Source organism: Tiliqua scincoides, chromosome 3 (assembly GCF_035046505.1).
Source record: "Tiliqua scincoides isolate rTilSci1 chromosome 3, rTilSci1.hap2, whole genome shotgun sequence".
Lineage (NCBI taxonomy): Eukaryota > Metazoa > Chordata > Lepidosauria > Squamata > Scincidae > Tiliqua > Tiliqua scincoides.
The window spans coordinates 72857654-72929742 of NC_089823.1; the positions used below are offsets into that span (position 1 = coordinate 72857654).

At 42.4% G+C, this 72089-nt stretch overlaps 2 protein-coding genes across 2 annotated transcripts; one reads left to right on the forward strand and one right to left on the reverse strand.

Moving 5' to 3' along the window:
* The first annotated feature begins 15968 nt into the window (after positions 1-15968).
* On the forward strand, positions 15969-20032 carry NR0B1 (nuclear receptor subfamily 0 group B member 1). Its single transcript, XM_066622041.1, has 2 exons — positions 15969-16610; positions 19678-20032. The coding sequence occupies exons 1-2, from the start codon at positions 15986-15988 to the stop codon at positions 19920-19922; spliced, it is 870 nt and encodes a 289-aa protein (XP_066478138.1). The 5' UTR covers positions 15969-15985; the 3' UTR covers positions 19923-20032.
* Positions 20033-34065: 14033 nt separating this feature from the next.
* On the reverse strand, positions 34066-34906 carry LOC136645058 (uncharacterized). The gene is made up of 2 exons (XM_066621308.1): positions 34627-34906; positions 34066-34286 (listed from the first exon to the last, which is right to left on the reverse strand). Exons 1-2 carry the CDS (start codon positions 34904-34906, stop codon positions 34066-34068), a joined length of 501 nt encoding a protein of 166 aa, XP_066477405.1.
* Between the last annotated feature and the right edge of the window lie 37183 nt (positions 34907-72089).

A 72089-nucleotide genomic window follows, 5' to 3' on the forward strand; every position in this document is an offset into this window, starting at 1 on the left:
TTCTTATCTTTTTAGGACAGAGTAAATACATCATCATTGTAATTCTCAGAGAGGTGGGGGGGGATTTGGATCCCACCCAGTCCTAGTTCTCACAGGGTGCAATTCTAACCCCTTTCCAGCACTGACATAAGGGTAATGCAGCTCCAAGGTAAGGGAACAAACATTCCCTTACTTTGAGGAGGCCTCCGTGAGTGACACCCAACTGCAAGATGCAGCACATGTCCCATTGGCACCGCTATGCCAGTGCTGGAAAGCACTGACATAAGGGAGTAGGATTGCACCCACATGCATGTACATCTAGCTGCCAATAATGAACTTGTACATGCAAACTAAGAGAAAATGTCTCTGGGCCAAACTACATGTTATGAGGAATGTGTAAAGCGGCCCTGGGGTTTTTGTGACTGTTTTAAATAATAGCACAGGGGAAGAGGGGCAAAACGAGATGAAACTGTAGTGGGAGATGGGGGGGGGGAATTTAGTCCCTTGCCCTGTCACCGTTCCTGTCCTGATTGTGGCCTCATCTCGGCATGCTATTTTTATTAGAAAAAATCTCTGACTATAATACAGGAAATGGCTTGTGATCCATGTTGATCTGCAAGAAATTAGGTAGCTTAAACCAAAGAGTTGGTATGTGAGAGTTATTTTTAAATCCTGTAATAATATTATTCACCTTCCAAGCAAGGACACCATATTCAACACAATAACTTTTTTAATAATTCAAATATAAAGTAGGCCAATGTCAAGGATGTTGCTGGTTTAACAGGAAAAATTCATGTTTAATTCACCAGGAAGCTAGTCTTTGATTACCAAAATATTTCAGTAAAGCAAGCACATACTGAGGAAAGTGTTATTTTCTGCCTCCTGTAGATTTTCATGTGTGCACTGTTTAGATGGTTATGCCATTTACTTTCTAAAGTAGATAAACACAAATAATACCAGCACTGTTATAAACAGTGCTCCTGTCTATCTCATTTTCATACTACCCTTCCTCCGAGAAGCTCAGGATGGTGTGCATAGTTCCTTTCCCCTTTTGTCCTCACAACAACCCTGTGAGGTATGTCAGGCTGAGAGATAGTGATTGGCCCAAGGTCACCCAGGAAGCTTTGTGGGTGAGCAGGGATATAAACTTGGCTTCTCTAGGCCTATCTATGTAGCATCTGTGCAGAAATACTAGCTTTGTACATCTGATTAAACAAACCGATCTGCAAACAGTTGTGCTGCAAGAGACGTTCAATTCACTACTGCTGTTACGAATTTGCTGTCTAGTCAATTGATATCATATATAAAATATATCAGTCCCATTGTGCTTACCAGTCTCTGAACTCTTCCTAGGACCCTTTTAGTAGGCTTCAAACTGCCCCTTCCATTGTAACAAATGATAGCGCCTTTACAGACACAGAAATGTAGTGTTCACATTGGAGATTCATGTCTGCAATCATGAGACTGTGGTGGAAAACTCAGAAATTTTCCTTTGTGGGTTTCTCTAATATCTGCATGCCAGTTAAGTATTATAAACTGTACTTCAGACAAATTATAAGTTAATATGCTGAAGCTCTACCTTGTTCTCCTAATTTAAAGCAATGAATGCACCTGCTCTCACCTTTTGTGCCCCAATAGCTCACACGCTGGCCTCTTAGCGTAAGTAATTTCTTGTCCAAGGACTATTATAAAAGCTGGCACGAGAGGGTGAACTCTTGGGGAAGCAGAGATTAAAAAGCTCTCTTACAAAAAGCTTATTAGAATAACAATTGGAGCAGTGAAGCAGAAGTTTACAAGCCTCAGCAAGGAGCAACACAACCTAATTAGAACAAAAATAAATGACATTACACATGGTCCACTAGATGTGTGTGGACATAAACCGAAACAGTGACCTAAGTGTAATAAGACTTTATTTGCCACATTACATTCCTATTATTGCTGGGCTGATTCCTTTGTGAGTGATTATTGTTTTAATGCTCCTGCTGCACATAAAGATTAAAGAACCGGCTATTATTTTCTGAATACCCAAGGAGTGCAATCTCTTTGACAGCCAAATGTGTCATCCATTCAATCCAGACTTCAAATGAATCCACCTGCTGATAAGCAGGGGAGCATAACACAGGGCTGAGACAATAAAGGCTGAATGACACCCTACAAACTGTTTTGCTCAGACAGTGGGTGATAAGATCTTGCATATGCTTTCCAGAACTGTGGCTTGGGGACAAGTTCTTTATTTATTAAAAGTATTTCTATGCTGCCTTTCTCACCAGCCAGTAAGAATGCTCAAACCTGGCCTGGCCGCGAGTAGTGAACAATCCACATGCCACTGGACTTCAGACACCAACCAGCCTAGGTAAGGGATGGGAGGGAGATGGGGGTGAACAGAATGCGGTGGCGACAAGGGCAGAGAGAAGGGCAGATTGGGACTTGGGCGGTAGTAGTGACCTGCCAAAATTGAATCCCCTTCAACCCACCTTCCCGTATCCATGCAGACTCTCACCAGTGATATTGCTGTTGCAGATCCAAGTAGACTCAGCAGGCCCAGAATGAAACAAATGTTCTCTTGCACACTGGCACTAGCCCAGGACTGGCCAGTGCTGAGCTAGCACCGGTGCTCCACCAGCGCTAAGGGCCACAGCTGTGCCTTACAGCACATTTGCCACAGTGTGTGCTGGGGGTTTGACAGTGCGCACTGCATAGGATTGGGCCCAAAGTTAGTAAAAGACAACTGCTCTTTTTGTTAAATATAGCAAATGAAAGGACTGGTTGACAATCTCTAGCCAATCTTTCTTGATGTGTCCAGTGTAGATTAAATATGCCCAGGATGTGAACATTTCCTGGAATTGCTATGAGAATTCTAACTCTTGACAAGTGGTTTGCATCCCATAGAACAGTTCTTTGAATGGGAAAGACGATTTATGCTTAGCAAAGACATAACAGTCAAGGAAAGGCTATGCCAAGGAAGAATGATATGATCTATGTTAATTAAATATGAATTCATATTCACCATGACTGGGCCTTCCCTTGCTTATGGTAGAACTGATTTGATCAAGGAGCTCAGAACTTCTGTTTTGTCCTAGCAGAAAGGTTGCATATTATCTGCTATGATACCACTGACATAACTTGGACTGCATCCTATACACAAAAAAATTAGACATTTTAATACTACTGTATAACCACAGAAAGGTCAAGAGACATTTGGATCACTGCAGTTTCTGAGCTTCCATTTGTCAGAATTTACCCCTTGCTTGTTTCCTGATGCCATTAAAACAAAAACAAAACTTGTTTTGAAAACATAGGCATGAGTTCTGTATTATTTTTAACATAAGTTAGATAAGAATACCTATCTACTGTAGTCTGTTTGGAAATGACCTTGGTGTTTTCAGTGAAGGTTCTTTTGGGAGAAGGAAAAGGAAACCCCTAATAAATTATGTCGTGAATGGTAAAGATAGCAGATACTACTGTGACATTGGTCAGCTGTGAAATGTCAAGTTGTATGGCCCTTCTGTTTATTATAAAACTGTTGTCCTTAAGTAATTCAGTGCTTTCTCACACTTTTAATGTAGACGGGGCTTCTTAAAAAAGTTACTGAGTATTTGAATGATGACAGCACTTCTCCCTAAGAAGCCAAGGACTGCCCTCTGCCTGAAATGGTTGTGTGCCAATATGAAAAATTTGAGTTGCCTCTTGCTAAAATATGCTTATGGCCCAATCCTATCCTCCTCCCCACTGGTGCAACTGCGCTGAAAAGGTGGGTGCTGAATTAAGTGGAGGGGGGAGGCTTCGGGAAAGAAAGGGGATTTATATCCCCTTTCTCTTCTGTAGGCCTCCCACCCTACAATTGACCTCCTCAGACCTATGTCAGCTCTGTAGCCCTCAGCACCAGATCCACCCCCTCCTGCAGCCTCCCTCTCTCGCCCCCTTGTCTACCTAGTTTCACCCCATTGTTGCCCCCATTCCACTTTCCCCCACCCCTCCTGCCTCCCATGCTGGCTTACTTACTCCAGTGGGTAGCGAGTACAGTGCTGACAAATGTGGAAGGCTGCTGCGCCACCAGCATATACTACCAGAGCATGCTTCATGGCTGCCTTACAGCAGCCAGTGGTGGTGGAATGCTAGTTCCATCTCTTCAAAATTAAGCACTCTGCAGTCCCCCTGATTTTAATCAGAGCATTAAAGACATGCACAATTCTCCTTCAGGGGAACCAAAAGGGCTTTAAAATTCTTGTCTTTGATTGGATCACTCCCAGTGTTCAAAATTATTATTCTGCTATAGAATATAGGGACTAAACAAGGGGATGAGATGTATGCTATCAAGATAATTTCTGGATGTAATGAAAATTTGAAGAGCTTTAACATTCTACACATGAACCAATCATTTTTCTGTCTGCCATCCCATCTTTTCCTAGGACATTTATTCCTTTCCTTCTCCCAGGAGACAAACTCACCTTGGTATCCCAGGGACTCCAGCTGCTGGGTGGCTGAGCTTGCCCTGCTGACACCATACAACCCAATTACTTGCCCCCTACATGGCCAGCCAGTGTCATTGAAGAGGATGAGGAAGATGGGAAGTGAGAACACCAGAGAGGGTACTGGCCAAGCGCACAGCTGAGGAACTTTTGTAACGGCTCAGTGGTGGGACCAGGAGAACCTGGCCAGGAAGGAGTGGGGTGGGGAGAACCCCCCTATAAACAGGGCTACAGGCAGAATCACTGCTTATTATCAGCTTCTTATGTAGCTAAATAAACAGGATTTTTGAGTTCCTCATATAGTCGATGAATAGTAAGTATTTATTCGGAGCTAGGATAGGAGTTTGTAATGCATTCAAAATAAATTATTATCCCTTTTCCAGACATTGCTGGGTGAAATTATCATACATGGGGAGATGAAGCATTGCAGTGGCAGTCAGGAACCCCACCTATGTGATCTAGCAGAATGTATCTATGCCACTTGGCCTCCTGTGCACAATCATTTCACCAGTTTCATGCCTGAACAGAGCTATGGTAGGTGTCAAATATATAACACACATCAAATTTAAGAAAACAACAGAGTTCAAGCATTTGCCTTTCAGTCAAAGTCAAGCAGGACTACTCTCTCAGATGCAGTAACATATCTATTCCAAATGAAAAATCAATACGGTTAAGTACCAAACTGAAAAGGATACAATTAAAACAAGCAAGAAAGAACAAGGAGAGTGTAATTCCATTATGTTAAATCACCTTTTCATTTAAAGGTAGAGGCAATACTAATTCAGAGATAATAGATAAAGATAAACATAGCATATTCATCATGGTCCTTCGATCATAGTGCTGAAAGATACAGATCAATACTTGGTAGTTTATCACTCTTTCCTAGTGAAAATGTTTCTCTTTATACACTGTCCAGGCTCTTGTCCAAAGTGTATCTAGGTGCAAGCAAAATACAATACAATTGTTTTCTAGACTTTCTCTAGCTAAATTTATATTCTGGTTTTCTCTGCATTTTTGTGAAGTCTACAGGCCAACGCTTTCTGAGTAATGCATACCAAAAAGGAGTGTTGCCAGCTTGTGATTTCAAAAATGGTGGAGCAAGGTCAGAACATCCAGGTCAAAATCGAATTGGCCAGGAGTGCAGCCAGGACAGAACCTGGTGCATTATGGGTGGACTCTTGCAGAATAAGGCAGGTTGTGGTGGACCCTGAAAAATTCAGAGTTTACTGGCATTTCAGCTTTCAGTACTGGTTATTTCATGGTTTTTATGAAACCTGTGGGGCTTCTAAGATCTGTGCCAGCTATTTAGCTGGTGCAAATTCAAGAAGCCCCATGTGGGGCTGCCCGGGAAGGGGGTTAGGATACGGCAGAGGTCTCTGCCTATCCCCCCCCTCCAGAACCTAATAATCCCACTGTTCCACCCTCCCTGCCCATAAATACCCCTTTCCACCTCCAAAACACTCTTTTGCCACCCTCTCCCACATCTGTACCAACCAGCACAACCTTACCTGTGCCAGCCAGTGCTGAGATGGGATGCAGTGCTGCTGAGCCAGTGCAGGCTTTTGCACCAGCCCAGCCAGCTCACAAATAGTCACAGGTGTGCTTTGCAGCATGTTTGTGACACTCTGAAGCGGTGTATGTAAGACTGGACCTAGCATTTATACCATCATAAAGATGTATGACTGGACCTAGCATTTATACCATCAGGAAGTCCCTCCATGAATGAATGGAGTATTCTGCTCTTATAGGGATGCTTTGCACAATCAGAATACCCACTTCCATTCATGGAGGAAGCTCCCAACAGTGGGATCTATAGCTGGGATGCTACCCTTTATGCTTGGATAACAGAAAACAATATAAAATCTATTCTTTTTAAAAATTGTTTTTGGAAAATGGATTCATATCACAAAATCACTTTTTTCTTTTCCCTTTTGGAACAAAATGCAATAGATAACATACAGTATCTAGATGTCCACTACCTCATATAGCAGCTGCCTGGTTCAACAATTTGTCTTTGTCAACCAGCGTACTGTGAATCATTCCGCTTCTTCATATCTTCATTATTTCTTAAGAAAAGCTGACTTATTCCTTTTACCTTCATGATTTCTGACCATCCAAGAGAACTCACAGTTCTCAGTTCAAGTCAACTGATGCCCATACAAAACTGGCCATGACCTGCTCCAGCCTGTCAAACATTACTGCAAAGGTGCCAAGACCGTCAATCATTCTGAAATTAGATGATGTGATGAGAGAAAGTGTTGTTTAGGTTGCCTAAATAGTGTCCCTATGAGTTTAAAGCAAATTATAAAGTTGGGGGGAAATGCAAGAAAAAAGAATTTAAGAATGTCATGAATTCTTCCACATAATCGTCATAAATGTTGCACAGATGGTTTTTCCAATTGTTCCAATAATCTACATAAAGGCAGTGTTGCACAATCTTCAGCAGTATTTTAAAACAGTGTTTCTCAAACTGTGGGTTGGGACCCACTAGGTGGGTTGTGAGCCAATTTCAGGTGGGTCCCTATTCATTTCAATATTTTATTTTTCATATATTAGACTTGATGCTATCATGGTATGTGACTACATCTGGTGAAATGTTACAGCTCTGTACTTTTATTACTATGTATATTTTTTTTAACAATGATAGTAAATGGGACTTACTCCTGGGTAAGTGTGGGTAGGATTGCAGCCTAGGATTGATAAAAATTTTCCTGCTTAATGACATCTTCCGGTCTTCTGACACTTCTGGTCATGACATCACTTCCAGTGGGTCCTGACAGATTCTTATTCTAAAAAGTGGGTCCCGGTGCTAAATATGTGAGAAACACTGCTTTAGAAGATTCCAAGATATGCTTCTGGAATCAATCCACTTCTATAGCTTCAGTTATGAATACACTAAATGAATTGCTTCCTGTCCATTGGTACACTCATTCTTACCTCTCAAATACTGGAGAACATGTTTCCAAAACTGGTGGATGACATTATCTGGGATTGCTGTACCAGCTGACGGAATGGATGACTCACATTCAGGGTCCATGATGGCCCATCTAGAGTTTTACTGAGCAACACAGAAGAGTAAGTCTGAATGCCCAGAGGGGGCAAATGGCTGGCATGGGGCTGGGTAGCAATGTGGTTGCCATGGCAGCGTCTCTACTCTGGGTATCTGAATATCTTGACCTTAGAGGTAAAGAGATGCCCTGAAAGGTCTTGAGGTCTTAAGACACACAGGTTGTGGGTACATGTGGACAGGTGTTTATACGTCTCAGAACATCTTTGGTCAATTTAAGGCGCCTACTTTGCTTGTCCTTAGGATTTTCACAAGAAAAACAAAGTTCATGGGTGTTCTTTCAAGGAATTTTTCAGCTCACCAATACAACTTTTTCAAAATTCTGATGGAAAAAGGGTTGGAATATTGCTTTGAGTGCAAACTTCCTTTTGTGTGTGTGTGTTTTCCTGTGAATGGTTCTGGGTGATATTCATATGTACTTGATAATTTCACTTTTTGTAATAATGGCCTGATGAATTTATTTGAGATGCAGCAGAAGCTGAAACTGTGCTGAAACTAAATTTTAATGTTATTTTGGAGCATTTATACCTAGGGTTTGATGCCGTGTTTCATACAGTCAGCAACTCTATTAAGTGGATACAAAACAACCAGGCAAATACTGTGGAAAGGTCACAATGGACAATTAAGGAGAGCCATGCAACAATGAAAGTGAAATGACCCTTGCATACACAGTGAAGTGCTCATGCAACTGTGTTATAAGGCTTCATTGCACAACCAGTAATACAGGAAACAGTTAAAACATAATGATACATCCAAGGGAAAATGTTTATGAGATTAAAAAAATATTGAGCTAACCCTTCTCAATTGTCTATTTAAATCAAAGAAATTACTTTCTCTCTTCACAACAGACAGAGTTAAAGACTTCTGGATCCCTGAGTTAAACCATTTAAAGCTAGAACAGCATCAGAAGTCTCCATTGCACTCAGTAATAACTCTTAATTCTCATCACCAGGAGAAAGAGAACAAGATGCTAAGGTCACCCAGCAACACAGGTAATAAATCTCGTAAAATTGGAACATGCCTCTACCAGTTTACTGAATAAGCCAACAAAACAGTTTATTATAGAAACTCCCATTTGGGCCTGAATTATGTGCACACAATTGATGACTATAAATGAAATATATTGCATGCAATTTATAAAAGGAAATTGAGAGTCCGTGGTAACTTTTTCTATGTTTAGTATAAAAATAGACTCCTAGAGAGTGTTAAAAGTGAGCCAGGACAACCAGGATGGTTGGATTTAGACTTGGAAGATCCACGTTCAAACTCCCACTAAGCCACAAAGCTTCCTGGGTGACCTTGGGTCAATCACGATCTCTCTCAGCCTCGCTTACCTCACAGGGTTGTTGTGAGAACAAAGGAGGGAAGGAACTGTGAACACCAGCCTGAGGTCCTTGGAGGAAGGGCAGTATGGAAATGTGAAAAATAAAGCAAAAACTAAGAAAAGAAAACATACACATTTCAGTCGTTACATTCATTAAGAAACTAACAGCACAATCCTATGCATTTCATTGTGCTGTCAGAATCCATTGTGTTCAATTGGACTCACTCTCAGGAAAGTGTGTTTAGGATTTCAGTCTAAGGCCCCAATTCTAACTAGTGTTCCAGCAGTGCAAAGTCCTTTACCGCTGCACGAATGCTGGGTCGCTGTTGCAAGTGGCAAGAGGTGTGGTATGTTTGGCAGTGGCTCTGGGAGACTCTGCAAATGCCAGAAAGTTGGAAGAGGGGGTGGATCTCAGCAGGAAATGCACATACCAGATCTTATTCCATTTTTTAATCCCACTGCATCCCTCTCTCCCATTTCCATCGTTCACTGTTTTTGTCATAGTAGTCATAAAGGCTACTCCTCAATTCTATTGAGCACCTATTTGATTCACTGCCATAAGTTCCATTCTGGCAATGTGAATGCTGCCAGGAAGGGACTTTAGTGCTCTCTTTGTGCACCAAGTGCTGTTTCGCCATCATTCCCATCATCAAAGTTCCCCTATGAAAGACTAGAGAGGTATAGCAACATGCAGTTTACCTGATAATCTGTGCTGTAGTCTCCCTGGAAAGGGCTTTAGTATTCTGGGGTTGGTGTGCTGTGATTGGCTGCCAAATATGGTCTGCTTCAACATAGGAAAGGGAGCTGAACAAGAGGTGGCAGGAGGTGCAATTTTATGCTGTTTTCCCCTTCCCCATTGTTCATTTTGGGGCTACTACTACCTATGCCAGCTCTGTCATTGATGTAGCATTTTTCTGGCATTGAGATAGTGTCTGTTGATTGAAGGGTGATTAGGATAAAGATATAGACTCTTCCCTGTCCTTCTGTACATCTCTTCCATGTTACACCTCAGTCTTTTTCCCATTTTGACCTCTATGCCACTAGAGTTGCCCAGTGTCCAAGTGATACCTGAGCTATATTGAAATACTCTCTGGTCTTGTGTAAAGCATTCATGGCACTTCCATCAGCAGGTTGACTTCTACACTGGTTGGAATGCCCCTGCACCAGCATACATGGAGATACACTGGCATACCTCAAGAATAGGATTGGAAGGTAACCATCTCTCTTTCTTTCATTTGCACTGGCAAAATAAGATTACTGATTATTTACTCAGAAACCAGTTTTGTTAAGTGATCTATATTCAGAAGTATATAAGCAATAATTACAGCCATGTTTGATCTTATATTGTCTGCTTCAAACATTCGGAAGCAGCAATACAAAATACAGTTATATGTGAAATACTAAAATCTCAACACTTGAATACCTTTTCTTTTGGTATCAGTTCAATTATATTCCAACGCAGTACTTTTTGTAGGTCAGCATTTAGGTGGTTATCAATTTCTGGCAATCTGTGTCGAACCTCTCATTTGCAAAAGCACAGTATGCATTATCATTGGACAAATAACTGAGGAATATAGAAGAACTCTATAAACACTATATTTAACAGTGTGTGACAACTAAAACAAAAAACCTTAATGGTAGTACCCCTTTTTTTTGTTTCCTAACCATCTTATGTGAGTTAAACTACTTCGGATTTTAAAATAGCAAATCTACAAGAAAACAACCTTTTTTTCTCTGGGTTGTCTCTTAGGATAAAAACAACACCTTGCAACTTCAGCATTAACATGTGTGCAAAATTAAACCAGAAAGCTACATAACAAGAAAGGCCCCACTAAGCATGGACAATACTAGATTGCTCCAACCCCTTCCTTCTTTTAAGGGCTGGTTTACATTATGGTTGCACAATGGGTTACATAATACCATGGATAAAGCTCTGTCATGAAAAAGGTCTTAGCGTAACAGATCTAAAGAAAATTCTTCAACTTTTTGTTCGCAAATTATAATTAATGTTACTTATAATGTATTAGAGCAGTGGTTCCCAAACTGTGGGTTGGAACACACTGGTAGGTCACAACCAGATTTTTGGTGGGCCATCAAAGGATGATGGAAAGATCAAATAACTGTCTCAGGTCCTGAGGCTACTCAAAAATCAGAAACTGTAGATGCTAATTACCCTGCAAAGAGCTCAGCCCCCAGAGTTTGCAAGCATATGTAAATATAGGGTCGTTTTTTAAATCAATAAATAAAATATTTCTTTCTAGATCTTTTTTAAAAGTCCAGTAAACCTAGATGAGTTCCAACAGAGTGCCGTTTTAAAAGTGGGTCCCCTGGTGCTAAAAGGTTTGGAAACCACTGCATTAGAAGCCTATAAAATAATCTAATTTCAGTAATCAACATTATCAAACTTGACAGTTCTTTTTGTATAACAGATGACTTGATGCTAGACTTTTATGTACAGACATAATTTAAAATATATTACTGCGTATCACTTCCATCTTGGCTACAACATAGATGCTTAAATTTCAAGATAAACACAAGATGGCGTATAGCTTTAACTTTTCAATTTTTATTTTGTTTAAGGTGTACTTTCTTATTTTCACATAGTATTCTTCAATCTAACTATTTATACAGCCTAGTCCCGATCTCTTCACTAGAGTGACCTGTCCTGACCACGAATGTGAACTCACAGGAATGTTTGAAGTTAGAGAAGGGTAGCATGTAGGGTCAGCCAGGATTTGCAGGACCTAGGACAGCTCCATATAGATAAATTAATAGAACTCAATTAAGCCTTTACTGGCTCAACAGCCCTCTTCCAGGCTCCATCCCTGAAAAGTGACTATTAAGGAGCCAGACCCTTAGCCTAAAGCTGGAACTCCTCCACCTCTCCACTAACTCAACACCAGTACACTGCCTGTGATGACAAGTAAATACCAGGGAGCATTAGGGTCCTGGTGTGGAGGAGGCACACTATTGGGGGAATTATGTTCGTTTGGAGTTACTGATCAGTCTCAGTTCAGAGACTCTCTCATAATAGGCTTAGAACGCAATCCAGAATGCTCTTTGGGCCAGCCGGCCTGGTACTGTCGCAAATGTGCTGTAAAGCTCGTGATGTTTCAGGAGCAGGCTGTGCTAGCAGAAGGTCACGTGCCAGCCTGCTCCCACCTGGACCTGGAAGGAGTGAGTTTGCACTGGCCTGGGGAGGCCAGCACGTTGGGGAGAACAGGGGGGAAGGCAGTACAGGGGCGTTTTGGGGCTGAAGGAGAGTGGGTGGGCATACCAGGCCCAGGATCTGGCCTAAGTGCCAGAGGCTGGTCCCCCAGGAAGGGTCCTGGGTCCCTTTAAGTTGCATGGGATCCACCTCAAACCCTGTGCTGGATACAGTGCAGACCAGTTGCTGGCCAACTCAGAGTTGGGCTTGGGTCAGGCTTGCAGGCCTTTCTTGCCAGGATAGCTCTTTCTTTCTTGTGTCAGAGTGCTGGTCATCTTCAAAGATCAGGGCCATGACAGTTCTACATACAAAAACCAAACTCTTTTTTGTCCAGCAATAAGTAAATGTCTTAAAATACTAGAGATAGCCGTAACAAGGTATACGGTCAAGAAGCACACATTAGAATAGGCTTATATTGCACTAAAAATAAACAGTTGTTAGAAACAAGCATTGCATTGAAAATGATAGCATTTCTGGCTTGTAAATACTGGTCAGCATCGGTCTATGAAGGCACATCATACAGCAGTCTTAGCTGAAGCTAAGCAGGGCTGGGTCTGGTCAATGAAACTGGGAACTTCGTATATGCGCATATTTTCATAGATTATCTTGTGCTTCCTGAAAAAGGGCAGAATATAAATGCAACAAGTAAATATTGGTGCACATGTATTTTTTTTTAATATACCCTGCCTGATCTCCAAAGGATTCAGGAAAGGTTACAAGAGAAACTAAAACAATTCCATAAACCAATACAATGGGCAGGAGGTCTGGTCTAGAGGGTAGAGCCTCCATTTGCCTGAAGATTAACATCCACAAGGTCGCCAGTTCGAGGCCACCGGCACTGTGCGACCTTGAAGCAGCTGGCAAGCTGCAGCTGAGCTGTTCCATCTGCTCGGAGCGTGGGAGGATGGAGGCCAGAATGTTAAACCAGATCGGAGTGTAACACCTTGAATATGTAGTGGTTCTTGAAAGAAAGAACCTTCTTTCAATTTGTAAAAATCCCTGCGTGGATTTAATAAGCCTGCCTATGTAAACCGCCTTGAATAAAGTCTTGAATAAAGACCAAGAAAGGCGGTATATAAATACTGTATATTATTATTATATTACAATGCAATATCATAAGAACAGCAGCACCAGCAACAATAAAACCATAGATCGAACAGACATGGAGCAACCGATCAGTCATCTGACTCATAAAAAAGCATCAAATGTTTGCCATAAAAGGCAATTCTTCAGACTACAGTGGAACACAAATAATAAGGGGCCTTGCCAAAACTCACCGGGCAGAGAGCTCCACAGAGTTGGAGCCACTGCTGAAATACCCCCTTACAGTTCACTGCCAAACATCTGAAGGAGGCAGACGGCTTCTTCTGCAAAAAGAATAAACTTTGCAAGAGGTGTTGCCTAAAAGATTTTCATGGGACAAGCAGATTCATGAGGGTCAAACTGGTCTGAGCTACTTTAACATAAAACTGTGTGTGGGTTTAATGGTCATAACCAGCACCTTGCCTTCTGCCCCAAAACACACTGGTAACTAGATCATCTGCATTAACAATAGTATTTCATGATCATACCAATGGGCACCCAAGCAGCTGAATTTTGCACTGGCTGAAGTTTCCAGAGGCTCTTCATGGGTAGACCCACATACAACATACTACAATAAATCAAAACAAAGTAACTAAGGAGTGAATTACTGGAGTGGCCAAATCTGACTGAGAAAGAAATGGGTACAGCTGGGGAAAAGCCTTCAGGATCACAGCCATTACTTCAGTGTCCAGGAACATCCAGGAGCCTGGAGAATGAGTGAAGAACACATGCCTGCATCTTCCCCAGGTTGTGCCTGAGGTGGGAGCAGCATGATAGGTTGGATACAGTCTGTGCACACTTTTGGCCCAACAGAGTGTGCACTCATGAAGCCAGAGGGGGGCGTGGGCATGCCAAGGTTTGGATCCTCAGTGCTTCTGTGGGAGGGTGGAGAAAGTAGCCAGCAGGCACCAATGGAGACAACACAAGCAGCAAGAAGGACATGAATTCTACAAGGGGGGAGGAGGCCACTCCCACCAGGAAATCAGGCATTGATTCAGGAGGGAAATCAGGAAATCATTGAAATCAGGAGGGAAGAAAGTGGCACCCTCACCCACCAATGAGGGGACAACAAAGGGAAGGAAAAGGTGGGGGGAGGCACTCCCATGGCCCAAGGGACTATAAAGCTCACCTCTGGGCCAGTGATGAGATAGCTAGGTGAGAGGCTGAGGGAAAGGAAGGTGGTTGCAACCTCCCTCTCCATTTCAGCTGCGCTGAGAGGGAGGTTGCAACCACCTTACCTTCCCTCAGCCATGCCGCAGGCCTGGCAGGGAAGGAACCAGTGTGTGTTAACCCCTCCCTGCCTGTAACTCTGAGGTCCTTACAGGCCCTCCCTGCCTATAACGCTGAGAGGCCAAAGAGAGATCCAACAAACCAGCAACAACATCAGTGCAAACAACCATAGCCAGTGGGCAAGGCAACCAACACACCTTGTGCTGACATTCCCCTGTGAATCTTAGAAGGTACAGAGGAATTACCCATCATCACCTTGTTTGGTAATTACTTGTACATGCATAATCCTATATATGCCTACTTAGAATTAAGCGTCACTGAGCTCAATGGGCCTTACTCTAAGGCAGCCATTTTCAACCACTGTGCCCCAGGTGTGGGGGAATGGTCCCCAGATGTGCCGTGGGAATTTGGGAGAGGGTCATTTATCAATAGGACCATTAGGGGATGTGAGCCCCCATTGACAGCACAGTGTGCCTTGTCAATTGTCAAAAAGCTGATGGTGTGCCTTGACCATTTTAGTGCCTTGCCAGTGTGCCACGAGATGAAAAAGATTGAAACTCACTGCTCTAAGGTAAATGTGACTAGAACTGCAGCCTTTAAAACAAAACCCTAGCCATTTACAGTATTGTATTGATGTTTTAAATTATTGTAGGAAACACACAACAATTCAAGACTGCTAAGGTATATCTAGTGGTACAAAATATGATGATGATGAATACTTACGAACTACTCTTGTTGAAAAGTAGTATATAAGGCAGTTTACATAGTGAAATAAATAAATAAAGATAAAAAATTGGGCACTGGCAGTTTCCCTGGTTCAGGGCTAAGCAATACAGTGCCTCCAGTGAATTCTTTTGCTTCATAGTAGTATATTTGCTGGCATTTCAACATAATAGCATTTGTCATAACAGAATTATCCTAGATGAATTCAGTTTCTCTCCCCTCCCCCCCCCTTAATCCTGTAGGAAAACAAGTGAGCAAATTGAAAGAATGGGGGCTTTGCTTTTGGATCTCCAGGGAAAAGATGTGTTAAGGGGTGGGGAAAAGAACATTACTCTTTAGTTCTGTAAAAGGGTGTGCCTGTGTGCAGGCATGTATGAGGAGGAAACTGGGGGCCCAATCCTATCCACACTTTCCTGGGAGTAAGCCCCATTGACTCTAATGGGACTTACTTCTGAGTAGGCATGCTTAGGATTAGGCTGCCAATTGAAATATTTTTTAAATGTAAAAAAAAACGCAACCTTGTTAGGTTTGCAAGCCGCCTTTTCCAGAAGTCACACAGCAATCCAAAGCCCCTCCAGCAAGTGGCTGTCTGGATCAGAGCCTCTGCACAACTTTGATGTACAAGCCTGGGGCTTTGGAGAAAGCAGCACTGCCCCCGGAGAGAAAGGCAGCAGGCTGTTCGCCCTGCTGCTTGCTTGAAAGGGCAGCAGGCAGAGAAGGAGAGAGACCAGCCTGGAGAGCAGAGCTCAGCTCAGAGGCAGGCCTCTTTCTCGGGAGGGGAGGGGAGGGGCTTCTCCCCGCTCAGCCAGTGATGAGCGCCTGCCTGTGCCTTTGAAGTGCGGCGCTGGAAGCGCGCTATAAATAAAGTTAGTGGGCAAGAGGCGGGCGGGCAGGCAGGAGCCATGGCGTGCGTGGAGCGGTGCCGCTGCTGCGCGGACGCCCGCAGGCAAGGCAGCATCCTCTACAACATCCTGAAGAGCGAGCAGCAGCAGCAGCAGCAGCAGCAGCAGGCGGCGGCGCCTGGAGAGGCGGCGCGCGCGCCGGAGCCGGGCTGCTCGTGCGGCTCGCAGAGGCGAGTGGCGCTGAAGAGCCCGCAGGCGGCGTGCAAGGCGGCCTCGGCCGTGCTGGTGAAGACGCTGCGCTTCGTGAAGAACGTGCCCTGCTTCCAGGAGCTGCCCCTGGACGAGCAGCTGGTGCTGGTGCGCAGCTGCTGGGCGCCGCTGCTGGTGCTGGGGCTGGCCCAGGACCGCGTCCACCTCGAGACCGTGGAGACCTCCGAGCCCAGCATGCTGCACAGGATCCTCACCGACAAGCGGCGCCAGCACGAGCTGCAGCAGCAGGAGGAGCAGCAGCGCCGGCGGCTGGTGCTGCTGCGCAGGGCCGCCCCCGAGCCCCCGCCGGAGCAGGGCGAGCCCCCCTCGGCCGCCGAGATCCAGGCCGTCAAGGGCTTCCTGGCCAAGTGCTGGAGCCTGGACATCAGCACCAAGGAGTACGCCTACCTCAAGGGCACGCTGCTCTTCGACCCAGGTGAGCCGCGCTTACCCGCCAGGAAGCCCCAGTAGGACTGGCTTCTGAGTAGGCAGGCAGGAGCTTCTGTGCCCCTGGCCCTGGAGCAGCTCCACCTGGGCGGGCTACAATCCTAGCCACGCTTACCCGGGAGTAAGTGCCCACTGACTGCAATAGGGTTTACTTCTGAGGAGGCAGGCAGAGGATTGGGCTCTAAGGCAGGCAGGCAGGAGCTTCTGTGCCCCTCGCCCTGGGAGCTGCTTCACCTGGGCGGGCTACAATCCCATGCACACTTACCCGGGAGTAAGCCCCATCGACTATAATGGGGTCTGCTGTTGAGTAGACATGCATAGGATTGGGCTCTTGGATGGACGTTTTTTTTCCTCCTGATCCAGCAAGGATCCTGTGCCTGTTAGGCAGAAATGCCACAGGTCCAGCATTCCTTATGGGCATCTCCTTGCTGCTGCAAGGCACGACCTGTTTTTAAGTCTTCTCCTGTTGAATTTCTGCCTGCTGGGTTCCTGCTACAGAAGTCTAGCCCGAAATCAACAACAAATAGAGGTGGGTGGGACTGTCATTTGGGGCAGGGGGGCTGGAATAGATCTCCACAGACTGGGGCCAGCTCTTCACCTCTCAAGGTAAGACACTCCATGCTGCCTCTGAAAAGCCACCTTTGGCTCCCTGTTGGGAGGAGAGTGGGAAGCAAGAATACAATGAGATCCAAGGCTAGGGAAATATTTGGGGCAGAAGGGAGTGCTTCCATGGAGGATTTACAGCCCAATCTATCCACACTTACCTGGGAGTAAGCCCTGTTGTCTATAATGGGGCTTCCTTCTGAGTAGACAAGCATAGGATTGGGCTCATACTGCCCAAGCCTATGCATGTCTATTCAGAAGTAAGCCCCATTATACTCAGTGGGGCTTATTCCCATGTAAGTGTGGATAGGATTGCAGCCTTAGCGCCCAATCCTATCCAATTTTCCAGCATCAGTGCTGCCACAATGCAGCCCCAAGGTAAGGAAACAAATGTTCCCATACCTTAAAGAAGCCTCTGTGACTGCTGCCCCACCACAAGATGCAGTGCATGCCCCTGCACTGCACACAGTGCAGTGTGTGCACTGCATCCTGTGGTGGGGAGGCAGTCACAGAGGCCTTCTCAAGGTATGGGAACATTTGTTCCCTTACCTCAGGGCTGCATTGCTGTTGCACCGGGGCTGGAAAGTTGGATAGGATTGGGCCCTCACTGTTGTTTAGACTCCACTGCATCTATGTTCTGTGTATCTTGGTATCTCAGACCAAGAATACTTTCTTCTTGGAAGCCATTGCTGGGTATAGTGATTTTAGGGGTAGGCTGAAAAGCTAAGAATATTTTATTTCAACCCAAGGCTCTTCTGCACAAGAGTTTCTAAAAGTATCAAGGGCTAGGAAACCAAGCCATATTCAAGTTTGAGGCTTGTCTTCAGCTATGACTTGGCACTTTTTATAAAGATCTTGAGGCATGAAAAAGTAGTATCATCTGTAGTCTCTGTAAATTTTGATCATGTATTGTGTGGTGTTTAAGGGAAGCAGAACAATTCCATTTCAGTGTACTAAAGATATTCATATTTAGGATCTGAATAATTTCATTTAATTATAAAGACAAGATTTACTCAAAGTATCTCATTTTGGCCAGTTTTAAAAATTTGTTTTCAGAGCAAATTGCAGATTTGATAATTAAACTCTCTTGTCCGGTAGATCTAGTAAATACGGTACTTCTCACATGTGCTACTACTTCGTAACACAGAAAAAGAAAAATGCCATGCATTTGTGTATGTGTATGCTCTGCAAGATTTTTCAAATGGACAAACACATCTTAAAATATCATGTGTCAGTACTTAGATGAAACTGGCGAAGCTATCTGCCCTAGGTATGCCAAAAATTTACATGTAAATTTAAAAGAGAAGAATCAATTGTACAAACAACAGTTTAATCCTTTTTCAAGTGTACTTGAAGAACAAAGACTGGGGCTTTCAGAAATGGTACTAAAATTTTAATTGAATACTGTCAAATTTTAGGAGGAACTAACCTACAATCCAAGTTTATCAGGCTGTAGTCTTAAATATGCTTGCTAGATTCATTTAACACAGCGAGACTTACTTCTGAGTAGATATGCTTAGGATGCTACTGTTAAACTTTTACTGTTGCTCAAAATGTAAGCACCAAATCTGTTTATTTGCTGGGGTTTTAAAAAAATTGCATTGTTAATTATTGAAATATAGTTGCCAACAGTACACATTTAACAAAAATTGTATTGATAGTTCAACATGTTGTTGGCAAACCAGTTTCTTCCCCTTGTTTGCATGCTAATGATGGCAGTTTATAAATTTTTATTGCTAAAAATAAAACTCAGTGGTCCATTTTATGATCTGTTGATTTAAATGTGTTTTTTTTTGTTTTTAAGTTAGCATGTTTCAGCCAAAATAGTATTTTCATTGTTAATAGTGGCTGTCCCGCCCACATTCCCTGAAATCATTGGCAACAGTTCCATTGATTTTAATGATGCTGGGTTGTATCATTAGACAGTTTAATATGGTAAAATGATGGTTCTTTCGGGCCCAGTCCTATCCAACTTTCCAGTGCCGATGCAGCCTCAATGCAGCCCTGAGATAAGTGAACAAACATTCACCTTGAAAAGGTCTCCATGATTGTCCCCCCCTTGACAATGTCAAGACCTTGTCATTGAAAAGGTCTCCATGAATGCCCCACCCCACAGCAGAATGCAGAACCCCTCCCATTAGCACAGCTACATCAGTGCTGGAAAGTTGGATAGGATATGGCCCTTAGTTGACTAACATTACTGCTGAGAGTTCAAGTCTGTTTTTGCTGTCATCCAAGTTTATAACCTGCCAACAAGTTGGCATAATTTGAGTCATTTTCAGTTGATGGGACAACCTTTTTTTATCTGCTTATAAACAGAGAGAATTCAGGGCACAAGCCTATGCATGTCTACTCAGAAGTAAGTCCTATTCTGTTCAGTGGAGCTTACTCCCTGAAAGTGTGGATAGGATCACAGCCTCAGTTTTCACTGTTTTTTTCCTCTTCTCTTTCAGATCTGCCAGGACTGCACTGTGTGCAGTATATCCAGGGACTGCAGCAAGAAGCACAGCAAGCTCTAAATGAACATGTTAGACTGATCCACAGAGGGGACCAGGCTAGATTTGCCAAACTGAATGTAACTCTATCCATGCTCAGGTCCATTAATGCAAATGTCATTGCTGAACTTTTTTTTAGGCCCATCATTGGAACAGTAAATATGGATGACATGCTGTTGGAAATGCTTTGTGCCAAATTATGAAGTCATGTATGAATCTAATCTATACAATAGACTGATCCAACATGAAAAGTCCTACAACAAAATAGTGTAAAATATTGTAAAATAAACTAACTTATTGTTTTTACATAGTATTTTTGTATTCAATAATAAAGTATTCTTCGAGCACTCTTAATTTTCATTAAATACATGGACCCTTGAAAAAGTGTTCAGCCAGCAGCTTCAGTGTGTCCTTAAAAAAAAAACCCTAGCATAACCAAGAGTTTAGTGTTTTGCACCTCACTGAAGTTTGTTTGGAATGCTTTGTGTTCATAATAGGAAAACCTCATGTCGTTAAGGTGCTGTCTTTCTCAAACACAAGGTAGACCAAATAGGGTGCCATATTATATTAACAGTATTTATATATCACTTTTCAACAAAAAGTTCACAAAGCAATTTTCAGACAAAGCAAAATATCTTACATTGTATATCTGTTCTGATCAAACAGTTACTTCTGGTTAAGCAAAACTCATTTCTCAGTGATTGAATTCCCAATATCGGCATTTGGATCTGGTCAAGATGGAACAAGTAAACATATTTACCCAAGATAGTATTAAACTGTACTGTTTCATTTATAAAGACTGGGGGGGGGGGACCATTGATACTGTCGGTGCATGTAGCAAGAGATTCAGTTCAATGGATGTTTGAATCTGGAACCAACTTAGTCCTGTACACACAGTAAACCGTAGCAAGGTCATAAACATTTTCAGTAAATGCAAGCAATTGATTTCTTTTTCCCTTGGGTGGTGTCTACAAAAGCTAGATTCTCATTATACTTGTGGAAAAGAATCCTTGAAATCAATGGCATTTAATCTAAAAATTATTGTACTGTTCCAGGGATTAGAATTTGATCCAGCAGGCACATGTCTTACTTTGTCTTAAAAACAACAGATTTTGTTTTCTGTTTGCTTGAATATGTGACTTTCCATACTTCTATGTGACTTTTACATGATACAGTCATCTTAAAGTGTTTGATAGAGAAAGCTGCTTCTAATAGAAGAAAGAAATGTTAATAAAGGGGAGAAAAATAGAAAAACCAAAATTGACTATATAGTTAGTAAACATTTTTTTTCCAGGCCTCTAAACAAGTGTGGTGCCTGCAAGTGGACCAGAGCAAAATAACTGTAAACTAGATGGATTTTCTCCAGAAAATCGCAGTGGGTGTTACTTTATTGCTTTAGAGCAGGACTCTGAACTCCTGTCCACAGTGTAACAAGAAATGCCTCTCAGGCACAGCGTGGCAGTGGTAAAATCATACCATTCCAAGTCACAGTCTCCTATTTTCCCTCCCAATCTCTATAGAAACACATGCTGGGCAGCTGTTTCCGTTGCCAATGGCCCAGAAGGCTCAGTGCTCCAATTTCCCAGCAGAAGCAACGGCAAGGTGCAAGTTTCTGCAGAGATCAGGTGTGAGGATAGGAGGCTACGGTGTGGAACAGTAAGACTTTGCCACCGCAATGCTGCAACTAAGAGGCTTTTCATTACACTGGCAGCAGCCTGCGGGCCATATTGAAAGCCCCTACTTGAGTCTAGATTGTATAACTGAACATACCCAGAAGAATTTACTGCAGTACATTCACAGAGAAACACATCCTAAAGAACTGGGTTGTTGATTATTATCTTTATTCTCAGTCTCAAAAAGCAGATAGTGTTATATGTTAAATGCTTTTATTAATGGATAGTATTCTTTCCCAATACTGTACTGCTTACTGCCCATACATAGAGTAAAATTCTATACTGTATCCTAACCTCTGCAATTATTTCAACAAAATATTGTACAGTAATACCTTTCAAGGCTTTTAAAGCATGAGAAAAGAAAATCAACACGGGACCCCAAAAGATATGTGATCAAATTTTGTAACTCTTGTTACTCAAAAACGCCAACCAATATCTATTAATGAATACCTTTCAGTCTTTTTCCATCCCCTTTTAATTTCTCATACATAGTCTGCGAGGCTTAGGGGTCAGATCTTCTTGGAAGTCATGATGTCAGATGAAAGTGCTGGCTCTTGTTGCCAAGTAGTGATGGGAAAACTGCACCCGCAATTTTTCTCAGTGTTTTGGTGCTCTGAAATGGTATGGCAAATGCAATTTGGACAAAGGTTTGAAGGATTGCAGCATGGCAAAGAAAGTGTAAAAGGATTGTTGGCCTAAGGACCAGTTCTGGCTGAAAAATAATTGCCTGTGGTATTTTATGGTTTATGTACAATTGCCTGTGGTATTTTATGGTTTATGTACTGTTACAATTTTCTTCAGTGCAAAGTAAGGTCAACCTCCGACTGATGTTTTTTAGACAGACTGTTCTTGTTCAAGTAGGTCACCCTGAAGTATGGGTCTTTTTCTTTCTTTTTATTGTATCCTAGAGATGAGCCAGCTCCTCAAAGGAACTTCTCATTCAGAAGTGTCTATTTCCTGTGATGAAGAAGAATTACCATATGCACAGTGCATTCCTTACAGCAAGAGTAAATTTGTACTTTGGTTGTATGAGAACACTTTTGTAAGTAAACCACACTGTTTCCTTCAGAATGTACTGAGGTTTGCATTCTTGTTTCATTCCAGTCTGAAACTGTTGCTGCCCTCCAAGGGAAGAGCCTTAGCTCAGTGGAAGTGCATCTGTGTTGCCTGCAGAAGATCCCAGGTTAAATCCGTGACATCTCCAGGTAGTGCTGGGAAAATCATCTATCTGAAGCCCTGGAGATCCACTACAAGTCAGAACAGACAATGTTGAGCTACAGGGACTGATTCACCATAAAGCAACTTTCTATGGTTCTCCCCCCCCCCCATTCTTCTAGATGATTCCCATTTCCATTATTGTTCCATGGGCTCACTTTGCCCATGTCCTTTCTGATATAGAGATTTTATATCATTAGTTTTACAATTGACTTATTTGCAGAGTGTGGCAGTTTCAGTTCACATCTTTCCCCCCCTTTCTCAAGGCAACTAATGTGCACCAGCACATAAGTGGATTGATTAAATAGAACATCAAGGAATCTTGATGTGCTCTCATACAGCAGGATTCATTTTTATACAGCAGGATTCATTTTTGTACCCTGATTAAATCAATGCACAAATGCACATCAGTAATTGACGTGGGGGGAGGTACATGCAGAAAACTGCAGCAACCTGTGCAAACGTCACATACTACAGAAATGAAAAACAAAAGAATAACACATTGTTCATACAGCCATGCTGCTCCAACAACAGAATCAGGTAATTTAGAAATCTGGATGGGGATAATTTCTCAAGTTTTCCATTTTGCGATGTTCCTGGCAGCTTTTCAACTTTTGGCAGGCATCAGTCAAACCTACTTGTAGATGGAGCAATGTTTAAATAGGTTTTGTACTGCTTACTTGAAGTTTTTCAAGCTAAAAGGATCATCTACACATTTTATTTAACAATTGTTAAGGTTCCAGGCTTTGCTAGAAAGCTACTTCCATACATTCTTCCCAGTGATAGCTGTCAAGGTTGGAACTGCTATAACTTTAATTCTGAGTATCCTAAGTGTCTAATTACAATGTACACCACAACAGGAGCTATGCTTGAGAGTGCTTTCTTTGTAAAGAAAGTGAAGAAAGCAACACACAGATACCCTGGAGCTATTTCTTACAGAAAAGGCCTTTGTCTTCTGCTATATTTCTTACAGAAAAGGCTTTTGTCTTCTGCTTTATTGCTACAACATATATTTATTCAGGAAGTCTTGTCAATAATCCAGACTTTCTATTCTACCTAAGGTATCTATACCTCTTAAGTGCCTAATGATGAAGGCCTGAGTTAGTGGTCAAAGAAATTCTCATGTTCTTAATGGGTAAATTGAATTCTTTCATAGAAATGAAAACAGAAGTATTTCACCTTGTACACATTCTGCACATTGCAGCACATGTTTAAAGTGTCCTCATATATGCTTTGCATGTCACAAACTAAGAAACTCACAGTGGGCTATTACGGAAATATACTTCCTGTAGAAAACTGCAGAGAAGACTACAGTTCACATTTTTATAAAATATAAAAGTCATCAAAATAACACCAAGAAGTTTTCATCAAGAAAATGTTTCTTTAAAAGAAACCAAACACCTTGTGATACCTTCCTTAGATGAATTAAGATGAAAAAGTACACACGTGAGCTTTTCAAGTATAGAGAGTTCTGCTTAAGGAACTGTATAGGTCCTCATACAATTACAAATTGCCAAGTTAACCATCTGGGTTATTTTTATTTGTATTTGTGTATATTTTGTGCATAGTATATAGATGGGATGCATAACCCTTCATGAGCATAGAGGCAACTTCCAACCCAGATCTGTTTAATCTAGTACCTGATCCAGTGCAACACCCCTACAGCTTTGATCTTCCAAGGAGGAACTGGAAGTGCTTAACCTGATTCGTACTAACCATGGTTGGTTGATAATCCTAATTGTGACTGCAGAAATGTTCCATAAACTTATCATATAGCAAGGGAATGCCCCCTTAGAAGGTATTCTGGCTCCCTGCAGGAACTACATCAACTTGAGGGTACTGCTGTCCAATGGTTGACAGTCCAATCCTGAGCTGCCCGGGGCACGCAGCTGCAGCGGCACCAAGAACGGTTCCCGCTGCATCCTGCCCACCTCAGCCTGCTGCGGGCAGCACCTCAGGAGAAGGGGACTTTCATCCCCCTTTCCCAGGTAAGGGAAGTAGCCCCACAATGGGGCTACTCACTTTACCGGCAAGGTAAGGTAAAGGTGTTCATATAGGGCACCAAGCCCCACATGAACACCTTGGATCCAGTGGAGTGGAGCTCCACAGGACCCGCCTCCTTCCCTCCCCCTGGCATGCCTCCTCCCCACCCTCTCTCCACCCTCCGACTGCCTCCCCCCTCCCTGGAACACCTTCTCCCTGCCCCCTCCCTGCCCCCACTTACCGTGCAGTGACTCGGCGGTCCGTGAGGCGGTCTGGGCTAGCACGTGTGCTGGCCTGGCGGTAAGCCTTGCAGACGTGCTTTATGGAAAGCTGGAGTGCTGAGCTTAGGACTGGGCTCTAAATGATTTAGATGTTTGGCCATAAGTCTAGCCACTTAGTTACTGGTCATATATAATATATAATTTTATTCATGATTTTATTCACCATGTTTTAATAATTTATTGCTTGTTTATATTATATATATATGACAGAAAATAGGACAGAAAATAGGTATGACAACAGCAAAGCCATTAAAAATATTTTAAATTGGTACATTTTGAGGGTAGGAGTGTACATCTCATCCCTGCAGAAATGTTATCTTCCCTCTCTGCTCCTGACCCCTGCTTCCTAGTCCAAAGCAATGAAAGATGCACATTAAGAGGCAGGCTTTTGCCTGTATCACTTGCTGGATCAGGTGCTGTCAGTCTAAATCAGATGCCTGTCTGATTTAGCTATGTACAAAATATAATTTATTGTTATTATTTTATTTCTATAGCATATTAGTGTACAAAGTACTCTCCCAGGCAAGAAGGTGTTCTTGGGGAATTACAAACAGTCAGAAGGGAAACGTACAATATAGGTCTCTTAATCAGGTAATATTCTTTTCGAATACATCATTTTATTCCCCTCTTAATATATCTTGAGTACTGTGCTTCAAGCTGCAGATCACTCAAGCTTTTGAACAACCAAGGGACAACTGAAAAGGAACATGTATTAAGAAAAAGAGAGCATAACTCTTGGTGTATTGCAAAGAAATCCCAAGCAGCCAATGAAGAGCTTCAGAAGCGGGTCTTCAAACAGAGGGCCTACTAGATATTGTAGGGACAGGGACTGTCACCAACCTACATGTCCTCAATGAAATGTTGTACAGCTGAGGGATTCAATCTGTGCGTCCTGCTTCCCTAGCAAGGCGTGGCTAACTTCCAGGGGCATCGACAGGCATCTCTGGGAAAGAGGTGGCCACAGCTATTCAGCTCAGCTCAGCTGCACCTACCTCCTACCTACTTGTAGCTTTTCTGCGGCTGTGAAGGAGGTGGATGGGGCAGCATGAGGTGGGGAGGGCGTGTGAAACATGGTGGGGGGAGGTGGTGGAGTCTTCCCGCCAAACCGAGAGAAGGCTGGCTGGGCAGCAGTGGAGGTGCTGCATCTCATCAGCACAGGGCGGGTGGGGCAGCGTGAGGTGGGGAGGGCATGTGAAACGTGGTGGGGGGAGGTGGGAGAGAAGGCTGGCTGGGCATTGGGCGGAGGTGCTGCATCTCATCAGCACAGGGCGTGTTCCTGGCAGGCTTCAAACTGGGAGGGAAGCCTGACCTAGAGAGAGCTCTTTCCTCCGATTGGGAAAGAGGGAGCCCAGCCTGCTCGGGGAGGGGTGCCTAAATGCCACAGCCTGCATTCCGCCATCTTGCCTGGGGGGAATAGGGGTGGCATCTGCATGTTGGGTGTATGTGTGTGAGCATCCCCCATCTACTTTGGGGGTGAGTTGTAAAAGAACGAGGTAGGTGGGGCAGCGTGAGGTGGGGAGGGCTGTGAAACATGGTGGGGGGAGGTGGGAGAGAAGGCTGGCTGGGCATTGGCAGAGGTGCTGCATCTCATCAGCACAGGGCGAACTCCTCGCAGGCTTCAAACTGGAAGAGTAAGTATAGGCAGCACAGTGCAGCGCTTTCCTCCACTTGGGAAGGAGGGAGCCCAGCCTGCTCTTGGGGGGGGGGTGTCCAAATGCCCCAGCCTACATTCCTCCGTCTTGCCTGGGGAGAATAGGGGTGGCATCTGCATGTTGGGGGTATGTGTGTGAGCAGCCCCCATCTACTTTGGGGTGAGTTGTAATCTTGCTCTGTGTTGCTGCAATCCTATCCACTCTTTCCTGGGAGTAAGCCTCATTGACTAAAATGGGAGTTACTTCTGAGTAGACCAACATGGGCATGGGGGTCTGTGTCAGCTTAACCAAGGATCTTCACCTTTCTCTTTTTCCTCCCCCTTCAAAAAAGAAAAAAAGCCGCTCTTGATCAGTCAAGCTTTGTCTCCAAAAATTGATTAAAAAATAAAAATACCATCCCCCTTTTTCCTCCTGCCTCCTTTTGAGGGGGGTACTTCCCATGTTGGCTGCTATTATAAGACAAAAGGCACAATCCTAGCTAGGTCTATTCAGAAGTAAGTCCTATTGTGTTCAATGGGACTTACTCCCAGGAAAGTGAGGTTAGGATTGCAGCTAAACAGTCTCTGGGTCTCAGTTTCACATCAGTTTGCAATTAGCAGATACTCACAAAACAAAGTCTTCCCCTCTCCCAGCAAATTCATCACTTTCCCCCCTCCCTTTCCAAAACCCTCCAGGTGTGCTGCTAACAAACTCAGGGCACAATCCTAACCAGGTCTTCTCAGAAGTAAGTCCTACTTTGTTCAATGGGGCTTCCTCTCAGGTAAGTGTGGTTAGGACTGCAGCCTCAGAGTGCTGGAAGCTTTTTGTTTGTTTGTTTCTAGTGTATAATTATACACCTTCACCCCCATTTTGGGGGTAACTGAGGTGATGTGTTGTAATGGGTAGCCGTGGCCAATGGCCACAAGGATCAGGGGAGCCATGGGCTGAAAGGTTCGAGTACCACTGGTGTACAGTAATATCTCCCATTAAGTAGGAAATACATTACCAGAAAATAAAGTGTTGGGTGAAACATCACTATAGGACATATAATGAAATATAAAGCAGGAAACTGCTGCTAATTGGCCCAGCATTACCCAGAATGCACTGTTTCTATTGGCTACAAAAGCTAAAATGGGAAAGTAGACTATTAAATTCTTGGCTTCTATATTGTTGTCCCACTGAAAATTGACAAAAGCTGTCAATCATGCCAGGGCAAAGAGCAATGTGACAAATCAACGATAAAGAAAGTAGTGTTATGCCGTGTCTAATTTACAACACAATCCAAACCATGTTGCGAGCTGGCACGGCAGTATGGGCCGGGTGGCACAGGGTGGTGGGTGGAACAGAGGCAGTGAGGGGCATTTTGGGGCAAGAGAGGGCAAAATGGGAGGCAGATTGGGCCTGGAGGGGGGAGGATTGGCAGTGGTGGTGCACACCATAACCAACCTATCTCCCTAAATGGGCTTCCTGAATTTGTACCAGCTATATAGCTTCTCTGACCTTCTCCAGTTTTTCAATAACCCACTTAAACTGTGGCGGGTGGAACTGAATGCCAGACTCGCAATGTCTTTTGGGCATAAGTGAGGGGAAATGACAAAAAAATGAATATCAAAAAGAAAGCTGAGAATACCTACTAGACAACATTCATAAACTATGAGTCAGAAGAGTGATCTAACTAAATGGGTGGCTTACAGCACAATCCTATGCATGTCTACTCAGAAGTAATTCCTTTTGTGTTCAATGAGGCTTATTCCTAAGAAAGTGTGTGTAGGATTATAGTCTAATTCTCTAGTTTGATGAAAAAAATATGTTTTATGAATGCCTAATATGACAACAATTAGACTTTGTTAGAATTCCCCTCCAATTAGAATTAGAATTCCCCTCAAACAACAAAAAACTTTAGTAGTTGATTTGAAAGTGGCTTTTCAAGTTAATTATTTTCAAAGAATTAAAAGAAGACGAAGAAAAGCCCCGTACCTGTCTAGCATCAGTTCAAGTAGAAATTAGCATGCAGAGAAGGTTTCTCAATGAGAACAGCTAATCTTTTATGTCTGCTACCTGCTCAAAGTAGACACTTTATATCAGAAGTTAAACACTATAATTTACAGACCTTTTACTTCATAAAGAGCTCAAGCTTTTATTTCAAGAATGCGTGCAATGGGGAAATGGGGAAAAAGAGAGAAATTAAATAGCAAAGAGTTGCCTACTGACAACTGTCATATCTGGTATTTATTCTCTCTAGATTAACTCTCTTGTGTTCCACGCAGGAGCAATTCCAAGCATGGTAAACTTCAGCATTATGAGACACAAGGTGGCGCCATCTCAGTTTCATTTAAAACTCTTCTAGGAATGACCTCTGGAGAGCTTGAAGAAATGCATAGTGCGTGGTTTCTGAAGCAGCCCTTGCAAATTTCTCTCACAGGAGCCCACAGCCTCTCGCAGTGCCCAGGCTAGTGTTGCTGTGAAGCATTAACCAGCGTAATTTAATTGAGAGCTGATGTAACAGAGCAGCCAAGGCACTGAGCTGCTAATCTGGACATTGCTGGTTTCAGTCTTGCCTTTGCCATGGGATAGTAATGCTGCCCCACTGCTGTTATAATGGGGACGGAGGGTGTCCATGCCCTGCCTGACCACCACATGAGGCAAGAGTGGGAGAATGCCAGCACCCCACTGGGTGCCTAGCTGAGGTGGGCCCAGAACCATATGAACAGTTAGCTGGCCCACACTATCACCATCTCAGTGCACCTCAAACTATTGACTGGGCCACCTGCTGTGTGAGTGTGCTGTGCCACTTGCCTTTGCTCGGACTTCCTGAGCAAACTGGAGTGAGAAATTTCTCCACTAAGAAACTGGAGTGGATCAGTGTTGGTCCTATTGCCCATTTTGCTCCATTTGCTTCCCTTTGAAGGTGGCATTCTGTTGCCTGCATATATCCTTTTGTTTAAAAAAACAACCAGCAACACCAAAAACCTATTCTCAAACTCACTGGTTCTCAAACTCACTTAGACTTTGAGCCTGAAGCTAAGTCTTTGTGGGGTTAGGGAGAACAGCAACACCATGATCCTCGGGAACGTGCCACAGCGGAGGAAGAGGAGGTTTTTTAAACTTAACTTTTGTGTTGCCAGGGTCCGGGGGGGGGGGCGGTCTGGGGAGCCCTCTGCAGCACTTCCTGCAACTTGTAGAAAGTAAAAAATGTGATCATGACCCATGTCTGGGTTGCAATCACGAAACCCAAAGTGGCTTGTGATAGCTTTTTTTTTAAAATTCAGATATGGGGATAGGTATAAAGGTACATACGTAGGTCAGGGGAATACATAGGAAAGATATATTAGGTCTCCACTAGAATACAGTTTTTGTTTTTTGTCTTTCAAACAACTACAGATCTGACACATCTTCTAAATTATTTTGTTCTATTTATTCTATTTCTAACCAATTGTAAAAAGCTTCCCATGTATTCTTAATTCTATCTAATTTACCATCATCATGTAATCTTTCTGATAAAGTATCCATTTCAACTATTTCATAAATTTCTTCTATCAATACATTCATATTTGGCGCCTCTATATTTTTCCACATCTGTGCAAATAAAAGTCTTGCTGCAGTGTTGATGTGGATCAAAACATGTCTAATATTTCTACTATAACTATCTCGTATAATATTTAGGAGAAATAATTCTGGAACAAAAGGGACAAAACATTTTAACATTTTCTGTAACATAGTATGTACATTTTCCCAATACTTTTTTACTTTAGAGCAGGTCCACCACATATGGTAAAATGTGCCCACAGAATCTTTACATTTCCAGCATTTGTTAGACAATCCTGTATATGTTTTAGCTAGTTTATCAGGTGAAAAATGCCACCTATAAAACATCTTGTAAATATTTTCTTTAAACGAAACTGTTTTAGTTAATCTAATATTATTTTTCCATATTTGCTCCCAACTTTCCAAATATTGGAAAGTCCAATATTTTTTATGTCCAATATTTTTTACCCATTGTATCATTGTGTATTTTACTATTTTGTCTTCCTTGTTTATATTTAATAAAAGCATATACATCTTTTTTATATATTTTCCTTCATCTTCTAAAAATAACTTATCAAAGTCAGTATCATGTAAAAATATTCCTGTTTTTTTATCTTCCCTCAGTCTTGATTTTATTTGGATTTCTAACCACCAATCCAGAGCTATACCTTTATTATTAAGTTCTTCTTTCGACCACAGTGCTGTTTTTTCATTTAGCAGCTCTCGATTTTATTTTGCGATTCATCAATCCAATCTGGTTTGGTCGCCATCTCCAATGGTTTAATCCATATTGGTATTTTCTCATAGAGCTTATATCTAATCTGATCCCATACTCATAGCAATGCTCTTCTTATTAAATGTTGTTTAAAATGTCCATAATACTTAGTTTTATCGTATATAAGAAAAGCATGCCATCCAATTTGAAGATCATAAGCTTCTAATTTTAATAATCTGATTCTTCAGATTTGCCCATTCTTTAATCCAGTTTAAGACTGCAGCTTGATAATATATTTCCCATTTTGGGAGTCCAAATCCAGCCCATTCTTTAGAGTCTTGTAGAATCTTCATCTTAATTCTTGCTTTTTTACCTTGCCAAACAAATTTAATTATGACTCATTTAATTCAATAAAAAAATTCCCTTTAAGTAAAATTGGGATAGTTTGAAATAAGAACATCACTTCAGGTCAGGGGTGCCCAAACTCCAGCCCTAGGGCCACTTGTGGCCCTCAGGGAGCCCCCAGTCTCAAATGAGCCTCTGGCCCTCTGGAGATTTGTTGGAGCCCACACTGGCCCAATGCAACTGCTCTCAGCATGAGGGCGATTGTTTGACCTCTCACATGAGCTGTGGGATGAGGGCTCCCTCCACTGCTTGTTGTTTCACGTCTGTGATGCAGTAGCAGCAGCAAAGAAAAGGCCAGCCTTGCTTTGTGCAAGGCCTTTTATAGGCCTTGAGCTATTGCAAGACCTTCTTTCATTCATATAAGTTCATCTTTAATATATTTGTTTATGTAAACTTATGCAAATTTATTCAAATTTTTAATATAAATTAATTCTTCCCCCCCCCCCAGCACCCAACACAGTGTCAGAGAGACAATGTGGCCCTGCTGCCAAAAACTTTGGACACCCCTGCTTTAGGTAATATATTCATTTTAATCGTTGCCATCCTACCCTTAAAAGAAAGTATCAACTTCCTCCATTTTGCTAGGTCTTTTTTCATTTCTTTTAACAGTTTCAAATAATTGTCTTCCATCAAGATGCTAGATTTTTTAGTTAAAATTATACCCAAATATTTGATTTTGGAAGTTATTTGTAAACCATACTCTTGTAATTGTTGTTTCTCCTTATATTTTTCACTAATAGTTTAGTCTTGATAATTAATCTTTAATCCAGTTACTTTTCCATAATTATTTAAATCTTCCAATTCCAAAGAATTACTTGGGTTTTCCAATATAAATACCAAATCATCTGCGTATGTTTGCAATTTAAAGATTTCATTCTGTATTTTTACTCCTGTAATTCTGTCATCTTTTCTTATTACATTATTTAATATTTCCAGTGTAAGGATAAAGAGCAATGGTGGAAGCGGACGTCCTTGTCGAGTTCCCTGTTGAATCCGTATTTCCTTTGTAAATTCTCCATTTATTCTTATTTTTGCCTTTTGTGTAGAATAGATTCCTCGGATGACTTTTGTAAATTTTTCTCCAAATCTCATTTCCGTTAATTGTTGAATTATAAAACCCCAGTCCACGTTATCAAATACTTTCTGTGCATCTAGAAAGACCAAACCCATCTTTTTTCCTGGATGTGCTTCAAAATATTCTAACATATCAATAATTATCCTCATGTTATTTTTCAAATGTCACTTTGGTAAAAAACCTACTCGGTCTTCATGTATTATCTGGATTAAAATCTTTTCCATCCTTGTCGCTAATATTGTAGTGAAAATCTTATAGTCAACATTCAGCAGAGAAATTCGTCTATAATTTTTAATTTCTCTTTCATCTGTTTCTTATTTATGTATCAACGTTATTATAGCCTCTTACCATGTCTCTGGCATCAAATCCGCTTTCCAGATCTCATCCAATACAATCTTAAAAGGAGTTTGCAGGATTTCTTCAAATTTATTATAATATTCGAACGGTAGACCATCACGTCCAGGAGACTTTCTTTTTTTTATTTTTGTTTTTTAAAGGCTTCACACATCTCTTGGATTGTAATTTTATATTCTAATAAGTCTTTTTGTTCTTTCGAGAGTCTTAAATTATTATTATTGGCTAAATATTGTCTTTGTTTCTCTTTATCTAATTCCTTTTTATTGTAAAACAGTTGAAAATAACATTCTATAATCCTTTTCATCTCTTGCATTTTTGTTTTTTTCTCCCCAGTCTTTGAGTGCCTTTATCTGATTCTTCTGTCTTTCTTTCTTGAGTTTATATGCTAACCATCTTCCTGGTTTGTTTGCATTCTCAAAAAAAGATTGTTTTGTCATTCTCAAATTTCTTTCCATTTCTTCCGTTTGTATCACTCTAAATTCATGTTGTAATCTCTGTATTTTCTGTTTAATAGCTTCATTTGAGGGTTTTCCTTGACTATTCTTCTATTCCTCCTTTAGCTTCTGCATTATCTGATTTATCTTCAAGTTTTGCTTTCTTCTCATTTTTGCCACATAGCTCAGAGCAATCCCTCTAAAAAAAGCTTTACTAGTATCCCATATTGTTTGTATTTTCATCTGCGGCTGAATATTCTTGATCTTTCAGCAGGTTAACATCAAATCTCCAGAGTCCTTTCCTTTTTTATCTGTTTATTGTCAATAATATTGGGTTATGGTCAGCAAAAGTATTTGGTAAGATTTCTGCTTTAAAGTATCTCAGTCCTCCATATATCCAACTCATATCAATCCTGGACCAAGAGTTATGATGATGAGAGAAAGAGGTATATTGTTTTTTCTTTGGATTCTGCACTCTCCAGGCAACTACTAAATTAAATTCTTCAGCAATTTGTAAAAAAGCTCATGGAAGATTTCCTTCTTTTTTTCTTTTTCCTTGAGTAGTCCTACCAAGTTTTCGATCTAGTGTAGCATTAAAATCCGCCATTATAATAATCTCCAGATTGTTCCATAGTTCTAATTTTTCATGTAATTTCTTAAAAAACAAATCTTGTCCTGCATTTGGTGCATAAATGTTAACTATCAACATCTTTTTCCCATCCAGATATATTTCAGCCATCAAAATTCTACCATCTTCTGAAGCTCAAGTCATTTTTGGATTTAGCCGTGGTTTCACATACGTTACTAATTCACATTTTCTCTTATTTAAATCTGATGCATTAAAAGCTTCTCCCAATTTTTTATTTAATAAATATTTAATAGCCTTTCTTTTTATATGGGCCTCCTGAATGCAGATTATATCAACTTTACATTTTTCCAATTGGTGAAAAATTTTACTTCTTTTCTGTGGGGAGTTCACTTCATTAACATTAACTGACAGGAATTTAATTTGTTTTTCCTCCATCATATTTTTCCTCTAGTTTTCCTGTTTCTCAATTTTCTTGTCTCTTGGAGTCTTTGAATTTGGGTGCAGCTGCTCCTTCTTCCTCTTTCTCAGAGTCGTCCTCTGATTCTTCTTCTGTTCTACTTTCAGTCAGTTCTCTTCTTGGTGATGAGCTGTCCTTTCCTGGACTTGGAGATCTATTCCTAGGATGCTCCATCACTTGGGATATCTCACCCAAATCTTCTCTGTGTCTTTCATAAATTCTTCCATCTTCATTATAGAATTAATATTATAATTTCATCTTGAAGTAAAAGTCATTCTTCCTGGAATCTGCCATCTATATTTAATGCTATTCCTTCTTAATATAGCAGCAAAATTTCTATATGGGATTCTTTTTTATCGAATCTGCCAAGGAATTTCTCTCAAAATTCTAACAGGATTTCCCTCTGCCTTTCTTGGTTTTTTCTCTAGCCTCTGTAGAATCGAGTCCCTGGTTCTTCTTTGTTTCAATTTTATTATGATTTCTCTAGGTAGTTTGTGTATCCTTGCATAATTAGAGTTCAATCTATAAGTGGCTTCTATGCCTCCTTCAATAATTTCTCTCTCTAACTCTGTTCCATTAGCCACTCTTGGATTCTGTCTTTTACTTTCTCCTCTTTTTGTTCCAGGAATTTCTGAATGCGAATCAAATACTGCGCTTTCTCCAATTCCAACTTCTTCACACTGGATTCCAGTTCCAAATTCTGTTGTCTCATTTCAGTTATTGTTTCTTCCATTTTTTCCATCTTCTGTTCATGAACTTTACTTCCTAGTTTCAACTTCTTCATTTCACTCTTTTTCTTGTTTACCTGTTTTTGTGTATTTTTTGTAATTTGCACCAATTCATTCATCTGGTCTGCGGTTTGGTCAAACTATTTTTTAACATTCTGTTCCAACGTTTTGACATCCCCTTTAATTTGGTTTATATCCACTTTCAGTTCTTTAATTTGTGCTCTATCTTCTTTCAGCTCCTTCAAAATTCCATAATCCCAACCTGGCTATCTCTTCTAGTTTCAGATGCTTTCCCCTGTGTCAAATTGGTCCATGCAGAAGATGCTAGTGAGGGGGATGTTGCTTTACGAATTTTGGTGTGTTCCTTTTTTTGTGTCATCATGTATCTTTCCCTCCTTCTTCCACTTAACAATAAAACAACCAAATCACTCACAGTCCCACCACAGTTAATAAATATGGGTTGTTGTTTTTTTTACCAGCCTCTGCTGGCCAACTTCAAATGTAGCGTTAAAGCTATCCCAATCCCCAAGTGGCGTATATTTCTTCCCTTCGACTGTAGGTCACTTTAAAGCAGGGGTCTCCAAACCCCAGCCCGGGGGCCAGATGCGGCCCTCAGCTAGCCTCTATCCGGCCTGTGGCCAGCCTCTTGTCCCCTGAAAGCCTCTGGCCCACTTGACTGATCATGACCAGAGCTGTGCTCTGTTTGTATCTGGAGGGTGTTCTGAGGGCCAGAGAGGCTGAGTGAATGAGCCCACTCATTCATTTATTCATTCATCTAAGTTCCATCTCTAATTTATTTATTCAAATTTTATATTTAAATTTTTTTCTGGCCCTCAGCACTAGATATTTCTGCACCAGATATTTCATGCGGCCCTCTGGCCAAAAAGTTTGGAGACCCCTGCTTTAAAGTCCAAGCTTATATTCCAAAAACTGGGCCCACTCTTCCAAGAAGCCCCCCCCCCCCCAGAGTCAAATAGTCATCCAGTTCCAGTTCCAAAAAATTGTATATTTCTTCTTTTTCCATATGTGTCACTTTAACATCAAAATTTGTAATCCAAACTGGGCCTGCTCTTCCAAAACACCTCCCCCTGAAGTCCAATAATAGCCAATAAGTCACTAAAGGGCGTATCAATCTTTCTTATTGTGTTCCCAAATAAATCCTCAACAGGCCTTCCAAAATGCTGTATTCCATCAAATACTTTGCTTTTTAAGTCTGAGTGTCATAGAGTTATATTTCACACATAGGGGAAGGAAAAACCTCCCCCCCTAGTTCCATCACCTCAGAAACACCTAGCAGCCAATAAAGTGTACTGTCTCTTTAAGACTCCCTCTGCTGGTCTGCTGCCATCATGACAATCAAAATGTTTCCACTTCAAATTGTTGCCTGTTTCTTTTTGTTATATTCTCTTCTTTAAAGCCAAAGTTACAGATCAGAGGCTGCACCTTTTCCTATAAAAGGAGGAAATTTTCCTGTGATGTCTCCAACTTATGTCTTGACCCACCATTTCTGTCTTAGTGTGAATGTACACACCTCCAAACATACAATGCTTCAGATCTATATAATCAGCTAATTATTCAAACGTAGTCCCAAGGCATTCAAGATGTGGAGCTGGGACTGATGATATAAGCCAGCTGTGTTCCATATTTCCCCATCAGTCACAGATTAAAGGTTTTGCCGCTTGTTTACTCAAGGCCACGAAGCTTGCAGCTCTCCTTACACATTCTTTAGATAAATAGTCCAAAGTAAATGACTCACCACCAACTCTATTCCTCCTAGAGGTGCCAGTTTCTTGAGTTTTGAGAACTTAATGCTTTGAAGTCAGAGTCTGTCTTCTTATGGCCGCTTTCTAAAACTGTTTCTAAGTGCTCCTATCCACCCCACAAGACTGCCATCCTGTGAGTAGACTGGGGCCTAGAGGCCCTAAACCAGTGGTTCTCAGACCCAGGCAGCAGGTAAGTTATGGTAAATAGCCCCCTCTTCCCCTGCAGCTCCCTGCTCTCATGCCTTAAAGCAGTGGTTCTCACACATTTAGCACCAGGACCCACTTTTTAGAATGAGAATCTGTCAGGAGCCACTGGAAGTGATATCATGAGTGGAAGTGACATCATCAAGTGGGAAATTTTTAGCAATTCTAGGCTGCAATCTTATCCATTGACTATCCCATTATCCATGGGACTATCCCAAAGTCCCATTGACTATCATTGTTAAAAGAATATACATAGTAGCTTGCTAAAAGTACAGGTCTGTATCATTTCCCCAAATGCAGTCACATACCATGGTAACATCAAGTCTAATAAATTAAAAATAAAAATATGAAAAATAAAAAATAAAATATTGAAATGTATGGGGACCCACCTGAAACTGGCTCGTGACCCACCTAGTGGGTCCTGACCCACAGTTTGAGAAACACTGCCTTAAAGGAAAAGGGGCAGTGGTTCTCCAGCTGGTGGGTTGTGACTCACCAGTTTCAGAATGACTGCCTTAGATGCAATGCAAGAATCAGAGCCACAAACTGTGTGGCAACTAGGGGAATTTTTCTCCTTTCAGATAAGCAAGCTGGGGGGTGGGGGTGGGAACCTTATTGTGAGAAGAGGCATTTTAATTTGGGGCTGTTTGTTTGAACATTAAGAACATTTAAATGCAATCCTATCTTGTGCTGGAACAGGCAGGCCTACGCTGTATCCAGTGCAAGATAGGGGTCCAAAGTGGCTCAGCCAGGGACAAGGAGAAACTCTTCCCTTTACCCCCCTGCAGACCCAATCAGTCTCCTTGGACTTGCGCCAGCTTAGGAGCTGGCATAAGTCTGAGGAGAGCAGAGTGGGAACAGGGTTGGGGTCTGGCATAACTGCCAGGTCCCAGCCCTGCCTCCCGCTCCCTGCCCACCCCCAGGACTGCCCTCTACCTGTCCTCCCCTTGCCCTGGAATGCCTCCCTCCTGCCTCCTCCCCACCCTTTCCAGAACCTTGCATTGGCTGAGCTCGGCTGACTCAACCTGCCCTGCCTGAGTCAGCACTGACGCTGGATTCAGCCTCCACGGGCCGGTGCACTTCCCTGTGCCGGCCCAGCTGACTCTTGAGGAGGCACAAACATGCTTTACAGCACATTTGCGACCCTCCTGGGCCAGGCTCTAGGTCAGGGGTGCTCAATAGGTGAGTCGCAATCTACCGGTAGATCATGAGGCAAAATGAGTAGATCGCGGAGTGCCGACCCCCCTCTTCAGGTGCCTCTGGGAGGAAACGCCGGGAGTAAGGCCCATTGTACTCAATGGGGCTTACTCCCAGGTAAGTGTGGCTAGGATTGCAGCCTCACAGCCTAATCCTAGGCATGTCTACTCAGGAGTAAGTCCTGTTATACTCAGTGGGACTCAAGGTACACCAACATACATTGTACACATAAATGTTATATGTTATGATGGTGCGAACATTGTAAAAAAAACTCTGGTAGATCTCCGGGCCTTGCTGGGTTTCAAAGTAGCTCTCGAGCCAAAAAAGTGTGAGCACCCCTGCTCTACGGACTTGCGTCAGCTCAAGGCACAGTCAGGATTGCACCCATAATTGTTTTAGTGAGCAGTTTTATTTGTCTCTATTTGAATGTTTGCCTTCATTGGCTTTAATAGCCATGCACCTTTCCCATTCTAAAGCTTTAAGTTTCTATTGCCGTTTATAAAGTGTGTCCTTCCCCAATTTTTCCCCCTTTCCTCCACTTGCTTCTCTCCTAGTCTGAGGCCCGGACCAGAAATGTGAAAACCCAATGCAAATGAGCAATTCCATGGAATAATCACACATTTGGATGCAAAACCCACATGAGCCATACATGAATTTTGTTCCACATACTATTCAAGTACCTTCCCCCCCTTTTCTCCTCTTAATCTGTGAGTTCAGACCTTCCTATGTGGGTTTTTGAACATATGGTTACAAAACTCACATGGTTTTCAATATCTGAGAGTTTTGAGCCTCCAGAGGCAGTGAGCCAGCACCCTAGACTGGATCCTGGCAGAGCCATCTTTTTCCACAGCTTGATGTCTTCTAGTTTTCAGCTTTAAAGGATGGTCATCTTTCCCCCTTGTTTGCAGAGACAGCAGTGAAAGTGGCTTTTGCTTGATCTTTTGTTCTATCTACTTGATATATGGGGGAAGGGGAAGCCAACAGTGCTTTGATTGTCTTCCTACCAAAGGTCTGTTTACATTACTTTATATATGCTAAGTCAGCCTCACTATGTTCAAGTGTGAACAGTATAGGATTATAGCTCAAGTCATGGAGAAGGAGGCTCATAATTTGTGTCACAAACTACTGCTTCACTTGCATCCGTCGCCTTGCTGAAAGTGCTTGCATTAAAAGCCATTCCAAATCTGTACACCTGTGGGCCAAGCAAAAAAGGGTTAAAAAAAATTGCCCCCTCCCAGTTTCCTTCACAGAGAGACTGTCTTCCAAAATATGGCTAAAGACAGGAGGGTGAGGGTATGTGTGCAATCCTAATTGGGCCTTCTGCTGACAGAACTTACATTCCATCAACAGAAGGCCTGGGCTGCTGGCGTGCCAGTGATGGAGCATGAGGCAGAGGGGCCACTAGCAAGAACGGGTGGCAGTGCTGGCCATGTGCCAACAGTGTGCCATTCCCCGCCAGAGCTGATAAGTCAGCGCAGGAGGCATTCTGCGGGAGGATTAGGGTGGGGATCATGGCTGGCCAGGGTTGTGCTGTTGGTAGATCTTGGTGGATTTCAGCCAATATCCTTTATCTTTGTGTGTACCCTGAGATAAGCAAAAGTCAGAAGGGGAACCAGCATCAATCCCTAGGTGCTTGCTGGCTCAAGGAAGCTAGCTTGTGACCCCTCAGATTTGGATTGCAAAATCTACCTCAAATGCTTTCTGGCCTTGAGGGTTGGCATAGAGATGTTTTAATAATCAGCTGATAGTCTGTAATCAAGCTCTGTCAGGGTTTGAATGCCTAAAAGTAGAATGGAGTCTCTTCAATGGATAGTGGTTTGCTATCTCCTCCAAGTTGGATGCCTACACTAAAGCAGGCAGGAGTGCTTAAGACAGGGCCAGCTGCAGGATCATAGCAATAATTTTTGAGTGCACTGATTCAATAAACGTGGCACAAGTTATCTCCAAATGAGTTGTCTCATGTATTTATGGGGGGGGTGTGTGTGTGTGTGCAAGGGTAATAGTGGCATTCCCAGAGGGGGAGGCAAAGCAGTAAGTTTTTCAGGCACCTGAAAGCCCATGTAAAGTGACTCCTCCCCCTTGCCTTCAGAGCCATTCAGGAAGGCAAGAGCAAAGCTGAGGAGGAGCCCCCTCCTTTTTGCTCTCATCTTACTGAATGGCTGTGCAGGTGAGGGGGAGGGGCCACTTTACATGGGCATTCAGGCACCTGAAAAATTACTGTTTCTCGCCCCCCCCCCAACACCACTGAAGGGCAATACTTACCTTATATGGTACTTGTAAGGCCTACATCATATATTATCTTAATGTATATGCTTTCTTGATAATGTTATCAAGACGATAATATTATCGATATGATAATGTATATATTATCTTGATAATATAATTTAATAGTATAGTATAGTACTTTAAGCACTATACAAATATTAAGTCTTGGTTTTACTCTGCATGTCAGATTTTCTACAGTGTTAAAAAACAAACAAACAATAAGGTCACTTTGGGCCCACTTCTGACAAAACAACAAACTGTGTTTTGTGGTTAAGTGCATAAACAGGTGTAAGTCAGCTCCTGTTCATGTATCTCCTCCCTCCTTCACATGCTATTGATTCCATTTGCCAGAAAACAGCCTGTGCCAGAACAAAATGCCACAGCATGGTTTACATATCATTCAGCAACCACCATATGTTTATGAATGAGGGATTAATTGGCAAGTTACCTTCTTCCTTTCCAATATAGCTTTCAGGGAGAGACTACATTCACAGTAAAGTGTTACAAAAAAAGAAAGAAAAATCTTAAAAATTGAGGGTTTTTTTAGAACTCAGCACCAGGAACTTGGCATTTATCCCTAGCCTGTATAGAATGTCTCCCTCCCTCTGCCCTCCAAGATGATATGCTTTTGAAGAGGGCAGACATCTTTCCTGAAACGTGTGTGTGTGCCTTGGGGAGAGAGAGAGAGAGAGAGAGGAGGGGCAGGAGAGATAGAGATCACAATCCTATAGCAATCCCAAGAAAACATGCACCAGCAACACAGAAAGCTAACCTCCCCCTCCTGCTTTGCACCTATCTGAATCTTCTCTATTAAAAATAATTTTGTAAATGACTAAGGGCCCAATTCTACCAAATTTTTCAGCTCTAGTGTAGCCACACTGCAGCCCTGTGGTAAGGAAACAAATGTTCCCATACCATGAGAAGGCCCCAGTGACTGCCCCTCCACTGTAGGATGGAGCACCCACCACAATGGCACAACTGCACCAGCACTGAAAAATTGGATAGGATTGGGCCCCAATATGTCAAAATCTAAACGGAATGACAAGAGGAGATGTTGAAGTTACGGTAAAGAGCACTCAGTGGCACTTACTTTTGAGCAGTCATGTCCAGGATTGTGCTGCAAGGGAGCAAGTTGATTTGACTGAGTCCCAACTCCAACTGAACCTTTTGTGTCAGCTGGTTCCAGCTACTCCCTCCCATTCGTGCAAATTCCACCCACTCATGCAAACAGAGAATTTCTAAACCGGTGGTTTCTGGGCCTGGAACAGAGAACGCCACTGTCTTCGCGTACCAAAACTTGCTTCTGCAGCAGCTGTAGACTTGCAGCTGTGTCCCTAAGCTCCTATATGCTCCTTCATGGTAAGCAGACCCACAACCCAAAGGGCTACTGTAACAGTCCAGTTTCTCCCAGATTTGACACTGTGTTACAGAGTGTCATGTATGCATTCCTTGGCCCAGGATATAAGGCTTGCCAGTAGCTGCAGTCACACGCACATGGTAGTGCCCCCAGCATCCTGTGCGGGCAACAAGTCTGAGTTGATAAGAAAACGTAAGATCCCAGGAAATTTCTGTCCCCCCTCCTTTGCTCCTGGGCCCCCTTTTTGACCCTGGGGTTAAATTACCCCTTTCTCTCCTAGGCCCTTAAACTTAGCTTTTTGCCCCCCCCCCACCTCCAGGAATGCCTGTGGCAGGTACTAGCAGATCTGACCAGCACCTCCTCCTTTCGGTCTGAGTTCAAGCTGTAACTTGAGGTCAAGGCCATGACAGGCTCTTGGTTTGCAGTTCACTGGAAATTGTTTCCAAAACAAAAGTCCCTGTGGGTTCTATTAGAGACAGTAAATCTTGGTTCAGTTTTAAGACAGAGTAAAGAGGGGTCATTTACATGCATTTTGAAGCAAAATTAGTCCTGCAGCATCAATGCAATGGATGCCTGATTGTAAAGCACGCCGGCACTTAACAGTTATAGCTGACTTAAAAACAGAAAATAAATAGCTAGCTCTGGCAGCAAGCTGCATTATTACCTCAACACGTATACTTCACAATTTAGCAATAAAAAGCCTTATATAATTGCTTGATCCTTCAACTGCTTGGCAACTTTGTTTGAATTATGCATGCAAACCTTATGGAGCACCCTGTCAACTGATGATCACCTTTTGCCTCTTGATGCATATTAATTTTATGCTCCAATGCCTCAGCTGCCATTTCATCAGCATGTTTACAGCTGTTCCATATCTATGACTTCAGGATGGTAACAAACACAGCCACACACAATTCCTTAACCCATGCAGCATTTCCTCTTCCTCTGGATTTTTCTCAAATTCTATAAAAATTTTCTTCTGAACATACATCTAAGTTGACTTTATAGGAACACCACATTTCAGGGTTTTTAAAAAGTCAATATAACGGGAATGAATATTGATTTATACTGTTGCACTTTTTTTGTAATAAAATGGAGTTGGAAGTTTATGTCTTTGGAAAGATTAATAGAACTAATTTCAGCAAAGAAAACTACAAGAGGCTATAAAATATTTTTGCATTCTGTGGTTTGCAGGGGAAAAAAACTCTGTCCGTAAGCAGACCTCCCAAGGACGATATAAAAAAAAATGCTTCGGACTGAAGGGCCAGGCAAAAGTCATCCATCATATAAGTCTAAATGGGACCATATTGGCTACTCTGGTCACCTGATCTTGCTGGATGGAAAAACTGGAGTATACTCTCAAGCACATCCTTGAGCCACAGTGCTGCAGAGATCATCAGGGTAGTAATTTTCTCTGCAAGCTGTCCTAGTGGTGTAGACTAGAGAACACCTGGGCACCACTGCAAGAGTCCTTAGTTAAATACCCCCAGTGCCTTACCACAATAGCTGTTTGTATTCTTAATTACATTTAATATATGCATATTTCAAATTGTTTGGTGTGTAGCATTGAGGCCAAGATAAAAACAGCCATCTGGCAATTCTCATTTTGCTGTACCTATGGCCTTAAAATGTGTTTGACATGCTAGACCTTTGGTTGGATACAAAGGATTTGTAACTGTGCTCATGGTCCAGAATATTTTAAAATCCATTCAAATGATCTATTAATGTTCAGAAAATATCATCCCTGTTCTGCAATGCAGTCAATAATCAGAATTACAATATGGTATCTAAGAATTCCAATTTTCATGCTTACAGTCATGTCAGGAAAAAGGAAAGATACACTACTGTGTCCGTGAAGGCAATGCACCTCTGGTCCTTAACTTTCATAGCCAAACATGGCCACAAACTCAATATCAGGAATACATTAACAAAACGATTGGAAACAGGGCACTGGTTTGTCTGAATTTCATTGTCAATAACAATCTCCATCTCTTTTAAAAAAGCATTTAGGAGGGTGTGTGTGCAAAGGGTAAGTGCAATCCAGTGCAGTGCTTTTCTTTAGAAGCCAGGAGTTCCAGAAGTTTGGGGTGTGTGTGTGTGTGTGTGTGTGTGTGTGTGTGTGTGTGTGTGTGACGTAATTATGTAATCATGTCGCCCCTGACCTCCTGGGCTATCGCATTGACTTAAATGTGAAAAGCCTGCTCCAGACCATCTCCATTCAGCTTTCTTTGGCCTGCTCTTGGCCCAGTTGCTTTGTGTTTTGACCAATGAGTGGCAAAAATAAAACCATTGCTGAGAAGGCAAGGCAGCTGGGCAAGCCAAATATCACCAAAGGAAGGCTTGGGTGGAGTGGAGTGACACCCAGTGCAACCAGCACCACCACCTGCACCCCCATAGTGACACTGTATGTGTGTGTTTTCATTTTTCTACCTCTGCATTCAGCATAATCATACAGGTTTTCTACATTTACTGTCAATAGGTATATATGCTATTGTCATAAATTGTGATGCTTACATACTTTCCATGTTCTTTTCCTGATAACTTTGGTAGAGAAACCACATAACATTTGAGGTATTTGCTCACATAGTTAATGATTGCTTTTTATATACTATGCTCTGTAACATTGAATCAAGGATCCAGGTGTCAATATCTATACGTTAAATATTAATAGTAACTGGGACATGAGAGAATCTTTGGGTAGCTTATCAGATAACTCTTAGGAGTTAAAATAGTGATCACCTAACTCCATCCTCTACAACAGCGTTTCTCAATGTCTTTCCCAGGCTGTACCACTTTCAATGCTCCATCTATTGGAAGTACAGCCGGAGGTAATTGGCGATGATGTCTTGATATTGGCCAGACTCAATTTGACAGACACTAGTAAGAGGCTCAGGGCAGAAGGGAGAGATTTTTTGAGTATGTGGAAAGCACATGTTGGAGCTCTGCCTGCTGAGCCTCCTTGCTGCTTGTTGCGTTGCATAGCTGGTCTTGCCGCCAGCAGCCAAGTCTGGAAGGCCCATGCATACCATTGGACACCACCTCAGATACCACCGGTGGTATGAATAGCACTGGTTAAGAAACACTGCTGTACAAATGACCAGTTAAATAGGAGTGGAAGCTCTGTTATGAAAGCTCTCCCAACCATCAATTCCTCCATAATATGCAGAAAGATTTGATGGCAACAAATGTGCAGTCAGTGATGTGCAGTCCGGGCAGGCAGAGACTCACTTGACCCAGCAAGTAAAAATAAAAAAGGACGCAACAAGTTAAAAAAAACAAACCATTTGCCTTTCCAAAACTGCTTCTCCGTGCCCATTTAAAGTAGCACACACACACACAAACAAGAAGAGCTGCCAATCAGCTTAATCACTATGGTGGCTTGCAAGTGACAAAATAGGCAGGGATGCCTGTGCAACCAGGGAGAGCTACCTCTGTTCGCCCAGTAAGAAAAAAAAAAAACAGTGCTTGTGTTATCAGTCTCTGGGGAGGCAGCAGGAAGAATTGCCTCTAGCAGGTTAAGCTGGAATCACGGATATCATCCAATTGAAAAAAAAAGCAGGGCGGTTGGCTAGCCAATAAAAAATAGCAGGATGCCTACATTAGCAAGCTCTGGGGAGGCAGCTGGAAGAGTTGCTTCTCTTCTGTTAAAAAAAAAAAAGCAGGGGGCTGCACAATGGACCAGCTCTCCAAAGCACTAGGAGCAACCATTTTCTAGTTTCTTCAGGAGTGATGTGCTGAGCTCTCCCCAGCTCCAAGTGGGAGGAGAAGAAGTGAGTTGAAAAAAAATTATTGACAGGGTGGGAGAGAGTGTTTCAGAGACCAAGCTTTATTTATTTATTTCAAGGGGGGAAGAGTGTGTGTTTCAGCAAATGAGCTTAAAGGAGGGAGGGAGAATGTGTGTTGCCTTCCCCGGCCTGGATCTCACTGCACATCACCAAGTGGTAAGGCTTGTCACCATTTTTAATTCCACTTCTGGTGTCTGAGTTTCTTAATTTATTTTAATGATTTTTAAACCACTTTGGTAAATGTGATTGATATAAAACCATAACAGAACATGTTGGAATTTGTTACAAACAACAGTAATTAAATACAAGTCACTAAGAAGAAAAAAATCAACTGAAAATTACGTAGTCCTCACAAAAGTTGAGTAGCTTATCTGTTACATCAGCAGTCAACAGCCATCTGAAATAAATGGGGGAGGTGGTTTATAACAGCTTTTCCCTTCAGTGGGGAGGTGATCAGAGCCTTAATGCAAGGAAGAAACAGCAATAAGTGTACATGGAGCAGGGCTCCACCTGCTATGGTGGCATATTCAAGGAGAGGTAATGTTGTTGGCAACCTTCAGTCTCGAAAGACTATGGTATCACGCTCTGAAAGGTGGTTCTGGAACAGCGTCTAGTGTGGCTGAAAAGGCCAATCCGGGAGTGACAATCCCTTCCACACTGGGAGCAAGTGCAGTCTGTCCCTGGTCTGTCTCCCTGGCTATGGGCCTTCCTTCTTTGCCTCTTTGCCTCAGACTGTTGGCCAAGTGTCTCTTCAAACTGGGAAAGGCCATGTTGCACAGCCTGCCTCCAAGCGGGCCACTCAGAGGCCAGGGTTTCCCACCTGTTGAGGTCCACTTCTAAGGCCTTCAGATCCCTCTTGCAGATGTCCTTGTATCGCAGCTGTGGTCTACCTGTAGGGCGCTTTCCTTGCACGAGTTCTCCATAGAGGAGATCCTTTGGGATCCGAGGTAATAATAACAACAATAACAACAATAATACCGGTATTTATATACCACCTTTCTGGTCATCGGATTACTTCTCTGACTTTATTCAAGGCGGTTCACATAGGCAGGCTACCTCTAAACCGCCGAGGGGATTTTTACAATAACAGAAAGGTTCTATCTTTCAAGAACTGCACATTTCAAATGGATCTTTCACGTTCTGGTATCCCTTCTGGCCCCAGTTGCCTCCCACGCTGGCTGACAAGCAGCTCCATCTCTCACTTGAAGGGCAGCCAAGACGCTTCTTTGCTCACACCAAAGAGCAGGTGGAATCAGCTTAGCTTGTCAGCTGCTTCAAGGTCTCACCTTTCACAGAGCTGCCGGTGGCCTCGAACTGGCGACCTTCAGATGTTATCTTTGGGCTAACGGAGGCTCTACTCACTAGACCAGACCTCCTGCCATCATTCACATCATTCCATGCTCATGAAGAACTTTAAAGGTAACCACAATTGCAAGGCAGGCTGTTGTCACAGAACTGATTGAATATGTTCTTACTTCCCAATATTCAACTATGAGATTAGGCAAGTCATCAGACCCAGCCCATGCTCCAGTGATGCCTGAGGCTTTGTGCATTACATGGTATTTTTTCCAGGCATATTCCTCTCCCAGGTCTGTCAAACTTCCCACTACCTTCCCACATTTCCCCAGCCTCCAAGGTCCACTGATCTCCCCCTTTCTCCATCAGCCCTACTGATCTTACCCTATGGTTGCTGATCTCCCTCCAACACTTCCTTCTGTCACCACTTTCCTCCGCTTATTGACTCCAATCCTGGGCTCTGCTCACTGGCTCACTGCCGGCGTGCACTGTCGCAAACATGCCATAAGTTCCTCACTTATCTCTTTCCCAAGAAGAACCAGCAAAGCAGCTGGTTGAGAAGAAAGTGCAAATGGCAGCCTGAAGCACTGAAAGCATCTTCTCCTTAATGGGGTGATTGCCAACGCAGAGGGGTAAAATCATGTACAGTACTAGTACAGTGCGGGGGTGGGGTGTCAAATGGAACGCATGGCACCCAGATTCTCCCTGCTAAGAATGCTAAGTATATTATCTTTCATTGGAGAAGACATGTTTGCTGTTATCAGAAGGCATGAAGGAAATTAGTTACACCTTATTAAACATATCAGCTCAGGCAGAAGCATTACTCTCTGGAGAGAGTCTCAGTAGTACTTTGATGTCAGGTATTAAACCAATAAGAATGTGGCACCTGCTCTAGCAACAGAATCAGACGCAAGGGAGCTTAACTTTTTATTTGGTTTCTTGGTGTGGTATTTCATTAACACCTCAGCAAAGCCTCACTAGAATATACAGTGTTTCTCTTCCACTTCCACTTTGCAATTATTAAGCAATTTCATCCAAGTTTTAAAGGAACAGGAATTTTTTAATGGGAAGCTAAGCAATTACATTCGAAAGGGTTGCAATGGACCCAAGTACATTCCACTTAGGGTTCCACCTAGCCAGTTTGGAAGAACTTACAGTACAACGTTTCTGCCATACGATAGGACCAAGGGGCACATTTTTATTTTATAAATACCATAAGTCCAAACAGTTTGGATTTGATAGGTTGGCATCAAAATCATAAAAAATGAACTGTTACAAGCTCAATAATTAGACGAACAGCTAACTAATACACGGGGTCAAGTAATATGACCAAGTTGCCATGGGGTGAACAACTGCTTTCTCAGCCCAATCCCAGCTAAGAGCCCAATCCTGAGCTCGGCACAGCAGCTTCGTGCTGCCACGCACTGTCAGAAACGTGCCATAAGGCATGTCTGCGAGTCCTACTGCCAGGCTACCGCCCGTACTAACCCAGTGCTGGCTGGCACTGGGCCAGTGTTGGGCAGTCACCCAGCTTCCACTGCTTGCCAGTCTCAAGACCGCTGAGCCGCAGCACGGTAAGCGAGGGCAGGGAGGGGGCTGCTTCCATTGCAGGGCTGCTTCCCTTACCCAGGAGAAGGGGACAAAAGGTGCCACCCACGGCAGGCTGAGGTGTACAGGATGCGGCAACAGCCATTCTCGGTGCCGCTGCAGCCACATGCCCCAGCTGCTGGAGGTGTCCTCAGGGTAAAGGGGCATTTTGTCCTGGGGTAAGCCCAAGCAGCCACAATGGGTCAGTATCACTGGCACAAGTCTGGGGAGGAATGTGGAAAAGCTGGAGAAGGAAAATGACGTGAAAAGCATCTTCAAGCAAACAAATTCATGAAACTTAACCTGATCAGTGGTCATTTGGGGGATGCTCCTCAGAAATGAATATTTGCCTTGCTTATAGTATGAATACAATACTTATAGTATGCGATACATATAGTATGCGATACAAGGACATCTGCAAGAGGGATCTGAAGGCCTTAGGGGTGGACCTCAACAGGTGGGAAACCCTGGCCTCTGAGCGGCCCGCTTGGAGGCAGGCTGTGCAGCATGGCCTTTCCCAGTTTGAAGAGACACTTGGCCAGCAGTCTGAGGCTAAGAGGCAAAGAAGGAAGGCCCACAGCCAGGGAGACAGACCAGGGACAGACTGCACTTGCTCCCAGTGTGGAAGGGATTGGCACTCCCGAATCGGCCTTTTCAGCCACACTAGACGCTGTTCCAGAACCACCTTTCAGAGCGCGATACCATAGTCTTTCGAGACTGAAGGTTGCCAACATGATAGTATGAACTATGTCACTCTGTTGCCTATGAAAATATCCCTTGGCAGTGAGTTCAAGGCTTAACTATATAAATTGTGGGTAAAATCCCTTTTGTTAGTTTTAACCTTTGTTAATTTTGATGCAGCCTGCCAGTTCCTTAAATTATGTAAAGGATTCAGCAGCTTTTCCCTTTTCATGCTTTTATAGTTTTTGGCATATCTCCCCATTTAGAGGTCTCTTTTGAAGAGTCCCAATCTGAGCATGAAAGAAACAAAGCCACAGAGAAATCTATGCTTATTCCCTCCCCCCCCCCACCACCACCTTCTTATTTGGGAACTAGTAGCATCAGCAGTAACCTCTGAGGAGCTCATAACCTCTCCTCCTCCTCTGCACTGACTCTTCAGAGGAAGTGCCTAAGGCAGTGTGAGGTCTTCATTTTAGCGGTGACTTTGTAAATGGCATCAGCTCTGTGTGAACTCATTAATGGAGGGCTCTTTCCAAAGTGTCCCTTAGTGCTATCTTGAGACTGGCAGACTCTTCAATAGGCTCTGGAAGCGACTGCTTTGGAGCCACCTACAGGAAAGGGCATTGGGACTCAATAGCAGAGGGCACTTTCAATAGACTTCTTACTGTGCTGTTCAGTGAAGTCCTGCTGCTATTTGGTAGCCTTCTGCTGAATTGGCTGAGCAACTGACAGTGTAAAAAACTCTGCTACATAAACTCGGGCTAACCTGGACAATTATACTGCCTTCGTAGAAGAGTAGGCACTGGGTTTCATTTGCTAACCTGTATAAGTGAATGGCATGCGAGGAGTGCCTGCTGGAGAGCTCTTTGATGAGAACAATGCATGTCCGTGTTCTCACATTTTATTTCTTGAACAAGTACAGATACCTATTTTGTTATTTGCTAGATTTTTACCATTTGCTGGTATAATCCAAATAAGTATCTAATACTGAATGTGAAGATAGGTGTGTATGACTTAAAATGACAATAAAAGTGCTTTTGGTTTGCGGAAGTTTTTAGGAGGTCAAGTCAGCCATAAGATGCTAGGCCAGGGTTTCACAAACTGTGGGTCACAACCCACTGGTGGCTCCCAAGCCCACATGAGGTAGGTTGTGACTTTGGGTCTCCCATCTGCCCTTTCTCCGGTTTGGCCATTCTGGGAGCTGAATTACTTACTAGGAAGGTGAGGAGGTTCTTCTGGATCACGTGGGGATAGCAACCCCCTCTACTGGCATCTGCAGACACTAGAATGGCCCACGGAAACCTTGGGAAGCCTCTTCCAGTTTTCAGAAAGCCATTTCAGGTTTGCTTCCAAATACTGGAAGTGGCTTTCTGAGGTCCACAGAGACCAGTAAAGGCCAACAGAGGCCAGTATTCTGAGGACTCCATTCTGAGGCCCACATAGATCAGCAGAGTGGGGACACTGGCCTGGTGTGACTCCCCACCCTCCTAGTAAATAATTTCAGCTTCAAGACTCACCATGGAAAACAAGGTGAATCATGGTACTGAGAAGATTGGGAAACACTGCCCTAGACAAATCACTCTTAAATAACACCATCTCTCTACCTCTATATGATTGCATCTACAGCCAACTCCCCACCTCTGACCAAAAATAATTTCTTCCAGCTGGGCCATTCTCACCCTTTTAACATTGCCTTGCACAGCCTCACCCCTCATTTACCAGCCACACTACCTTCTCCAGCATCCCTAAGCCCTCATTAGTTGCAGTACTGGCACCAGATGTACCATTGGGTATGAGTAGAAGGTGCATGGGAAAGCTAAGTCAAGGTCTTTCCTCAAGGTCCCTAGAAGACTGGCACCAGCATTGCTGCCATGCTTGAATTGTTTTCTTTGTCCAGTACTCCATCCTGTAATATTTTAGAGCCCATCCCTGGACTGTTTTATGCAATTATAATTCCATCTGTGACTTTTCTTAACTCTTTATGTTCCCATTACTGACCCTTAGAGGTGTTGCTAAGTATTTTGGTGATTGAAGGAAGAGGGAAATGTGCTGGAATACAGCTGAATAAAGAGCTTCCTCCAATTCTGAATCCTAGTAGTGCTCCATCCTGCACTAGTAGTACTGGGGACTGAGGGCCCAATCCTATCCAGTTTTTCAGCAGCAATGTAGCCCCGAGATAAGGGAACAAACATTCACTTACCTTGAGGGGGTCTCTGTGACTGCCCTTTCACAGGATGCAGCACATGCTCAGTTGGCATCAGTGCTAGAAATTTGGATAGGGTTGGACCCTGAGTTCCTGGGCAACAACTTGGGTTGCTTGGCCACTGGGTTTAGATGTGACCCTGTACCACAAAACTGGCTATTTTTATCCTTTAGAAAGGAACACAGAAAATAATACTGAATGAAACATAAATGTAATGGAGATGCACTTGATTTCTAGTAGCATGTTCAGATTTGAATATATTGTTAATAAACAGTATTTGCAATGAAGGTGATAAAGGTAAATTAGTTAAAAAGTAAAATCCAGATGACTACACCCACCATACGCACCAAGGTTGTTCTTTAAATTGCTCTGATGTGTTTGAGAATAATCCATCACCACTATAGATAAATAGGAAGTGTGTGAACAAAATATATATTATCTACTTGCAAAGACAACCCCTGGAAAGTGCTGCTGATAAACACAACTAGATGAAAAGTAATAACCAAATGAACCAAAATAAAGACTAACTGACAGATGCAATCCTAGATTTCCTGAATATGTCACAGCCTTTTGCTGATGATATACTCAGAAGTGTTATGATCCAAAGTGGACACCTATATCTGAATCAATGCCAGAAACAGATTCTGAACATACAGTGATATGGAGTAAATGAGAAGGAGAAAGGCGGACGCACTGTTTGACATCCCTGTAGCAGAAGATCCATCTCTGCTGCAAAACTAGATGTAATGAGAAGACTTCAATCTGAAACATACCCACTAGGGAACAGGTTCCACTGAACTCGGTGGGATGGACTTCTGAGGAAAGACACACAGAAGCAAGCTGGAGGCTGGTTTGCTACTGAAAGGTATCTCGAAACCTAGGAAGCTCAGTGTTTCATGCTGGAACACATTGAACCAAAACATGTGTGAGAGAAGACAACTGGCCTTGATATGACTTTGTGTGTACTGACTGCACACAAGCGCAAGTTTTTGACATGTTTCAAGTTTGTCTCATATTCACAGCTCCTAATGTATACTTCAAGTACCTCATTTTGAGAAAACTTGTACAGTTAATGGAAAGCAGATGCTACCCAGATTAGATGATTGAAGCAGGCATTGAAAAACTTGGCCTTTACAATTTGCTTAGACTGAGAAGGAAGACCAGAGTTCAGGTTTTATGGGGTGAGGAAGATCCCTATTGGACCCTTGTGTCGCCTGATAACAACTAAGGTTGCAGTACTGCTTATTGGCCAGCTACAATTTTGGCACCGAAGGATAGCAGAGAGCAGGCCAGCAACTAACAAATTGTCACACTGAAAAAAAAAAATCACCTGGGTCTGGTCATCAGAGCCTTACACTTTGTAATGAGATACAGTATAGGTTTCATATTCTTATATGTTTCTCCTTCTCTTAAAGATTTTTACCATTGATGTGCTTTTTTGGAGTGTATGGGCCCTGTCCTATCTTCTCCTTAGCTGATGCAGCCAGGCTGAACACAGATGTGCTTTGTCCAGCAAGGGGCAGGAGGGAACTGGAAGACTTCAGAGGGAGAAAGGTAATCATTTTCCCTTACCTGTCCTTAACTCTTCCACTCTGCAATTGGTGTGCTTGGACTTGCGGAAGAAAGCGGCAGAGGGGCTGCAATATGAGGGGATAGGATATGGCGCATGCTATCACCACCAGATCCACCCCCTCCTGTAGCCTCTCTACCCCCTTCCTCCCCTCTACCAGTTTTACCCCCTTCCCCGCCACCACTGCTGCCTTACCTGCTCTGGTGAGTGTGGGGGGAACTGGCCTCTTGAGTTAGCACTCCCCAAATGGCCACCAATGGAGTGCTCTGCAAGCTGTTGGTGACCATTTTGCAACAGCAGAAGTGTGTTTTGCGGTCACACTGTGCTCCTGCTGGCAGCCCAATCCTGCATAGGTTTGGGCTGTAACTTGCATACTGAAATTTCAGAGACTTCTGTCAGAATCAAATATTTGGCTTTATTGCTACCGTACACAAAGGAAGGCATGTTGCTCAGTTACTGTCTAGCCCTTTCAACATGCTCTGAAACCAAATATGGAAGAGAAGAAGTGGGTTCCTGCCCACTGTTCTAGCCCTTTAACCTCTTCTGGTTATTGAGAATCCTACTCACCCCACCACATATTCCACTGACCATAGCTTTCATTCTCTGTGAAATGAGCTGCTACAGTGGCTCCCAAACGTTTTAGCACTGGGAACCACTTTGAAAAATGACGCTGTGTTGGGACCCACCCAGATTAGATTATTGACAGTGATTGAAGCAGGCATTGAAAAATCTGGCCTTCCTAATTTGCTTAGACTGAGAAGCAAAGCCGGAGTCTAGCTTTATGAGACTTACAAAAAAAAAAAAAGTTTTACCTTACTAGCTGCTCAAGCCTGTTTTAATCCTCTTTATAATGTGGGGAGGGAGGTTGCCTTCTGAAGCATATGCTGAGCTGCACATCAATCTGATTCAGATCATTCTAGTGGCCTTGCTTTCCTCTTCGTCTGGCCTTTGATAAGTGCTGAGGAAGTTCACCTACTCATGAGTAACCATGCATGTGTGATACAGTTTCGCATTCCATAGGGCTCAATACATTTTCTTTTTCAGCTTGGAGAGGGGGGAATTTCTACTTTTGGGGGGCCTGTGATCATTGGAATAGGACCATTCTGGTGTATTGCATTCCTCTCAGCCTGCCCTTTGAAGTGGATGGAGGCATGGTTGCCTACTCAATAGTAAACATGCACATATGGTTCAGTTTCATTTTCCATAGGGCTCAATTCATTTTCTTCTTCAGCTATTGTCTTGTCAGTTTCAGGGCACAATCCTAAGGCACCCTTGGACTGGTCCAAGTCCATTGCGCCAGCCCAGAAGTATGGCAAACATACTGTAAAGTGCATTTGCATCTCTTCGGGAGTCGGTTGGGTTGGCGCAGGGATGTGCGCCAGCCCGTGGACGCTGAATTCAGCCTCTGCGCTGAATTTACAGGGGAGCCTTGCATCAGCAGAGCTCAGCCAATGCCTTGGGAAGAGGTGGGAGGGAGGTGTTCCAGGGTGGGAGTAGAGTGGGTGGAGGGTGGTCTCAGGTTCAGACAGGCGCCAGAGGCAGGGCTGGGACCTGGAAGATATGCCGGATCCTAGCCCCCATTCCTGAGCAGTGCGGAGCAGCTCCAAGCTGCTCCACTCTCCTCAGACTTATGCCAACTCCAGAGTTGGAGCAAGTCTGAGGAGACCCATTGGGTCTGCAGTAGCTTACCCAGGGGTAAGGGAAAGAGTTTTCCCTTACCTCCAGCTGAGCCACTTTGGTGCCCTATTTTGTGCTGGATATAGATCAGGCCTCCTGGCCTGCCTGTTCCAGCGCAAGATAGGTTTGTGCTGCACATTTTACAACCCACCAACTATCAGGTCATGACCTACTGGTGAGTTGCAACCCATAGTTTGGGAAACACTGAGCTACTATGTCAATCTGGTTCAGAAATTCCAGATTTGAAATGGATTGTTTGCACATTGTGATTGCTAAGTTGTAGGAAATTATTGTTGTGTGATTCCACTCAGTGTGAAATAATCTAGGATGCCAATCATATACCTGCTCAGTGGACAAAGAGGTACCTTTGAAAGCGGTGTGTCTCCTAAATTTAACAGGAGAGCAACTATTTATATCCATTCCAGCATGCCTCCTAGTGGTTGTTCCTGATATCTCCTTCATGTTTTAGAGTATGAGCACTTTGGGAGAAGGGAACTATCTTCTCATTCCTTTTGTAATGTGAAACACTTTGAATTTGTTTTGTTAAGAATGGAGGTATATAAATTGAAATAATAACAAAAATTATCTCTCTCACCTCTCAGTTAAGTTGATTTAGTCTACTGTAATACTAGGATCTCTTACAACAGTAGTTCCCAATCTAGAGTACGTGTATCCCCAGGAGTACTTGCCAGGACCTTTAGGGGTACTTGAAAAAGAATTGAATAATGATGGAAAAAGGCAGGTCTGCAAGGCTGGCAAGATAGGCAGCTAGCTGGCTGCAAAAGCCAGGCAGCTAGCTGGCCGAAAAAATGTCAGGAACCACCATCCGACAAAGATTCCCATTCTTTAGCCCATCACCTGTATGCCCCCAATAGCCATGAGGTAGAAATGGCCTAATATATTTACTGCTTTTAAAATCACTCACACATGAGAATAACCGCTCAGAAATGATATATGAGCCTTCAGGAAGGAAACAGTGGAATAGCTAGAGGAAAGTTTGGCTGCAAAAGATGTTCTCTACAAAATCACTGAGAAGTGCTGAGAGACCAAATGAGCAGTTTTCTTCTGTAAAAGAATGGCTGAATTACATAAGACAGTAACACATTTACAGAAAATAGTGACTTTGGGCTGTTTTTCAGTGATACGCTATGTGACCTGTAGATGGCACTCTTCACTTACAGTAATCTTCCTTGAACACTGAACATGACATTCACAAGTTATTTTGCTGAAATTATTATTATTATTGTTTCCCCTGGGATATATTTGCTTGGTGCATCTTGGATAGAAACTGGAAAGAAGAGAGTGCCTTCAGTATAAAGAAGAAAGTAAAACTAAAAAGCAGGGTTAGAGCTCATTTTAACAGAATGTGTATTAAATCCGTTATGCTGGTGCAATGGTAAGCATGGTTTCACGGTGACCAGAATGAAAGAATGACAGGGCTCCTGTACTTTTAATAGTTGTGTAGAAAAGGGAAGGCTGGCACAAAAGGTACAACTTTTCTCAGTTGTACAAGACAACTTCTGCCTGCCGGAATTTTGTCTCTGTTATATAATTCTTAACTGCACAAGAGAACTATATGCTTTGTTCATGGGCTGTGTGATATAGCTATATAGGGTACAGTTCATTTCTGTTCAGGAAAAGCAATATGAATGAGCATGTAAGATTCATGGCATACTGTGCAGGGATATCCTCCGAAAATCGCCGCAGCCTAACCTGGTGATTGTGTATGTGTTTTGCCTGCCGGCAAAACGCATGCAAGATCACCAGATTAGGCTACAGTGATTTTCAGAGGATGCCAATAGGGCAGTTCCACCTCATCTGCTGCCCCCACACTGCACATTCCTGTGGATTAAAGCTAATTCTGGAAAAACCATGAATCATAACAGTGGCCATCACAATTTATCCAGAGCTGTTTTCCAAGTCATTTTGACTCAAGTTCAAGTCTTTTTGAAAAAGAGTCAAGCCCTGGAAGCAGCAAAAAAGAAAAAAAAAGCACAAGCACACCTATGAGACAGATTCACAAGCACACACAAAAGCAGTGTCTGTTTAGGGTAAAACCCCTGCGTCAGAGCCCAAGTTTTTGGCATGTGTGACTCAAGTTTGTACGAGTCATGAATAACCTGTGTTTTTGCAACTTGAGTCATCCGAGTCTTCGCCCATTCCTTGTAAAGGCAAAAGCAAGAAAGCAAGAAAGAAACATTAATTTAAGCAAAAAAGTGTGATTCACGAGAAGTAGTATGGAGATGGAAAGCTCACAAGAGTTCTGCTGATGTGAAACAGATCATTACTTTCTGGGGCTGCAATCTTATACATCACTGTTTTTCAAACTGTGGGTTGGGACCCACTAGGTGAAGCCAATTTCAGGTGGGTCCCCATTCATTTCAATATTTTGCTTTTAATATATTTATTAGACTTGATGCTACCATGGGATGTGACTGCATTTGGGGAAATGTTACAGACTTTTACTTTTAGCAAGCTACTATGTATATTCTTTTAACAATACAGCCTAGGATTGCAGCCTAGGATTGTTAAAAACCTTTCTGCTTGATGATGTCACTTCTGGTCATGACATCACTTCCGGTGGGTCCTGACAGGTTTTCATTCTAAAAAATGGGTCCCAGCTAAAAGTGTGAGAACCACTGCTATACATAATTTCATGGGAGTAAGCCCCATTGAACACAATGGAACTTACTTCTGAGTAGACATGGTTACACTTGTGCTTTGTATCATAGAATCTCATATACTGAAGACATAGCAAGTGGCTTCATTCAAAGGAGAATATGGCTGTAAGAATGTGTGTATTTTGGTTATCCATTAATAGATAAAGGCTGGAGAAACAGATAAGTTTTCTAAATGTTTGAGGCTGGAACGTCTTGATCAGCATTTCTAGAAGAGTTATAGGAACAGAACACCTCATTTATTTCAAAACTGAATGAGACTGTGTCATGAAAAGTATAGCTGAATACATTTTGTCCAAGTTTCTCTTCATCATCTTTAATGACAAGAAAATGGTTCACCTACTAAAATTCTGAGATTCTCTTGTTGATTATTGGCAATAATTTACAATATCTGAATAGTGACGGGCTTATAAGTGCATAGACTTAGTATGGTATTTATATCTTCCAGGTGCTTCCTGGGTCCTCAGAACTCTTTCTGGTAGTTGCTAATGGTCCTGGGAGAATATAGCTGCTTCCTCAGTTTAATGGTGGCCTCAGTGAAGTCTGAGCTCAGGCAGGAAAGAGGGGGATAGGTCTCACTCAAGTCTTTCTCTTTCTGGGATCTGATGGGATTGAGTTCTCCTTCTTGGCAGGAGCCAACCAGAAAGAACCCTCCTGCTCCTGAACTGCTTTATCCCTGGTCAGGGCTCTTGAAGCCCTCATTGCAAACTCATTTTGCATCAGTATGTTCTGTTGGTCCCTTCCTAGGTTGCATAACCTGGATGTAGCATCAGGATTGCCATAGTAATGGGAATTGTGCTGATCAGATCAGTACAGAGCTGTGCCAGGTGTCCCCATGTGGTCTCAATTGCTAGCCACTTCAGCCTCCAAGGAAACAGTGCTGTCTCGCTTCTTGTGGGGCCATCAGGGACATGATGCTCCAGGCCCACAGATGACCTTAACACTGTGTTAGACATTTAACCTAATATCTAAATATGGCTGCCAAGAATCTGTTTCAGATGATACCATCTGACACAATCACTTACTATGGATTTTGAATGTGTATGAGCCCGTCTGCTTCCCCATCCCCAGCACTCCTTCTGGGTGCTTTAATCATGGGAATGGGAAATGGGTTCATCTGAATATCTCTCTCATACAGGATGTAAAACTAGTTTGAACTAGTATTTAGGCTGTATGTGAGGGGAGAGTTTGGGAAAAACAAAACATACCATGTGACTAGAAGAATCAGAAAGGCTTGCTGGGTGTGGGAGCAGGACAGGAGGGAGATTAGTGATTGGGTTTGACAGATTATCCAGACTGGCTCAGAATCCATTTTATGAAGTCTGCTTTCTCTTTTCATGTTGTCTGAGGATCTTTTACTTTAAACACCAATAAGTTTCTAGATGTTCTTTGTATAGCTAAGGCTCAAAACATGATCACCCAAAGTGTCTGAAAGTATGCAATAAGCATTGTTTTTTAAGGAAGCCCTCCCAACTTCATATACAGTGCACACCTGGCCTTAGTTGATCCTAAGGTCAACTGAGTACTGGATCCTTGGTTTATCCAGTACTGGATCTTGATAAATACCAGTTCCTTGGTTTATCAAGCCACTCCTTTTATTTTCCAACAGATTCAAAGCACCCTGGGGAATGGATTGAGGCAGCAATCCTATACACATGTTCCTGGGAGTAAGTTTCATTGAAATAAATTGAACTTACTTCTCAGTAGATGTGCGTAGGATTGTGCTATGAGTCAGTACCATCTTATCTATGATACTGTTGATGTTAAACACTTAGCAGTGCTGTCCAGCAAGAGGATTTCTCTAACAACATGAAAGTAAAGGGCCTAAAGTTTTTTGAGATGATCTCGGCTCTTCAACAGGGAAAAATTCTACAAAACAAACCAGGAGCAGAGTCATTAGAATAGGTAATGCAAAGTCCTTTGTTACACTTATATTTAAGTATATTTTCCCAGTCCCATCCATGCCTCTTTCTGCACAAGAGTGTCTTCCATGGCCTTCCTCATACCTGCTAGTCCTGATGATTTCCTGAGCTTTCTTGTCTTCCTCAGTATTTCCTTTTCTCTCCTAAGCCCAGTCATGCGATGTGAAACCACTATTTCATACTTCTGTTCTTAAGACATGCCTGCTAAAGAAGAAATAGCTATTTTTCCAGTTTCAAATATGTGTGAAAATTGCCAACATCAGTAGAAATAAATTAAAATGGCACCTTATTTAAATGAGAGAAAAGCTTTTCCGAGTACCAGTTACCACTAAGACTTCTTATACCACTGCTTTTAGTAACACTATTTCACTATAGTACTCTTTGTCCTTGGTGTAATTTTCATAGTATAATTAAAAAGAAAAATATCAGCATTCATCAAACTGTTCAAAAGTTTTGGTGTGGTAAAGTACCGTTGTCTGTGCTGAGCTTTGAACCAATGGAAGCAATGTGTTCTGGCTAACCCTGCACCAATGAGAGTAATGTATTCTGGCTAGCACTGAGCCAGTCACTTGCTACCAAGAAATGTTTTGTGAAAGGACACACAGGCAAAGCAATCTGCCCAAGATACCTCCTTCAACAAGAAGCCTGTAGTTCTCAAGGAAAAATCACATGACCGAATCCTATGGTTTGGGTTGCACTGGTGGAATGCATGTTCTGTTGGTGCACACTGTTTCAAAAGTGTTGTAAAGCACTTTGTGATATTTTTAGTAGCTGGCATGCCAGAGGGAAGGCCAGGGTCTTTCTGCATGTGCTGGTGGCCATTGGGATTCCCCCCCAGACCAGGTAAGTTTAGCATAGGGTGGGGGAGCGTGGGGATGGGGTGTAACTGGGAGGAGATTGGGTAGGGGTGGGTGGATCAGACCTGGGAGAGGGGCAGGATTGGCTGCATCAGTACATGCTGTCTCCTAACGCCCTTCCTGAGCCCAATTATTTATTTGAGAAATTTATATCCTGCCTTTTCCATGCTGAAGTGGACTTGCACCCACTCAGATTTGTGCCAAGGAGGTAGAGTATTTGGTGTATACCCTCAGCAAATTCAGTGGGAGAGCCAGTACTGCTTGTTAGATGCTTGCTGGCTGGCAGGGGTGCTGGCTGTTGAACTCTCTGGTTGGGAGTGCAAAGGCTACTTCAACCCTGACATAGCTGTGTAGAGAAGCTCGGACCATCCAGTATTGGGCTGCAGCTTGGAGTCAGGTTGGGAATGCCAATCCTGGGGAATAGATGGTCATTTGTTGTCGTACTTAAGTTTATCACCTGCACCTAAGGGGGTTTCAGGTCTTTTCCACTTCAGGTTTCCATCCTGTTAATTGTTTTCAATAAAGTGGCCCAAGCCTCTGTCTCATGTGTTTTTTGGGGGTTGCATGAAATTTTAACTTAAAAAAAATTACTAATACACTAAATGATGTAGAGGATCCTGGGAAAATATAAATCCCAGGCACAGAGTAGAAAAAAGAGTTTGTTTTATGATACAATTACAGTGAAATGTCTCATCTGTTCGTTTTTCTATAATCCATTTCTCCTCTTGTAGTCTTTTTGCATCCTGACCCAAATGTTTTCTTAACCTCTCAATAGCTCTGTACAAATCTTGTCTCCCCAAGCATTAGACAAGCACTGTTCTTTTTAATACTGTCAGCCTGCTTTGCAAAAACAAAACACCTCAAGCTTTTAAATAGCATTTACCCAGGGGCACACTGTCTTATATTTGGCTACTTCTTTAAAAGCTAAATGTAAAGGTATTATGTTCCTCCTAGATGTACAACTTATTCTTAAAAAAAAAAAAAGAAAAAAAAAGCAGAAACTGAACATCGGAGTGACCAAAAACAAGTAATACTGAATATCACAGTTGATTGAAATTTTGACTTTAAGCAAGTGAAGTTGGGACAAGAAAATTTCGAATGAACCATTTATCATTCACAGTTGATGCTTTTTGTAAAAATGAGGAACAAGCTCCTACTTAGATCAGAGCACCATGTGGAATTGCTTTCTAATGGACTGGGGAAAATAACAAGAGTGACTTGTCGCTTGTTATTAAAGGCAAAGCTGGTTTTTGTTTTTCGTGGAAACTCTCATGTCTGAAAGTATGCAGAAATGTATCCTGAAAAGCAGACGTATACAATGATGGCTGCAACTCCATGAAGAAGCACAAAGGGCTGGTTCAGATGATTCAACCGACTGGTCCAGTTGTGCCATACTGACCCCCTCCCGTTGTGCTATACCACAGCCAAAATTTGCAGCATCCACTGGCCTGTGATTATATCCTGGTAGGCAGTGCGGAATATACATGCTCATATCCCTCATGTGTTGGGTGGCAACATCTGGATGTTTCATCAGGAGCAACCTAAAGATAGCAGGTGTTTCAGGGTTTTTCAAGAGGGTGGTGTCTTAGGGTCAGACTATGCATGTGCGACATTATCCATGACAGTCTTTCTTTAGTCAGTAACAGCTTTGGAAAGGTCTATCTGCATCAGACCATGAAATATGCAGAAGGAAGGCTTTAACCCTGTTCCCCTGCCATAGTCCCAATCTAGATTCCCACCCCACTCTCCTGCTGTTATTTTCTCTAGAAGGAAAGCCCTTATTGTTTCCAATGGGAACTTTTTTCCCCAGGGGGAATAGCAGCTTCCAGATGGGATCCATATCAGAGTTTTCCTCTACTGCTCCCTGTTCTGAGCCAGATTAGGCCTGTTCACAGTTGCTATTTAACATCATCAACAAAAACAGGCAGCCATGGCCAAACTATGCATTTAGAAAAACATATAATTTGAACCGCAGCTTATTTTGTGTGGTTCGAACTAGGCCATGACTGAACAGCAGCCAACATTTCTCTTAGTTTAGTGCAGATGATTATATGCCATATAAAAATGGCAGGAAAAAGTTAGTATTTTTGCATGTAAAAGTCAATCTTTTTCAGCCAACACTTTTTTAGTGAAAAATTCCATTTTTGTTTTAACAAATATTTTAAGGGAATCTGCTCTATAGCATCAGAGAATTCTTTTTAGGGACTTCCTATCTCACAATGGTTGGTTTTCATTTTAGAAGCTACTCATTTCTACTTTATTCTCCTTGAAAGGATATACAGCTAATTTCCTTTAGATGAAAATGCAATAGGACTAGTAGGGACAAAATAGTTTGGTTATGTGAAATGTAAGATAACTATATGTACCAGTAATCCTCAGCAGGAACATTTTCTTAAAAGCTGAAAGTGAATTAGGGCGCAATCCTAACCAACTTTCCAGCACTGGCATAGCTGTGCTGGTAGGACATGTGCTGCATTCTGCAGTTGGGGGGCAGTCACGGAGGCTTCCTCAAGGTATGGCAATGTTTGTTCCCTTACCTCAAAGTTGCATTACCCTTATGTTGGTGCTGGAAGTTGGGTTAGGATTGCGCCCTTAGACATAATGGGTGATACAGATGCCTCTCACACTGTTCTAGGTGGAGCTAGCCCGTTTGGTACTACATAAGAATTATTCCTTGTTCAAGTGAAGATTTTAATGACAGATCATTAGGCATGCAATAAAATCCTTCTGAAATGGCTTATTATGAGTTTCTTTGGAAAAAAAATAATTTAATGTTATCTAATCCATCCATTTATACAAATAGACATGCATCAATGCTATTTTTATGATTTGGAAAAGATGTACTGAGATCCTTTTTGTTTCTAGAACTAATGCAGTGAGCAGTTAGGAACTCTCATATCAACTCTTAAATATCCTAAGTCTGAAAGGAAATGAACTGGTACTTTTTGTTTGCTGTTATTATCCTTAGGCTGCAATCCTATTCACTCTAACCTGTGATTAAGCCCGACTGAGACTTAATTCTGAGTAGACATGCATAGGATGGGGCTCTTACTCATTTTACTCCCATCCTGATCCATTTAAATCAATCTCCTGGAAGCAACAGCTTCTGAATTGACCAGAAAAGCATTTGGGGAGTTGGGGAGTTTTCTAAAACTGCACAGTATTCATTAATACAGTTTGTCTTCTTCCTGAAACACTCTGTGAGTGTGTGCAGGGTGCAGTGCAGATACAATGGAGGACACAGTGCCTATACCTGTAACGTTGTAATGCCAAGGGAATTTTGGCAGGTGCAGCTCACCATGGAAAGGTTTAAAAAGCCTCACCTGCCAAAATTTCCTCTTCTATACAATGGTTAAAGCTATAGGCTCTATTGTATCTAGTCACCCTGCACACATTACATAGTATGTTAGGAAGAAGACAGTCAGTATTAATGAATCTGAACATAAGAACATAAGAACAGCCCCACTGGATCAGGCCATAGGCCCATCTAGTCCAGCTTCCTGTATCTCACAGCGGCCCACCAAATGCCCCAGGGAGCATACCAGATAACAAGAGACCTCATCCTGGTGCCCTCCCTTGCATCTGGCATTCTGACATAACCCATTTCTAAAATCAGGAGGTTGCGCTTACACATCATGGCTTGTACCCCATAATGGATTTTTCCTCCAGAAACTTGTCCAATCCCCTTTTAAAAGCGTCTAGGCTAGACGCCATCACCACATCCTGTGGCAAGGAGTTCCACAGACCGACCACACGCTGAGTAAAGAAATCTGGATATAACTTTATTTTAGATGTGACCTTTTGGTAGTCTTAAACCCATTTGACTCAAACCAGATTTTGGCTGCAGTCCTATCCACACTATCCTGGGAGTAAGCTCCACTGACTATAATGGGACTTACTTCTAAGTAGACATGCCTAAGATTGGACTCTTTGTTTGCTTGTTAATATTGGCAAATTGAAATTTTCTTCCTTGAATGTGCACCTAGTTCCCTACAATTAGCTGACTTCAGAGACTCACCAGCCAATAGAAAATAAAAGTTACATAAATTATTTCTCTTTCTGAATGTTACTTTCCTTCATATCAAATTCAAATATATCTCAACAGTTCATCTACCAAATCATGCAGATGACTGCAGTAGTATTTCCATATTTTTCTTGTTTATAAAGTAGCTTACTTTCTCTAGCATTTAGTATGATATTTGTTTGCTCAGATAGGCTGTGCCTTACTGATATGATATATTAGCAAGTGACAGAAAATACCTAGCTGACAACAGTCTCCATTGGCCTGAATGACCTTTGCTGTCTCAGTGCTTGGCATCTGCTTGAGATAAGGGAATCTATAATTAACATAATTATTCATGTTCCCAGGACTGTCCCTCTGTTCTGGTCACAATGTCCTTCAGGAACTGGAAAAAGACTTCCACAAAAGTTGTGCTCACTTGTGTTAGGAGTAGTTGTGGTTTCTCTTTGGCTACCAAAAATGTGAAGTGTTGTAAAATATTCTCTAGAGAGGCAATAAATTTATAGCAGCAGGTAAAGCTGTAGAGCAGTGAAAGAATGAGTAGCTCCTCCATGCCTTGTTCCTGAGTGAACTGGAACAGCTGGGATATCTGGGAAATGGCATCCACTCCTGTTATGTATACTCTGGATAGAAGTTAAAGTGGAGCTAAAAATCTTCTTTTGAAATTTTTTTTAATGAAGGTGTACATTATTATTTTGCATTATATGGACAGAAAGAGACAGTGTTTGGCCATGAATAATCTTGGTAGTCTACCTATATTTTTGCCTGTATATGTCTTGTATGTAATTCAGAATTCAAGCTGAGATTTGGAAATGTGACAATCAATAAATAACATAATCATATATAAGGTATATATTAAAGGCAAAAGTTCAGGACCCCCATCACCAGTCTTTTGTTGGCATAAATGTAAAAAGGATTTTCAACACCATAGCAAAGGGGCCAAGCTGCTGGGTAGGAACATGTGTGGCTCACAAGTGCAGGCTGATGATAGAAAAAACATTACTTTATTCCCATTTTTGAGCAAGGCTTGATGTCTTTAGAGAGCACTGCACAATCTAAAGGAATAAAGAAGTTTTGTTTCAAAGTGATGATTGGAGGACACATGGAAAAGCTGGAAGCGGTGTGGAAAGACTTTATTGTATGTGACTGCTATTGAAGTTGTCCTCTGCTGTTGGCTAAAATTGTTCTAACATTGTATTTTAAGTAGAACAACCAGTTATGATTTGTTTTCTTAGTAGGGGGCCTTCAGACTGTGTTTCCAAGTCAAAATAAAAGAGTTCAGCTATTTGATAGTATCCTGCCAAATGTCCACATGGTTCCATCTGGCTTAATCTGGTTCTTATGCATTTGTGTATTTTACATACAATGTGAGTTTATTTGTTATTGAATATTTTGATGGTTGTAGAGTATACTGACCATAAATCTTCTTACATAACTGAACCGTCTCCACTAAAACAGTTAACGCATCCCAGTTTGTTGAAGACAGATATGCTAGTGATGTACCTTTCATAGTGTTTGTTTTTATATAAGAACCCACTCCCCAGGAGACATTTACCAGTTTCTGTTTGTTTAACCTTCCTCATACTATGCAAGTAAATAACGTCAAGGTCAGCCAGCTCTAAAGATGATGGCAAACTGTAATTGCAATGCAGTAAAGGAAAACTGTTAGCATGGAGCAAAATGCCACGACGCCCTCTGATGTCTCTCCAAGGGGCATTCAAATCTTGAAGGTATAAATGCGGAGTAGGAGGATTCCACATAAAACAAAATGTATGTGGCCATTAAAACTCTCAAGTACTTCTGCAAGTTTAGAAATTAAATACTGTACCACCACTCTTAAAAAAAAAAAAAAAAAAGTGACCTGAAGCACATTAATGTAGAATAATATCACTGGCCAGCAGTTTAGTTACTTTTTCCCCTGGATGGATTTAAAGATGATCTCAGAACAATCAAAATCAAAGTGTCTAACACACAAAAACACAACTTATGACCACACACAGTCTGGAAATGCTAACTCGACCCTTGAGAATATGCCCTTCTCTGTATAACTTTCCTATCTTTACTCCTGCTAGCAATGACATATTGACTTCTGTGGTATTTAGATAAAGGTATCAGAACTCAGGTTTTGCTGGAGGGCACAATTTAAATTGACATGGCCTCATCAGTGACTATAAACTTTCTTCACTTGAGATCTACAGTGTATTATTTTCCTAAATATTGTGGGAATATTTACATTACACTGTAGGCTTTAAGTTCATCTGAATATTTAAAATACTCTATATTATATTTCACTGTTGGCAGTGAATTTTCTTGTGCCAGTGGACTTGCTAATGTGATGTTATGAATGTTGATGAATCACCCAAGTGCTGAGGAAATGAAGTTGTAAATGCTTTATGTTTTTAATTATTTATGATATTGTCTTATATACATCTTTGTAAGCTGCTTTGTGTGTCCAGCTGGGAGAAAAGTGGGGTATAAATTGAATAAATACATGACAGAATATTAGCCATCCAACTTTTGTTTGGGGAAAGGAAATTGGTAGTTTAGCTGAGACTGAAATGTTACGCATGCAGTAAGGATAGAAGAAGTGTTTGTGTAGGGAAGACTGCGAGCTCAAAGCAGAGTGAGAGGAGATTCCAGGAAGCAGAGAACCAGATGCAAAGAAAGAGATAAGAGCAGTGAAGTAAGATGCAGAACCTGTGGGAAGGGGAGATGAAGGAGAAAAAAGAGGTCAGGAAGAAAAGGTCAGGAGAGACTGTTGAGTAAATGAAGGATGAAATGAGAGAAGAAATGACAGCTCAAAAGGCTTAAAAACACAAGAGATTGTAACCCTTTATGGAAGGGAATGAAAGTGGCAGGAGTGCTACAGACTCTGGCTAAGAATCAGGATGATTACAGGAAGTGGCTAGAGGAAGTAGGAACTGAGACTGAACATCTGGAATGTGAGAAAACAGTAGGATTGTGCTGCACCCACAATCAAATGTCAATGGAAGGAGTAATCACTTAGTTGCAGATCACATGCTTTGTATGTAGAAAGTCTCAACTTAAATCACTGCATCTCCAGGAGGGGCTGAGAAAAACCTCTGTACCTGAAAACCTGGAGAACTTCTGTCAGCCAGTGTGGACATTGCTGTGAAAGGCTCTGGGCATGTATAAGTTTTGTGTTGTTCATCAATGGGTGGTGGAAGAACAGAGATGAAAAAGGGAGAGGACAAGCAGTAATGGGGCTAAGGAAGAATTTCACATGGGATTTAGGAAGCGGAGGGGCTAGGTGCTACTTACAGGAACAAAATTGTAAGGCAGTGTTGGAGGACCCTAAAGCCAAGGGGTCATAGGTCAGCCATGTTGAGAGATAAGAGGGCTTTGAACCTTTAGGAACTGCAGAGAAGGAGTGGTCTCTGCCATCACTACAACGCTTTGAGTGATGACCCACAGGGAAGAGAAAGGCAAAGAGTAATGGAATACAGCTGTGTTTCTCAAACTGTGGGTCGGGACCCACTAGGTGGGTCACGAGCAAATTTCAGGTGGGTCCCTATTCATTTCAATATTTTATTTTTAATATATTAGACTTGATGCTACCATGGCATGTGACTGCATTTGGGGAAATGTTACAGACCTGTACTTTTGGGGTGTTCAGGGAAGGGTAGCACCTCTGGTGTAGGGGCATGTCGTGTCCTTTCTGGGCAGCTCATCCACCTTTGGTCCCCACCTGTCACTCAGCTCTCACCTGTCACTCAGCTCTCACCTGTGGCTCCCAGTAGCTGTAGCATGCACAGCAGCGACACCCCGGCAACAGCTTTGATAGGCTGGCCAAACCAGGTTGAGGGTATCTGTCAGGTCATTGACCTTCGGTGAGTTAGGGATTTGTCTATTCCGAGCATGTGAAGACAGACTCCAGCGAATTGAGCAGATGAGTCCTACTAGAATAGGACCAACGGTCATGAAGGCGGTTTCTGCAAGCAACGTGGTACGCTAAGAGCATGTCAAGACACGAAGACACCCTGGTCAACCACTGTGCCCAGCCCATCTCCAACCTTCTCAACCTTTGTCCTGCCATTGATGGAATCTGGGAAGAGAGAGTGAGGCTGACTATGCGCACATCTCCCTCACTGTAATCCAATTCATGTGCAAGTCTTGACATCCCCCCCAACTAACCCGTTAGATGTTAAGGTCTTCTTCGAAAATGATGGATGAACATCAACAACAAGAACAACAACAGTATTTATATACCGCTTTTCAAAAAAAGTTCACAAAGCAGTTTACAGAGAAAATCAAATATCTAATGGCTCCCTGTCCCAAAAGGGCTCACAATCTAAAAAGATGCAACACAGGCAGACAGCCACTAGAAAAGACAGTGCTGGGGTGAGGTGGGCCAGTTACTCTCCCCCTGCTAAATAAAAGAGGAGCACCCACTTGAAAAAGTGCCTTTTAACCAGTTAGCAGGGGTTATCATCATCATGTATATTCTTTTAACAATGATGATTAATGGGACTTACTCCTGGATAAGTGCGGGTAGGATTGCAGCCTAGGATAGTTAAAAATTTTTCCTTCTTGATGATGTCACTTCTGGTCATGACATCACTTCCGGTGGGTCTTGACAGATTCTCATTCTAAAAAGTGGGCCCCGGTGCTAAATGTGTGAGAACCACTGGAATACAGGCTAAATTTCACTTATTAATGTAAACCAGCACATTTTTTGGTTACAGGCTTTTAGTCATGATTATACTGTGATCCTTACATAGGACAATTGTGTTAGTTATTAAAATACTATTTTTAAAGTAATTAAAAAACTAATTACTTTTAGTTTCATCATTAAAATATTAGTTTTAATGAGTACTTTGTAGAATAAACCTATTGCTCATTTTTTTTGTTTTATTTTAATCACTGAATATGAAAAAAAAATCCTGAAGATCACTGAATGCTTTGAAACAAGAACAAGCGTTATGCCAGACATTCTGTGCAAGAGAATGCTACTTGAGAACATATACGGCCACTTATTTATTTACAAGTTTTCTTAACTGATACTCCCAGAAGAGATGCACAAAATGTTGAATAAAGCATCTCTAAAGTTACAAACGAAACAATGTAATTTGAATCAGTAATAAATACATGGTAGGACAGGATAAAATGGAATAAATGTTATGGAAAAGGAAACTGAGCACTCGGGGAAGAAAGTTTTGAAGTTCTGGGCAGCCACAAAGAAAGCCCTGCAAATCTGGCCTTTGGATGAATTGGAAGTGAAAGTAGGGCTCTGTTAGTAGACCTTAAACTTCAAGGAGTTTGTTCTACTCGGTGAGAGATGATGATGATGATGATGATGATGATGATGATGAATAAAAAGCATTTTTACATACCACTTTTAATTTAAAAAGTTCAAAACATGGTTTACATAACAAAAGGAATGAGGAAATAGTTCCCTGTTCCAAGGAGCTCACTTTCTTAAAGCCCCCACCCCCAAAAAGCACAAGGGAGATGCCACTGGAAAAAGATGGCATGCTGGGATAAACAGGAACAGTGGCTTGCTCCCTACTAAATCTGAGAGAACACCACTTTCAGTTTCAGTACCTTTATTGGCATACAGTTTCAGTACCTTTATTGGCATACACCACTTCAAAATGCGTCTTTTACCCAGGTAGCAGAGGTGTTCTTAGCAGTTACACAATGAAGTCCTATTGCAAATAATATCCAACACACTGTAGTGTTTGTGTACCCATGAGCGCATGGCCAAAGACTGGAGGGGAGAGAGAGATTATGTTTCCATACTTATTCCACACTTATTCCAACCCTCCCTAGGGTACAATTATAGCCCAATGGAGTTGAATCATGCATCAGGATTTCAAATGTATGTGAAGAGATGAGTTTGACTCTTCTATATATGGAAACTATAAAAAGTTGATCTTAATGCTTGGAAATTGATGTGGTTAGATTATTTGAGAGAAATTCTAATTTGCTGGATGGTCTGCTCAGTTCTAGATTCATAGGTCTTCTCTTTAGCTTCTCCATTGATAGTGACTTAAAAACCTTTTATCCAAAACTATTGTCTAATTAGTCATGCATATTAAATGTGGGTTAAGCATCAAAGGAACCATTTAATTTCCTTCAATTTCCAAGCTGTTACTCATTTTTATATAATCTTTGGCCACCTTAAATAATTCCTCCTGATCTTTTACATTGCCAACCTTTGTACTTAAACATGGTTATCGTATCTGCTTTTTGTCACTGTTTCTCAAAGCTGTACATATGAAGTCCTGTAATCTTGCTTCACAGGTCATAGCTGCTAAGACTTTTACTGTTTTACTCCCCTCTGCATTTTTTTCCAGATCTATCAATGTCTTATTCTACATTCTGAATGGCCTAAAGCAAACATTCTCAATCAAATCAAGTCAGGGAAAAGGGATGAATTGAATATGATCTAAGAACTTGGAGTTTGCAATTTTATGATGCAGGCAGCGCAATCCAAATGGTGTGTTGTGTGACACTTCCGCTTTGCTTTCCCTGCTCCAAGTGGTTCTGCAGGCGAAGGGGAGGGGCCACTTTACACCAGCATTTAGGCATCTTAACACACTTAGGGTGCAATCCTATTCTGCGCTGGAACAGGCAAGCCAGGAGGCTTGCACTGTATCCAGCGCAGGACTGTGGCCATAAGCAGCTCAGCCAGAGGCAAGGGGAAACATTTTCCCTTTCCTCCGGGTAAGGGCTGCTGGTCCCAATGGGTCTCCTTGGACTTGCGCCACCTCTTGAGATGGCACAAGTTCGAGGAGAGCGGAGCGGCTTGAACTCGCTCTGTTCTCCCCAAGAATGGGGGTTAGAATCTGGCATAACTGCCAGATCCCAGACCCGCCTCCCACTTCCTGCCTGCCTGTCCCCAGGGCTGCCCACCACCCACCCTTCCCCACCCAGGAATGCCTCCCTCCCACCTTCTCCCCGCCTCCCTTTCTTCATAGCATCAGCCCAACCGGGCCGACACAACTCGTGAGGAAGAAGCCGGTGCGGAGGCTTGCGTCGGCCTCCACAGGCCGGCGCTTCTTTGAGCGCTGGCCTGGCTTCCTCCTGAGGAGGCACAAATGTGCCTTATGGCACATAATGCATGTCTGGATTGCACCCTTAGTGTCGTCCCCCCCCAGTAATGCCAGTGGGTGAAAGTATGAAGAAGAGTTTCACTAGTCACTAGTGACTTGCAAAGTGCTATTCCTTCTGCTAGATGTTCTGCATCAACATAAGAAACCTCTTAAGAATGCATAGTATTCCTTTTGCAGACATGGTTCCACCACAGCCATTTGGTACCAGTGTTCACTCATGATACGGCTTCATGCTGGTAGCTGAGGAAAGAGATGAAGTTTGTGGTTATGTCAGCTTGACTGCTGATTAAAAAAGAGAATGTGTCAGGTGTATCTTAGGGTGTATTTTAGGATATCTTAGGTGTATCTTTGCAGCAAGAGGGACTTGCCAAACTGGTAAGAGAGTAAGGATGGGAGCCTGGGGAACTGAGCAAGCAAATCTCACCCTGTCAAAAACAACTCCTTTGAGTGTCATCTTTATAGCAGACTCGGCCTATGTTTTGCTAGGTTTTCAAATAAACAAATAGCAAAGGCATTAAGCTTTTTCCTTGCAAACTCTGCTCTGAATTTTATTAGACAATATTAGACAGCTGAACAACAGACTTCATGCTCTCTGCACGTAACCTTTTAAGCTACCTTTAATTTTACTAAGATCTCTGTAATATTCTGCTAGGTGTCTGGCAATGAAGAAAGGACATCATAAGGTCATGTAACAAAATCTTTTCTTCATTGGCAGTCAGTTCCACACTGACTGGAATTAAAATCTTCATGGGTCTTTTTAGCCAGTTACTATTAACATGGTTTCATCGGTGAAGAAGCTCCCATTAAGTTCAGGGTTAAGACAAAAAGTTACAGTAGCTTTACAATAGTTTAAAAGTCAAAAAATGAGGAAGTGAGCAACTTTTGTCCTTAGTGGCCCAACACAGCATGCTTTACCCAGAGGAACACATTTGTAGTTTGAGTTACGAATATATAAATTTTTCAGAATGAAACAACAATGTTCTGTTTAATCTCAGCTATGCAGCAGTTGTTATTGCTGAACAATATTGACATGATACTGTTGAAATTAGACAACATATTTCTTTTCTGACTATTGTGCAGCCCAGTGCAAATATTTCAGCAGTGATTCTCCAAGTGTCAGGTGAAAGACAGGTGCATTCCTTCCCCAGGGAAGGAGGGAC

Bases quoted from the DNA above. Each gene is read 5' to 3' on its own strand.
- NR0B1 (XM_066622041.1), top strand. From the start codon at position 15,986: ATGGCGTGCGTGGAGCGGTGCCGCTGCTGCGCGGACGCCCGCAGGCAA. The intron at 16,611-19,677 runs GTGAGCCGCGCT...CTTCTCTTTCAG, and splicing joins CACGCTGCTCTTCGACCCAG to ATCTGCCAGGACTGCACTGT.
- LOC136645058 (XM_066621308.1), bottom strand. From the start codon at position 34,906: ATGAATGAATTGGTGCAAATTACAAAAAATACACAAAAACAGGTAAAC. The intron at 34,287-34,626 runs GTTAGAGAGAGA...TCTATAATGAAG, and splicing joins AGAGTGGCTAATGGAACAGA to ATGGAAGAATTTATGAAAGA.